The 53,629-nt window shown below is 48.9% G+C and overlaps 4 protein-coding genes, 1 long non-coding RNA gene, 1 other non-coding gene and 1 pseudogene across 8 annotated transcripts; 3 read left to right on the top strand and 4 right to left on the bottom strand.

Moving 5' to 3' along the window:
- The first annotated feature begins 20,521 nt into the window (after positions 1-20,521).
- Positions 20,522-22,129, top strand: LOC133885338 (putative disease resistance protein RGA4; annotated as a pseudogene).
- A 3,662-nt stretch (positions 22,130-25,791) lies between these two features.
- On the bottom strand, positions 25,792-28,950 carry LOC133884719 (RGG repeats nuclear RNA binding protein A-like). Of its 2 annotated transcripts, none has more exons than XM_062324232.1 (6): positions 28,513-28,950; positions 27,879-28,263; positions 27,655-27,796; positions 26,590-26,748; positions 26,440-26,502; positions 25,792-26,216 (listed from the first exon to the last, which is right to left on the bottom strand). In XM_062324232.1, exons 1-6 carry the CDS (start codon positions 28,700-28,702, stop codon positions 26,031-26,033), a joined length of 1,125 nt encoding a protein of 374 aa, XP_062180216.1. In that variant the 5' UTR covers positions 28,703-28,950; the 3' UTR covers positions 25,792-26,030. The 2 variants fall into 2 exon arrangements, with proteins under 2 accessions (XP_062180216.1, XP_062180217.1); XM_062324233.1 differs by having other exon boundaries at positions 26,590-26,750; positions 27,669-27,796.
- Positions 28,951-31,798: 2,848 nt separating this feature from the next.
- On the top strand, positions 31,799-31,871 carry TRNAV-UAC (transfer RNA valine (anticodon UAC)). Its single transcript has one exon. It is a non-coding gene; the product is annotated as a tRNA-Val (tRNA).
- A 97-nt stretch (positions 31,872-31,968) lies between these two features.
- Positions 31,969-32,664, top strand: LOC133885211 (uncharacterized). Its single transcript, XM_062324885.1, has 2 exons — positions 31,969-32,090; positions 32,187-32,664. The coding sequence occupies exon 2, from the start codon at positions 32,201-32,203 to the stop codon at positions 32,441-32,443; it is 243 nt and encodes an 80-aa protein (XP_062180869.1). The 5' UTR covers positions 31,969-32,090; positions 32,187-32,200; the 3' UTR covers positions 32,444-32,664.
- A 1,855-nt stretch (positions 32,665-34,519) lies between these two features.
- LOC133884718 (uncharacterized) lies at positions 34,520-37,001 on the bottom strand. 2 transcript variants are annotated; one of them, XR_009903161.1, is made up of 4 exons: positions 36,659-37,001; positions 36,336-36,564; positions 34,991-35,403; positions 34,520-34,883 (listed from the first exon to the last, which is right to left on the bottom strand). It is a non-coding gene; the product is annotated as an uncharacterized LOC133884718 (long non-coding RNA). The 2 variants fall into 2 exon arrangements; XR_009903162.1 differs by having other exon boundaries at positions 34,991-35,249.
- A 1,383-nt stretch (positions 37,002-38,384) lies between these two features.
- On the bottom strand, positions 38,385-43,168 carry LOC133884717 (probable hexosyltransferase MUCI70). Its single transcript, XM_062324231.1, has 9 exons — positions 42,465-43,168; positions 41,480-41,719; positions 41,169-41,382; positions 40,949-41,058; positions 40,644-40,843; positions 39,796-39,899; positions 39,202-39,389; positions 38,919-39,118; positions 38,385-38,756 (listed from the first exon to the last, which is right to left on the bottom strand). Exons 1-9 carry the CDS (start codon positions 42,715-42,717, stop codon positions 38,550-38,552), a joined length of 1,716 nt encoding a protein of 571 aa, XP_062180215.1. The 5' UTR covers positions 42,718-43,168; the 3' UTR covers positions 38,385-38,549.
- A 3,192-nt stretch (positions 43,169-46,360) lies between these two features.
- On the bottom strand, positions 46,361-47,435 carry LOC133885647 (non-classical arabinogalactan protein 31-like). Its single transcript, XM_062325381.1, has 2 exons — positions 47,137-47,435; positions 46,361-47,018 (listed from the first exon to the last, which is right to left on the bottom strand). Exons 1-2 carry the CDS (start codon positions 47,336-47,338, stop codon positions 46,717-46,719), a joined length of 504 nt encoding a protein of 167 aa, XP_062181365.1. The 5' UTR covers positions 47,339-47,435; the 3' UTR covers positions 46,361-46,716.
- Between the last annotated feature and the right edge of the window lie 6,194 nt (positions 47,436-53,629).

The following is a 53,629-nucleotide window of genomic DNA, read 5'->3' as shown; positions in this document are numbered from 1 at the left end:
AATCATGTCATAAGATATAGTTCTGGAGTAGAATTAGCTCCACATTTTCCCACCTAATCGCACTATCATTATTTTGCATGGAAGAAAATTAAATATCGCTTTTGCTGTAATTCCTATCTTATAATACTCACCGTCAAATGTTCAAAGGAGCTGATGAATGTCTGTACAACTTCTTTGTTTGGTTGAATTTCCTCAAATTGCTGTTTGTCTATTGAGCAAGTTTTTTTAAACCTTCTTATACTATTAGTGCTATGCGAAGCTGTTATGCGCTGAAAGTACTGTTCACGAATGTGAAAATTGGTGGATACTGTAGCATCAGGTTGGAGATAAGATTAGTTGCTTGGGATTAGATTAGATAAGATCTATTAGTAAGTTTTAGAGATAAGATTTTTTAGTTTAGTTTGTTAGGACCAGCTCCTATATAAAGTAGTGTGCAACCGTTATTGTAATCAAGCCAGAAGAATTAATCTAATTTTTCAATCTGTTTCTTCTAAGTCTCCTCAATATTATGTCTCTCTAATCTATAATCTAATTCCTCTCCTAATAGCTGACGTCGTCCGACTATTCTCTCAGTGGATGTTTACCTAACAATTAGTAACTTTTTTTGTTGTTGTGCCAGTAGGGATCCGGTGGTAGTTCATTCTTATTAATTTTCACAGGTTTTCCCATCCATTCATCTGCTAGCTCTATTGAAAGTATGACAAAAAAAACCTGCTAGCTAATGAAAAACCTCCATAATGCTCTTGTGCTTTGGTATCTGAATAGTCGAAGTTCAGGAAAGGCCTACTGTGCTTTGTCTTGTAAGAGTAGTTCATCAAAGATTAAGTTACCATATTTTCAACATGTATATAAGTATATAACTACTAATCAATGGTCTGCTAACAATAAATGCATTACTCGGCACAGGTAGTTGCATTTTCTTCCTATCTGATTTTGTATCGGTACCCTGAGGGCTGCAGAATGTGCTAGACTGCATTACTGGGAACTATAAAGGCCATTCTTCAAATGGCACAGAGATCATTTAGGTCATCTCCAACTATTTATGTCAGCTAACTGTAAGGATATTCACATCTTATTTTTGTCTATTTAGAGCAGAGTTGATGCGAGGAGAGAGAAAAGCTAGCTACTAACGTGCAGTCAGTATATAGCGTCTTCCAATATATATACAGACTTTTAATACCTATTATATGTGGATCCACATTAAATTAGAAGAAAATGATATAGCTAATGTCATTGGAAAGATTGTCTATTGTGTTATCTATAGATGAACAATTTTTATTAGTAGTTGACTATATTGTTAAAGACCCTCTTAGGACATGATCACAGTCTTCTAATAGTAATTGTCTGAACTAAAATGTCATCCCTTAGTTGTTACGATGGTCAGTTAGAACCGTTTTAATGGTTTTGATTTGGCTCTCAAGGAAAGTACGCTCTCAGCCAATCAATATTCGATACACAGCAAGGTCTTTCTCCTATTGTAACAATTACTTATTAGTTTTTATAATTCTATGGAAATCTTCTTAAAATATTTCACTATTAAATCTTAACCTGCTTTCAGTTCAACGACGTGGTACCTTTTTTTTAGTAGTGTATGTCCTTTTCTTCTGTTATGGTAACTTTTTTTTAGTAGTGTATGTCCTTTTCTTCTGTTATGGTAATAAAGGAGCTTGGTTGGCCCATTGGTAACTACTGCCTGTCTGCCTGTAGTTCTGAGCGGTGTGTACTCACCACAATAGTCATGAGTAGTTGGCGTTGGGTGTCGCTAGTTGCTTTCAGAGAAGGATTGGATCTTTGTATGTCCCAATGAACCACACTTGCTTAAATAAGCATAAAACTTGCTGGGTTCTAGAACATCCAATTGTATATATTCTACCAGTTGTGCCAAGTTGGCGCTTCAGATCCATTATGCACTATAATTACAGCGGAAAAGTACTAATTTTGCTTTGATTTACAATGACACTTTTGGCATTACTGATTCGCTGTATTTCAATTCAAAGTTGACGCTGACCAAACTTTATGTTTTCTCCCCTCTGGGACCATGTATCAACGATCAACCGTAGCTTCGTTTCTTTCTTTTCAACACCAGCAGAATCTGGCTGTGTTCACATGTTCTTTCAACTGATATTTCATTTTGTTAGAGCTAAAGCATTTTTCAGTTGTGCTACTGATATATGCAGGCATGCAGCGGAGCAGCACGCTTTGATAGAATATGAAGGTTGGTTTAATATGATGATGTATTGCATTGAGTCTTGAGCGCGGAATATACCGAATATAAAACTTGGAGAGTAAGAAGTTTCTTCTAAAGATAAAGATGTATCATGAGATTACAATCAATCATAAACTATCATATTTGAAGATATCTCAAATATATCGTAACATCCCTACCGTCGTAGTGGTAGCGTTGTAGATAATGAGACTAGAGAGGAAGATAAATGGTATCATCTTGCAGTCAAAACATCACGATGTAGATGTTGTGATTGGAGAAACCGACGAGTTGCTCATGTAAATGGTACCTATCGGTGTATCAAGAACTGGGGGTCCCTGAGTCCCAAGGCCAAGCCAGCCATCCGCCACATGGCGTCATCCCGCGAGGTCCCTCCCGCGGGGTGAGGAGAGTTCGAGTCCCGGGAGAAGGTGCTCGGGGCCACAGTCATTGGTCCCCAAGCACCCCAGTTCCCCGATGATCCGCGGAGTCTAAATACCGGGAAGAAAAGTGCTCGGGCCGGTGCTTGATCACCCCCGAGCACCCTAGTCCCCCGATGACCAGAAGAGCTAAAGTTCCGAGAGAGAGTGCTCGAGGCTGCGAGCAGCAGCCCTCGAGCGCTCGGTTCCCTGAGGTTCCATGCAAAGAGTGCTCGGGAGAGAGTGCTCGAGGCTGCACGTGGCGGCCCCCGAGCATTCGGTTCCCCGAAGGATCACACAAAGAGTGCTCGGGAGAGAGTGCTCGGGGTTGCACGTGGCGACCCCCGAGTATTCGGTTCCCCGAAGGATCGTGCAAGAGTGCTCGGGAGAGAGTGCTCGGGGCTGCACGTGGCGGCCCCCGAGCATTCAGTTCCCCGAAGGATCGTGCAAAAGTGCTCGGGAGAGAGTGCTCGGGGAGGTGAACAGTACCCCCGAGCACTCGGTTCCCCGACGACCCAGAAAGGCCCCCGAGGGGCCCACCGATGAGGTGTCCGCCAGTCAGAGGTCCGAAGCCGCATTTAATGAGCGTGCGTGGCCTGACATATCCAACTGCTCCCGCCGCAGCGTCAGTTCCAGCCATGCTTTAGAAGAGGGGCGTAGGGCTATTAATTGCACGTGTCCCGTCCCGTATCACCCGTATCATCGCAAGGATTGCGTTCCGTCTGCCGCCCTGCTGTGGCAGAGGAACAAGACAGGGCGGGCACACCGGGTTGCTCTGCGGCTGTCCGGTGGGCCCTCTCCATGGCGCCCGTTGCCAGGGCGTTCATAGTGATAGGTGACCGGGCGTGTGGCGTTTTTCCACCCTCCGGTCACTTCGCCCAGAAGAAATGATGACGTCTTTCCCAGTGATGGCATCTTGGGACTTGTGCCCCCCTCCTTCCCGTTCGGGGCATGTCGCAGCCGGCGAGTGCTTAAAAGAGCCGGTGGCACAGAGAGACAAAAAAAAACGAAGAGAGACAACGAAGACAGAACCAGAGACCAAACGAGACAAGAACCCGAACAAGAGCATACAAGCATCCAAGCATCCAAGCATCAAGAACCAAACCATAGACGAACACAAAGCATAAGACCAAAGCGTAGTTCTAGCAGAGGAAGAGGGAGCCTCAAGCTCTTAGTTAGATCATATTTCTTGTAACCAGCTACATCCTTGAGGGATCTCCCTCAGGACAGTTATTGCATCCATACATGAGTAGGGTATTACGCCCCCGTGCGGCCCGAACCTGTCTAAACTCCGGTGCATTTACTTCTTTTTTCACTAGGTCATCATCCCCCACCACCGGCCGTTGTATTTACTCTCATTCATTTCTCCGACGAACTTATTCAGGATCATCCCCCGGCCGAATCTCTAAAAAGGGGTCTCTCGGGATCCCTGCGACAGGAGTTAATCCTCCGACAGCTGGCGCGCCAGGTAGGGGGGAACATCCCTGAATCTGTTTGTTTGTTTTCTTCCAAAGAAAAAATGGCCGGTGGACACCGTCTCCAGCGTTCCGGCTCCAGTTCCAGCGAGGAAATGCTGCCCGTCGTCCAGGAGGCCCCAGTCGCTGTTGCGTCCCAGCAGCAACCGCTATCTGCACGCGCGGCGTTCCCCTCCCAAGGGGACCAGGGCGCTGGGCCCAGCAGGGCTGCCGTCGCCGCCGCCGGTGCACCATCCGACCCCCAGCTGGTGGTCGAAACCCCGGCCGCCAGGTCCGCCTCTGGACAGCGCCGGGTGCCTCTCCGGCGTAGGCTCGCCTTCGGCGAGGCCGGCCCCGGGAGTGCGCTGCTTGCGGCGCACGCTCTCCTCAGGCATCCGCCCGTCCAGGCAACGCCGAACACTCCAGAAGGCCGCTGGATCCAAGAAGTCGCTGCCCTGGTCGGCACTGCTCGCCGCCAGGTGCTGGCCGGGAGTTCTCGCGCCACCACCCAGCGTGGCACCGCCAGAACCGGCCCATCAACAGGCAACGCTCGCACGGGACAGGGGGCCTCCAGGCGGAGCGCCACCCCCTGGCCGCGTCCGAAGCCCAGGACCTCTCTTGCGTCTCAACGAGCGGAGGGGCCACGAAGATGCGCGTGTCACTCTCGAGCGCCAGCGGCAAACCCGGCAGGAGGCCGAGGCTGAGGACCAGGCTTCCTCTTTTCCGGCCCACGATCGCCAGGAATCCCCGGCTCACCGGCATTCACCGCCAAGGAATGCCACCCGCGCCATGGGGTACGGCACCGGCTGACGTGCCTTCTCTAGTGAACTCTGACGGGTCAAATGGCCCTCCAAGTTCCGCCCTGAGCTGCCAGAGAAGTACGACGGGTCCATTGACCCCGTCGAGTTCCTCCAAATATACACTACGTCCGTCCAGGCGGCCGGAGGCAGTGAAAAGGTGATGGCGAATTATTTCCATGTTGCCTTGAGGGGCTCCGCCCGTTCTTGGCTCATGAACTTACCTTCAGGATCTATTAGCTCCTGAGATGACCTCTGCCACCAGTTTGTGGCTAACTTTCAGGGCACGTTCACGCGCCCCGGCTTGGAGTGCGACCTCCACGCCGTCAAGCAACAAGAAGGGGAGACGCTGCGACGCTTCATCCAGCGTTTCAGCCAGGTCCGCAACACCATCCCGCGGATAGCCCCCATGCTGTCATCGTCGCCTTCCGGCAGGGCGTTCGCGACGAGCGGATGCTCGAAAAGCTAGGTATGCACGAAATCAAAACCACTGCGGAACTCTTCGCACTGGCCGACAAGTGCGCCAAGGCGACGGAGGCCCGGGCTTGGCATGCTCCGCGCCCTGGGTACCCCGCCGCTGACCAACCAAGTTCTTCCCGCTCCGACAGGCGGGAAAAGAAAAAAAGAAGAAAGCGCGAAGCCCAAGAGCCCGACCGCCGGCAAGAACGTCGGGCAGCCGCCAACCGGCGGCCTACGCCCGCAAGGGCCCCGGCACCCGCGAGGGCCCCGGCTCCCGCAAGAGCACCAGCTCCCGCAAGAGCACCAGCTCCCGCAAGAGCCCCGGCACCCACCCGGGCTCCTGCTCCAGCGAGGGCCCCCGCTCCTGCGGGGCCCGAGCCAGGCAAATGGTGCCCCATACACCAGACCAGATGGCACGATCTCACGGAGTGTCGTACGGTCAAAGGCCTCATCGAGCAGCGCCAGAGGGAGCGCGACGAGTCCCGCGGGGGAGGCGATGCTGAGGCCGCCCCCGGCAACGCCGAGCTCGGCTTCCAGGAGCCCGAGCATACCGTCGCCTTCATCGACGGAGGCGCCTACACGCCTTTCTCGCGGTGTGGCATCAAGACCATGCGGCGCGAGGTGTGCTCGGCAACCCCGAGCGAAGAGGCCGCCAGGCCCCTGAGGTGGTCGGACGCCCCGATCACGTTCAGCATGGCCGATCACCCCGCGAGTACTGCAGCCGTGGGGCGACTACCCCTGGTGGTGTCCCCCACCGTCTGCAATGTCAAGGTCGGCAGAGTGCTGATCGATGGGGGTGCATGCCTCAACCTCCTATCCAAGGAGGCCTTCGAGAAGTTGCAGGTGCCCTCCAGGCACCTAAAGCCGTCGCTTCCATTCTGCGGAGTGATGCCCGGGCACTCCCTGCCTCTCGGGCAGGTCGAGCTACCCGTGACCTTTGGGAGTCGGGACAACTTCCGCACGGAGAACGTCCTCTTCGACGTCGCGGAGCTCCCCCTCCCCTACAACGCCATTCTCGGGCGCCCGGCGCTCGCCAAATTCATGATGGCCGCGCATTATGCATATCTCACGGTTAAGATGCCGGGCCCAGCAGGCCCCATCTCCGTGATTGCTGACTCCGGCGGCGCCATTTCCTGCGCCGAGCAGTCGTACATGGCTTTGGTCTCAGCTCAGGCCGAGGTCGAAGGCTGCCCAGGGGGCCCGGGACCCTCTTCATCCAAACCCCGACTCGCTGCCGACGCCTCTGTTCCCACGAAGGAGGTCGTGGTGGGCGAAGACGCTACCCAGGTCGTTCGAATCGGCGGTGACCTGGGTAGCAAATAGGAAAGCGCGCTCGTCACCTTCCTCCGGGCTAACGCAGACGTGTTTGCATAGCAACCGTCCGACATGCCCGGGATCCCTAGGGAGGTGATCGAGCATCACTTGGCGGTGCGTCCGGACGCCCACCCGGTGAAGCAGAAGGTCCGGCGGCAGGCGCCTGAGCGCCAGGAGTTCATCCGGGAGCAGGTCAGCAAGCTCCTTGACGCCGGATTCATCCGAGAAGTCCTCCACCCCGACTGGCTGGCGAATCCAGTTATCGTCCCGAATGCCAACGGCAAGCTCCGCATGTGTGTAGATTACACTGATCTAAATAAGGCTTGCCCTAAAGATCCTTTTCCCTTGTCCCGCATAGATCAAATTATAGATGCAACCGCGGGATGTGATCTTTTATATTTTTTAGATGCAAACTCTGGCTATCACCAGATCCGCATGGCCGTAGAGGATGAAGAAAAACTGCCTTTACCACCTCGGTGGGGACTTATTGTTATATGTCAATGCCTTTTGGTTTACGCAATGCTGGGTCTTCTTTCCAGCGCGCCATTCGCATCACCCTTGACTCGCAGGTTGGCCACAACGTCGAGGCCTACATCGACGATCTCGTGGTCAAGTCCTGAGACCACGCCACCCTGCTCGAGGACCTTGCCGAGACTTTCAACAGTCTCCGCACCACCCGCCTCAAGCTCAACCCCGAGAAGTGTGTCTTCGGGGTGCCGGCGGGCAAGCTCCTCGGTTTCTTGGTTTCCGGCCGAGGGATCGAGGCCAATCCAGAGAAGATCCGGGCCATCGAGCAGATGCGACCCCCGGCTCGACTCAAAGAGGTCCAGCGTCTCACCGGCTGCATGGCGGCCCTCGGGCGCTTCATCTCCAAGCTCGGGGAGTGAGGGCTCCCCCTCTTCAAGCTTCTGCAGAAGACCGGTCGTTTCGACTGGACTCCGGAGGCCGAGCAGGCCTTCTGCGACCTGAAGAAGTACCTCACCTCACCACCTGTGCTGGTGGCTCCCTCCGAAGGCGAGCCCCTACTACTCTACGTATCGGCCACTCCTCAGGTCGTGAGCATGGTGCTGATGGTGGAGCGCGACGAGTGCGCGGGGCCAGGTGCTGGGTCCCAGCTCCCGGCCGCCCCCGGGCACTCACCCGTCCTCGCGGCTCTCCCCGGGCAGGGGGTCGAGCCCGAGCACTTGGCTCCCCCCGAGCAGGGGGTCGAGTCCGAGCACCCGGTCAGCCCCGACCACGCCACCGAGCCTGGGGGCTGTAACAGCCCCTCGGGTGAAGCCACCGTCCGGGCCCGCCGGGTACAGTGACCGGTGTACTTCGTCAGTGAAGTCCTCCGGGAGGCCAAAACAAGGTACCCCCAGGCTCAGATGCTGTTCTACGCCATGCTCATCGCTTCCCGGAAGCTGTACCACTATTTTCAAGCGCACAAGGTCTCGGTGGTCACCACGTATCCGCTGGGACCCATCCTCCGGAACCGAGAAGGCACCGAGCGTGTTGTCAAGTGGGCGGTGGAGCTGGCGGAATTCGACCTGCACTTTGTCAGTCGCCAGGCGATCAAAAGCCAGGCGCTCTCTGACTTCGTGGCAGAGTGGACACCCGTCCCCGAGGTCATCCCAGAAGAGATTTCTGCATATCGACGGTTCCCTCTCGTTGAAAGGCGTGGGGGCCGGAGTGGTTCTCACCTCCCCAACGGGTGAAGAACTCCGGTACGTTGTGCAGATGCAATTCCGCGCATCCAACAACATGGCGGAATATGAAGGTCTCATCGCCGGCCTCCGAGCTGCGGTGGGGCTCGGGATTCGTCGCCTCCTGGCCAAGGGAGACTCCTAGCTAGTGGTCAACCAGGTATCCAAAGAGTACCAGTGCACGGATCCTCAAATGGCGGCGTACGTGGCAGCAGTCAGGAAGCTGGAGAGGCGCTTCGATGGCCTTGAGTTGCGGTACATCCCTCGCCGCGACAACGCTCTGGCCGACGAGCTCTCCCGCCTGGCCTCCTCCCGTGCGCGCGTCCCTGCCGGAGTCTTTGAAGAAAGACTCACACGGCCTTCCGTCCTGCCTGCCGAACAGGATGATGGGGAAACCTCGAACCCAATTCAGGGGACCCCGGCGACGCCCTCAGTGGGAAGCCCCGTCAGGGTGCCACCGTCCGGCGAGTGCGCTGCACTTGCTGAATGTTCTCAAGATGCCTCGTGGATGGACGACATCCGAGGGTACTTGAAGGAAAAGTCCCTTCCCGGGGATGAGGCGTCTGCCGAAAGAGTTGCTCGGCAGTACAAACGCTATGCCATAGTAGATGGGGATCTCTACCGGCGTAGCGCAGGAGGCGTCCTCCTGAAATGCATCTCCCGGGCAGAAGGCGGCGAGCTTCTCGCTGAGATCCACGAGGGCGAGTGCGGTGGCCATTCATCGTTCTGCACGCTGGTCGAGAAGGCCTTCCGGCAAGGTTTCTACTGGCCTACAGCTCTCCAGGATTCTTCCGAGCTGGTTCGGCGCTGCAGGGCATGCCAGTTCCATGCAAAGCAGATTCACCAGCCAGCTCAGGCTCTTCACACCATCCCCCTGTCATGGCCTTTTGCGGTCTGGGGGCTGGACATTCTGGGTCCATTCCCCCGAGCAATCAGGGGCTATGAGTACCTCTACGTCGCCATCGACAAGTTCACCAAGTGGCCGGAGGCGGTCCCAGTCATCAAGGTGACCAAGAACACGGCATTCCAGTTTATCTACGGCATCACCAGTCGCTTTGGCGTCCCGAACCGGATCATCACCGACAATGGCACCCAATTCACGAGTGCCCTGTTCGGGGACTACTGCGAAGACCTCGGCATCAAGCTCTGCTTTGCCTCCATCGCTCATCCTCGGAGTAACGGGCAAGTTGAGCGCGCCAACGCGGAGATACTGAAGGGCCTCAAAACCCGGACCTATGACGTGCTCGCAAAGCACGGGAAGGGATGGGTGGACGAGCTGCCCGCCGTGCTATGGGCTAATCGGACCACGCCAAGCCGCGCCACCAGGGAGACTCCATTCTTCCTCGTCTACGGCGCTGAGGCGGTCCTCCCCTCCGAGCTCACCCTAGGCTCCCCTCGGGTGCATGCCTATTCTGAAGGCGAACAGGAGCAGCAGAGGCGCGGCGACGTCGACTACTTGGAGGAGCGCCGGCGGCGTGCCGCCGTCCGGGCGGCTCAGTACCAGCAAAGCCTGCGACGCTACCATCAGCGCCATGTCCAGGCCCGGTCTCTCGAGGTGAGGGACCTAGTTCTCCGACGCGTCCAGTCACGCGAAGGAGGAATAAGCTGTCCCCTATGTGGGAAGGTCCCTTCACCGTGATCGGGGTCCCACGAGAAGGTTCTTTCAGGTTGGCAGCAGAAGATGGGTAGCCGCTTCTTAACTCGTGGAACATCAAGCACCTGCGCAAGTTCTACCCGTAGATGGCCACGCTCGCGTCTCAGGTCAACCAGGTCGGGGGCTTCCCCCACCAAATTGACCGGGGGCTACCACTAATTGGGTAAGTCGCCCAACCTTGTAAAAAAATGTCAATCCAGTATGAATGTTAATGTACAATCGTGTGTCAATTTTATTTTTCTGGATTCCATATGTTTAATCTGTCTGGTGAGATGCTCGATTGTGCGAGAAAAAGTTCGCTCTCTCATTTTCCCCGTTGATAAAAGAATCCCGATCAGTATGCGTGCGGGCAGTTTCCGCTAACTTACGTCCGGCGTGGTAGGCTGTGGTGTTCGGTGTCGTGGCAGGCTCCCGGGCACTACCGAGTCCCTGGGCGCTCTGGGTAATCCTATCGCTCGAGCTGCTCGAGTAGTCCGGGCTGTCGGTGCTCGGTCTGGTCTGTCATACCCGGGCGCCACCAAACCATAGGACCTCTGGGTTATACCTCTGCCCGCTCTTGTCCGCCGGTCTGGGTATTCGAGAGGTCTCGGGTCGAAAACGAGAGCAGTCTATAACAAGTACCGCACTAACAGAGCGCACAAAGCAAAGAAATTCTCTATTTTCTCTTAAGTCACAGATCGACAATCAAAGCAAAAGCGGCTCGACCGCGAGGGCCTCAATGCCTAGGTCGCTGCTCGGCCCCAAGGGTCCTCGGGTGGTCCTACCGCTTAAGCATAAGTGGTCGAGATCACCCGACCCCGGGCTCCTCGCGTGGCCCTTGATGCTCGGGCGCCCCGGCTGAAGGAACCAAGTCCCCGGGCACCCCGAGCTCGGAGCGCACGCCCCTCCTGGATCGGTTGGCCGAAAGGCCAACAGCTATCCGGTGAGTGGTTAAATTCAGACGAATTTACATTCAGTAATATTCTATTCCCGAGTTGTCCTCGGGGGCCCTCGTATTCTAATCTGCCCGGTGAGATGGTCTCCTCGCGCACAAAACCCTACCATGTGTCTACTTTTTCCTAGAACGACAGAACGGTCCATAGAAAGGTGTACCGTACGTGCGGTAATGTCCGACCGAAGTCCTTCATGGTGGTCGTGGTGTTCGGTCTGCTTTTAAGGGCACCGAGCACTACCGAGTCCCTGGGTGCCCTGGGTAATCCTATCGCTCGAGCTGCTCGAGTAGTCCGGAGCTTAGGCCTCAGGGGCGGGCTGTCGGTGCTCGGTCCGGTCCGTTTTAAGCCCGGGCACCACCGAGCCATAGGGACTCTTGGTCGCATTTCTGCCCGCGCGTGTCTCCGGTCTGCTGACTGAGTGGTCGCAAGATGGAAAAGTATTCACCGGTCATGGCGTGTTCCGTGCTGGATCGATCTATCTCCCGAGCAAGGAAGTTCGTGTCTTTGTCTTTTGACTTAGTCGATGCGGACTCGCGAGGGCTCGGGGGCTGAACGCGCTGAGAAAGACGGTCGAGACGACTTCGTTCTCGGGGACGGAAAGGTCGGGAACGGTCCGACTGAGAACTCCCCGGGGCTTCAAGGCAAAACATCAGAAGAAGCGCTAAGTACTTAAGAATGCCAGAGTTGCGAGCCCAAAGAAAAGCTTCCATTATATTTACAAAGGGAATACAAGCATTTCTAAGGGATCACTCCCATATTTACATCAAGTCAAAGAAAAATAAAAGAAGAAGAAACTACAAAAAGCCTAATCGGAGGCAGAGTCGGCGTCGGAGCCGGAGTCGTCATGGTCACCCCCGGGGGCTGGCGGCGACGGCACTTCCCGCCTGAAGCCGGCCGCCACCTCGGTGGCGGTGCTTCGAACGGCCTCCCGGGCGGCCTCCCCCTCGGCTTCGACTACTCCTTCCCAAGCTGGTTCCAGCGGGAAGTTCGAGTCTCTGCTCCGGTAGCAGGCCAGGACGTGCTCGGCCACAGCTTGGGCCAAGCCGCGCCCTTCCCGGGCGGCAAGCTCCTGGACGGCCCAGGGCAGCGCCTCGAGGCACTCGCAAACTTGCTGGAGTCCCAGGACGTGTTGTCCGGGGGCGTCGCCTTTCTTGTCCACGACGAGTCGCCCAAGGCCGGCCTTCGCCACGGATCGTCGCATCCGCCGGAGTATGTCCTCCAACATCTGCTGCAAGTTGACCCGCGAGACAAAGGCAGCCTTGAGCTTCTCCTTCGCGGTCCGCAGCTACTCCTCGAGTCCCTGGCCCCCGGCCGCGCCAGAAGAGCCGGTGTCGGGTGCAGGGCCGGCGTTTTGCTTCGCCTGTGCCACCAGTTCGGACAGAGCTCGCTCGCAGGCGGTCAGCTCCGCCTCGTGCTTGGTGATCTGTTCCTCCCTGGCAGCGGTGGCCGCCGCCGCCCCGGCAACCTCATCCTCCCGGTGGGCCAACAAGTCCTCCCGGCGGGCCAGCAAGTCCTCCCGGGCGCCCAGGTCCGCCGCCATCATTTCGGTGTCGAATTCCCGGAGGGTGATGTCCTCCGCCCAGCGTCGGAGATCCCCTTCGGTGTTCTGGAGCTCCGCTGCCCAACACTGGAAATTGGCGCGATCCCGGTTGGCCTCGCCCTCCCGATAGGTCAGGTCAGCCTCGAGGGCCTCCGCCGCCCACTCGCGGCTCGCGACCGCATCCTCCCGCTCATGTACCTGCCTCTCCCTGGCGAGGGCCTCGGCAGCTTTCTGCCGCGATGCCTCGGCCAGGCGGGCGGCGTCTTCTCGCTCTCGCGCAACTTCTGCGCGGGCGCTCTCCAAAACTTCCCACTCCCGCGCGATCTCCGCGCGGGTATCCTCCAAAAGCTTCTGCTGCCGCGAGGCCGCCGCGCGGGCCTCCTCCACGGCGCTTTGCTCTTCCTCGTTGGCGGCGCGCTGTGCGGTGAGGCGGGATTCGAAGGCGCGCCAGGCGGAAGCAAGCTGCGCCCTCTCCGAGTCTAGCCTAGCGCGCTCCGTCTCAAGCTGCTCCTCCTTCACGTCTACCGTCGCGCCCAGCTGCTCGACCGCCACCTGGACGCACTCGATCGCGACCAAGAAGGGGTCGACAGGCCGGCCGGGCGCCGGTGGAGCGCTGGTTTCCCCGCGGCCCTCCTCCGGGGGGTTCGGGGTCCCCGAAGGTTGCAACGCCATCATCCGCCCCGGGCTCGGCACGCCCGGGGTAGGTTCGACCGGCGCCTGGGGCTCGGGCTACGGCTGTGTCTCCGCCTCGGCCGCCACGTCTGCTGGCGCCCTCTCGGCCGCAACGTCCACCGGTCCCGGCTAGTTCGGCACGCCCGCCGTTCCCGCCTCGGCCGCCGCGTCTGCCGGCGCCCTCTCGGCCGCAACGTCCGTCGGTCCCGGCGAGTTTGGCGCGCCCGCCGTTCCTGCCTCGGTCGCCGCGTCCGCCGTCTCCGTCACGGCCGCCGCGTCCGCCGGCTCCGTCACGGTCGCCGCGTCCGCCGGCTCCGTCACGGCCGCCACGTCCGCCGGCTCCATCACGGCCGCCACTTCCGCTGTCCCCGCCTCCATCGCCGTGTCTGCCTGCCCCGGCTCCGCCGGTCGGCTTGGCCAGGGCGCTGGCGCCGGCACCGACACTTCTTGAACCTCGGCGGCACCCGTAGGCGGTCTGCAGGAGAAAAACGAAGATCAAAATCAAAGTCTAGTTCGGGGTCTCGATCCCTCGGTACTACCACCTGGCCGTCGGGATCCTGAACTCCGGGCCCGACAGCGCCGGCTCGGAGTCCTCCCTTCTCCTCTTCCGCCGGGGGCTCGGCGGGGCCGCCACGTGGTTTCTGGGTGCCGAATCGGGCCCCATCCAAACGAAGAGCGGCTCCAGCATCGGGAACGCCGCCGATGCCAATGGCGACGGCGAGGACTCCCGCGCGGGAATGTAAAGCCAGGGGCACTTCCCCCGGTCCTCCGGCGCCACCGCCGCTCCGCTGTCGGCGGTGCCTCCTCCTCCGGTGCGACGACTGCTGCCCGCAGCGGCCCCACCGCTGGCCTGCGGCTCACCGCTCCGGGCGTCCGGTCCACCGGTCCGCACCGGACTACTCGCGGCCCTCTCGCTGGCCGCCTCATCCAACCCAGGGAGCTCGGGGGCCTCGGGGCTCCGGCTCCTCGGCCGGTCGACGAGCCCCTGGGCGTCAAACTCCGGCAGCTTCGCCAGGATCGTCGCGCGCTCGGGGTTGGCGCAGAGCGCCATTTCTGACCACGGGAGCTCCGTCCGGCTCATGTCCTCTACGCCGGTCACCACCCGGATCATGCCCCTCAGCTCCGCAGGGCCTAGGTCCCAGCTTGCGCCGATTTGGGTCCGGGTGATGTCTTCGGGCCCGGTGTAGAACCAGCAAGGCCGGGCCCGCTCCCGCAGGGGCGCCAGGCGGCGGCGCAGGAAGTCCGCCATCACCATCACCGAGGTCAGCCCGGCGTCGCGCAGGAATCTGATGCGCTCGAACACCGGCTCCAACCTTGCGTCCTCCGGCGGCGGCACCTCCCACATCGACTTCTGGGACTCCGTCGCCACTTCCGGTAGGGCGAGACGGTCATGGGGATCGACATTGACGAAGAACCAGTCCCGCCGCTAATCCTCCCATTTGCTTCGCAGCACCTGGGGGATGTACCGCTCCCCCATACCGTCTCACAGCCGAAGATTGCAGCACCCGGCGACGTCCGCCGTGGAGTACCCCCTCTTCTTCTCGGCCGGTCGCAGGACGAAGAAATGTCGAAGAAGCATCACCGAAGGCGCCACTCCCACGAACATCTCGCATGGATGCGCGAACACCGCCAGCACGACGACGGAGTTGAGGGTCAGATGCACCAACTGCACGCCGTAGGTGACGAGGACTTGGAGGAAGAATGTCGAGAACGGCGGTACCAGTCCTGCCGCCATGAAGGATGTGAACAAGATGATGCGCCCGGGGATGGTCGTCGCCGGCGGGAAGTTCACCGGCGTCACCACCGAGGCCCCCTGCTGGCCCTCGGGGACCAGCAGCTTCCGGACCTTCTCCGCTGCCTCCTCATTCTTCAAGCGAGACTCCGGCAGCACGCTGTCCGGAGTCCTGTCGCGGCGGCTTCCCCCGGCTCTCGGCATCTCGTCGGAGGGGGAGGTTGTCCGGGTGGTGGAGAGGAAAAGGGAGAAGAGCTCCGATCGCCTAAGGGGTTTTCTAAGGGCTCAGGGGCGCAAAGGAAACGAGAGCAAGGTCGCAAGATGGCGTAAAGAGGGGGGCGAACCGCTCCCCTCCCTCCTTTATACCTCAGAGAATTCAAACGTCCCCCGAAACGGCTAACTCGGCGGGACGGTTTCCTCGATCAGCGAAACTGCCAGGCGAATCTCCCACTGGTCGTGCGGTGTCAGCAGCTGCCAGGCGCATTTTCCTCGATCTGCGCGGCAGCCGCGCGTGCCGCCCGTCCCGTTGTCATGCCCGTCGGGAGTTGTGTGGACGCGCGTCCATTCGTCTCCCTGTTGGGCCGTACTAAAGGCCCGAGTCGAAGGGGCCACCCTCTGAAAGCTTGCCTCGTGGCATTCGCGCCGGCATCGGCCTCGTTCGCGACGAAGGGCACATCCGCAGTCTCCGTGCCATCGCTTGCGAATAGGCCCGGGGGCTACTATCGGTGTATCAAGAACCGGGGGTCCCTGAGTCCCGAGGCCAGGCCAGCCATCCGCCACATGGCGTCATCCCGCGAGGTCCCTCCCACGGGGTGAGGAGAGTTCGAGTCCCGGGAGAAGGTGCTCGGGGCCACAGTCATTGGTCCCCGAGCACCCCAGTTCCCCGATGATCCGCGGAGTCTAAATACCGGGAAGAAAAGTGCTCGGGCTGGTGCCTGGTCACCCCCGAGCATCCTAGTCCCCCGATGACCAGAAGAGCTAAAGTTCCGGGAGAGAGTGCTCGGGGCTGCGAGCAGCAGCCCCCGAGCGCTCGGTTCCCTGAGGTTCCATGCAAAGAGTGCTCGGGAGAGAGTGCTCGGGGCTGCACGTGGCGGCACGTGGCGGCCCCCGAGCATTCGGTTCCCCGAAGGATCACACAAAGAGTGCTCGGGAGAGAGTGCTCGGGGCTGCACGTGGCGGCCCCCGAGCATTCGGTTCCCTGAAGGATCGTGCAAGAGTGCTCGGGAGAGAGTGCTCGGGGCTGCACATGGTGGCCCCCGAGCATTCGGTTCCCCGAAGGATCGTGCAAGAGTGCTCGGGAGAGAGTGCTCGGGGAGGTGAACAGTGAATGTGTTTGATATTGTATTCCACAAACACTAAATCTAATGGCTCATGTTTGATTGATGGTCCACCATCTAATTCACCCTCCCACATAGTGGCGGACCATGCTGAAGATTTTAGGTGGGACAAACTTCACCTCGGCCTTGGCTCGCGCCGGCGTCGGTCATTGAACAGTGCTAGCCCACCATTGAATTACCAGCCAGTAGGTAGGGCGGCAACACCATCTTGCCTTACTGAAAGGTTCACCGCTGCTCCCACACTCGATTTCTCCTTCCAAATTAACACAACATTAATTTAGAAACCATGATCAATTAGTCATCAATTAGGCTCAAAAACCCCCAATCAATTAATCATCACCCCTCATCTGATTTCTCCTTCCAAATTAACACGCCATTAATTTAGCTTTGGATCTTTCAACTTCGCTTGCATGGGTGTTGCCCTGCTAAGAGCTAATTTCAACACTCAAAGTTAGAGATGGCAATTGGACCGCTGGGTTCGGATACTCGCGGGTTCAATGCTCGATGGGTGCGGGTTTGGATTTTATTTTTTACACACTGGCTCATCGGGTCAGGTACCCGAATTGGATTGGGTCTGGCTCGAATTTCAATTTTCACCCGTGGGTACCCATCAGGTCGACCAAAACAGTAGATGGTGGCTAAGGCCCAGATAGCCCACACGAGTACATGATGCCCACGGTCCACCTGAGATCCGAGTCATCTAAAGATCTGACCACGCGCAGACTCCACTCCCCATTCCTCCAAAACTTTCACCGTCCACGTGCATGTACCCCATTCCTCTTCTTCCAGACCTCCACGCACCAACACCGATCCATTGCGCGTAACGCCTCCATCGCCATGTGTCCTCTGCGCTTCGTCCTCACGCGGTCGCTGCACCTCACACCGTCGTCATGCCGTCACTGCGTGATCGCAGCACGCCGTCATCGCGCCACACGGTCGGGGAAGACAGGTTGTCGGCTGCTAGTGCGCGAGGTCACGGAAGACCGACTGCAGCTGAGAGCCCTACGCGAGGTCAGGATCTCGGGGAAGACAGGTCGCCGCTTGGAGCTACACGAGGTCTGGGGTGTATCGCGATAGATCTAGGCTGCCAGGACACCGGGAGCTCGACGGACATGTTACCACAACATCAGATCTGGATGGCTGGGTCAATTTTGGCGAAGCAGCACGGTGCACGGTGGGAGGAACATGATGCATCGACGCTGTGAGAGAGAGAGAAGAGAGAGAGGGTGGGGGGAAGAAGGTCAGACTCGATGGACGCTCGAAACCGGACGGACATCCGAAGAGTTCGGGTTTGGGTTTCAGTTTTAACCTATTTAGTAATTCAGGTTTGGATCGGGTTGAGACCTACGGGTTTCGGTTAGGTATGATTTTGCTCCACTAAGATTTAACCCGACCCATTACTAGTCCTAATTAAAGTTAGCCCAGGATTGTCACAAGGTCAAGGCAATACATGCAAAAGAATATCTCCTTGATAGGTGAATACCCAGATGATGTCAAGGCCAGGGATCATCATCGATTTGCTTGGAGGCTCTCAAGGGGAAGTTCCAGAGAGATCATTTTTAGCTCTTCTAGCCGGATGTGCTCAACCACAAGGGAAGTACGAAATCTAGTTTTGGAAATCTCGAATTCCACCATTCTTCAACTACATAAGTACATGTGAGATCCGTCATCCGTGATAAGTAAGCACTCAAATCTAAAATTAGATAATATACGTGATCGTATTTATCGAAATAGATAATATATCATCGTATTTACAATTTTAATATACATATTTGGCACCTTATTTACCGAAAACTGACTTTCGGTATATCGCACGCCGAAAAAACGTGAATCAAACCATATTCGGCACACGAAATGTCGAATATAGTATATTCATCACCTCATATACAAAAAATTAGATATATTCAGCACCTCATATGAGCCACAGTACCGTATTCGACATCTCGTACCCAATATGGCCTATACCGGATGCGGGCACTTTGATGCTATCATTTTATACCGAGAACCTCATGTGCCAGTATAGGCCATATTCAGCACCGCATGTGTCAAATACACCTTATTTTTTATATATGAAGTGCTGAATATGGGCTATAGTGTTATATTCGGTAACTCGTGTGTCGAATGTACATAATTTTTGGTATATAAGGTGCCGAATATAGCTGGACTCGTGTTTTTTCAGCGTACGATGTACAAAAATCAGTTTTCGGTAAGTAAGATGTCGAATACAGATGTTAAAATTATAAATACGATAATATATTATCTATTTCGATAAATACGATCATATATATATATATATATATATTATCTAATTTTGGATTTTAGGCTAACATGGCTCGATAGTGTAAGGGTATGCCGTATGCCCTTGTACTCTTGGTCTTGGCTCTGTGCAAATTGCTCTCAGGGTGGTTTTGTTCCTGGTTGGCGTCACCAGATACATGTTCGATCCTTCTCTCAAAATAAAAGAAAACGACAAATGAAAGTCCATTGCCTGTTGATGAATGGTGGCTTGGTTTTTGTCCGATAACATGCCATGTAATTGTGTTAAAAAATTTATTCAAATGCCAACCGGTGGGTAATCCAATTGTGACTTATATCTGGTTTCTGTCATGGTTTAAGTACAAGTAATATATTGTATTATTATTTTAGTGTTAAAATAAGTCTATATCAAATATGATTAATAAATATTTAAATTTGAAATTAAAAATATGAAAAATTAACAGTTTAACCTCCGTACGGTTTGGAAAACAAAATATCTAAATAAATAGTTCAAATAAAATAAAATTAATAATAATAATTGAAAATGGGGTTATAATAGAAAAGAAGGATCCATATCAAATAGTCTTAGAAAAAATCAAATTATTATAAAAATAAATACCTAAATAAAGAGTTTATATAAAATAATTAATTGAAATTTATTATAATAAAATATTACAGCGAGATTAGCTACGCTATTAATATGTGTCGCTTGCTAGTTATTACATGTTAAGGGCTTAACTTTTGAATGTCAGAATATTAGAAAACCCCGTTATACGAAAACTCAACTTTCTAAAAGGCTATAATCATGTGATAAAAAAAAAAGATAGAATCCTGTCATAAAAAGGTGGTTGTTGAGTCTACTGGAGTGGGTAAGAAAGTATTGAAGTGAATACACGAATTATTTTAACTGTACATAGTCACTTCGGCCTCTAGTACCAGCAGCTACACTTTTCCCAATGGCCCCGCTACCTGGTCCATACTGTTATAAAAATGTTTCGTCGCGGATCCCCTGATCTGTTTTCTCTCCTCCCGATCGAAGATGTGGCGTGGAGAATATGGTAGAAAGATCGTTCGTTTCCTTCCGTTTCCGAGCACACAAGGAAGATGCATGGTCGCTGGCGCACGCGCGCTCGGGGTGCATGGTCGCCATGCATCCACTCATGCCGGCCGCGCCCTGGCGCGTGGAGGCGTGGAGCACCGCCGGCGAGCACATGGCCGGTACGCGCGCGCGCGCGCGGCCCCCGGCCCTCTCCTCCACGTCCGTCGGGCCGACGCGCCGACCAGAAAAGGTGAACCCTCCGAGCGCGCGCGGTACGCCCGTGCAGATGGTCCTGGCGTCCGGGCTAACCACTGCGGGTACGCGTGAAAATTACAGGGGTACACGGCGACGGCGGGCATAGGAGATGCTCCTGATCGGGGCATGTTTACGCACCGGCAGTAGCGCCGTCGATCCGGATGTGGCCTTTGCTTTGCGGCACGTCGTCGTTAGTCGTCGTCGCGGTCTTTATCTTCAAATTTGCACGCCACCTCTAGTACTGCGCGGACTGTGTTGGTGCATTTGGCGTATGGATATAACAAGCAAGAGAGAGAGAGAGAGAGAGAGATCTGTGGATGGGCGAATACCCACATGATCACAAGGTGAATAATCACCCGCGATATGCTTGGCTGAACCCTACGACATATAATGTTTAGAGATGCTACAACTGGGTGGCAAATTCAACGTCTTGCTCGGCAAATCTAAAATGCAGCCCCTCTGTAGCTACATGTGCCTCGGTGGCTGTACGATTTAGATGCCAAGACAGACATGGTTGGCAGGAATAAGTCCTCTTGGCATTGTGGTGCGTACATTTTCGATCGAGATGATTTGATTCTTTGTTCCGACATATTCTTACTTTGCACCGAAGGTCTCCAGCTTCATTTTCAAGAGGGTACGTAGGTTAGGTAGGCTGTGACAGGATCGGAATAGCATCGAATGTTGTCTACCAAGTTGGTTTGCTTCAGCGTTCAAACCACGCGGAGTCACGCTCTCGGCTGGTCTCCCACTCACCGTTTTAAGACTGGCCGGTCGAGTTAGCTGCCCCGACTACACACGCAAGGCGGCTTGGTAAACAGTAACACAGCTCCTGAGCTCCTCCATTTCTCTTTTGGAGTTCTTGCAGAATCTCCAGAGGGAGCGGGCTTCGCAATGGAGATCCTCTCCAACGCAGTGCTGGGAGAGCTCGTGAACAGGTCCATTTCATTCCTGTTCGCGAAGTGCGAGAGGCAGACGGCGACCGTGCAGGAGGGCCTGCAGCGGCTGCGGCACCTGCTGCTGCGGAGCAGCACGATTGTCGAGGAGGCCGACCGGCGGTACGTCGCGAACCGGGCCATGCTCAAGCAGATCAATGCCCTGAGGGACGAGACGTTCAGGGGCTACTACGTCCTCGACACCGTCAGATGCCGAGCCGCCTCCGGAGGTGGAGAAGGGCGCAAGGATGATGGTGAGGAGGAGGTGAGCCGCCGCGCGTTCGCCCTGTCCAGGTTCAACCCGGCGAAGCGTGTCCGCTTCCCCTCCGGCGATCAAGAAACCAGGGCGAGGGCGGCATTTGGCAGTGCAAGCTTGAGAGAGTTGCAGCAGATGGTTCGCAGCCTGGAAGCCATGATCAGCGACATGGAGGAGTTTGTTGTGTTCTTGACTAGCTATCCTCCCTTGTACCGCCAGCCTCACGGTGCCCATCTGTTTCTGGAGAAGTGCATGTTTGGCCGCCACATGGAGAGCGCGAGAGTCATTGACTTCTTGCTGCATATCGAGCCTCCTGGTGCAGCAAAACTGGGTGTTCTTCCCATCGTCGGCCCGGCACATATCGGAAAGAGCACTCTTGTGGTGCATGTTTGCGATGATGAAAGGGTGCGCAACCACTTCTCCTTGATCTTGGTTTACAGTGGGAATGATCTTAAAGATGAGACAGTGGCACGTTTTAGAGACAACTGTATGATCAAGCATCAGAATCATAATGCCTCAGGGGAGAGGTTGTTGATCGTCATTGAGCTCTTAGAGGATGTGGATGAAGACACATGGAAGAGGCTGTACTCTTCTGAAACAAGCATGGCAGAGGGGAGTAAAATGATCATTACCAGCCGATCGGAGAAGATTGTGAGGTTTGAGACAACACAAGCTCTTAGGCTGAGATGTTTGCCTGCAGCAGCCTACTGATATTTCTTCAAGATGATAGTCTTTGGAAGTGATGATAAAGGGCAGTACCCAAAGATGGTATCCTTAGCTTTGGAGATGGCGCATGTGATGCAAGGATCTTTCCTGTTCGCGTGCATTGGTGCTGTCCTGTTAAGAGTTAATTTCAACACTCAAAATTGGTACAGGATTCTCACAAGGTTAAGAGAGTACCGGCAAAAGAATGTCTCCCTGATTGGTGAGTATCCAGATGATGTCAAGGCTGCTGCAGAAGCCTGATCACCCTCGATGTACTTGGAGCCTAATCAAACAGAAGCCTGACAAATATTTTGTAGGATTACATGCAAAATATGCAATAAGAGGGGATGAATGATTGCGAAAGTTAAATTTAATTTTTAATTCATCCTAAACAAAATTTAATTTAATCTTAAAACCAGTCCAGGACAGACTGTTATTGTGTCACTAAAAATGATGTAAAAAAGATATGTCAATCTGATTGTCCTCAAATTTTAACTGCATAAACTAGGCAAAGATACAAAACTATTGCAAAAAGAAGATCTCAGGATTTTTGCAAGTAGATAATGACAAAAAAATTAGATTAAACCCTAAATTCATAATTATGCAAGAATTACGATAAACTAATAGGATGATTTTAGATTAATCAAATCAAAACAAACTATGATGATCAAAAGAACCACCAAAATTAACATCGAACAACGAAAACGAAAAAGCACAGAAGAAGAGCGAAAATTACCAACTCATCAACTTACAAAATTTAACCTTCATTGCACGAATGAGTTCATAAGATGCATCTCCAAATCATCTCTACAAGATTTTTCACAAAATCCTAAAATCCAAGATGAGTTTCTATTTATTTATTTTTTTAAAAAACTCTCTAATCTCTATTGTTCTGGTCACTGTTCATCACCTTTTATTGACACAGTGCCGATCGATAAATCTTTTTTATATTATAATATTTTATTTAAAAATTACAAAATAAATATTATTTAAAATAGGAAAGTCGTATAAGTAGATGATAGATGACACTCCAATTGTCCACTTGCCACCTATTGATAATCAAAGTGCCAACTAGTCACTTATTGATAAGTGGATAGCAGACATGTAATTCCTTATGACTTGTCAACCTTCTAATTGTCAATAGGCCCTGTGCCCGAAAGACGATATTCAAATAAAATTTCATAGCTTTTTTATATGACCTCAGATGAATATGTCATTTATGAAAATTGTACCTATCGACGATATCTAAAACTTTGTAGTTTAATATTTTCAATTTAAATCTGTTTAGATGTCCAAAAAGTAGTTATAAATTTTTGATCTGAAAACTAGATCTGAAATTTCTAGCCACTTTTTGGGCATATAAACTGATTCAAATGAAAAAAATGTTCAACTGTAAAATTGTAGATATCGACGATAGGTATAATTTTCATATAAAAACCATCTCCATCTGAGATCATATAGAAAAAATATTTTTTTTTAATATTGTCGATGGCGTGGGACACAGGACATGTCGACAATTGAAGTGTCGACAGGCCTCCACTATGTGCCAAATAGGATGTCATCACTCTGATTACCGATAGGTGGCTAGTCGGCAATTAGAGTTCCAATTAACAACTATTTATGCAAACTTCTCATTTTCAATAATATTTGTTTTGCAATTTTTTAATAAAAATAATATTATTTAAAAAAATCGCCAACCAACATGGCATCGTCGGTCAACTGGTGCTAACTGGGACACGTCACGCGCTCGGTTCGCACCCTTGCCTCCTCGAGTTTTTTATATTTTCTAATATAAATAATTAAATAAATATATCTAAGATAAAAAGATTTACGAAAATAAATGTCTACCGCTCTCTTATAGGACGGTAAGCAGTCCAACCATGCCAGCATGGAAGTGTTGGCCATTACAGCCTCTCAAAGGGCAGTTACCCCCATGTATAAACAGTACTAGTTAGCCCGGTGTGAATAGTGCTCGGCAGATCTAATTTCACTTCATCTTCTCTATTCAAAATATTGATTTTTTTATTTTTGAAAATCCTAAAAAAAATTGTACATATTTAATAATCCATGTGAAACTCATTTTAATTGGATTCACCCAAAATTCCTATGTAAAATTTAAACTAAAATTCTCCAAAAAAAAGGTTATTTTTCTAAATTCTAATAATTTTTATGGCCTCAAATAAATTTCTAAAAAACTGGAAATTTCACTAATATTCTTATTATGTGATGAAATAATTTCTAAAATTATTTCCAGCCCTAGTTTATATGATGAAAAAGTGAGTTCCTTTGTAATGCTCTATTATATGTATTTTTTATTTATGGTGAAAAAAAGTATAGCATTACAAATAAACTCACTTTTTAGCATATAATCTAGGACTACAAATATTTTTATAAATTATTCCATCATATAATAGAATATTAGTGAACTTTTTCAAATTTTTAAAAATTTAGTTGAGGCTCTAACAATTGTTAGAAGTTATTAAACTAGCCTTTTAAAAAAATTTAGTTTAAATTTTACACATGTTTTTTAGTTGAATCTAATTAAAATAGGTTGTACTTAGATTATAAAATAAGTAAAAAAATCTATAATTTTTAAAGCAACAAATGACCGCTGATTTGAATAGAGATGAGAGAAATTGAAGTCGGCCAGTATATGCGGGATTGCTTAGCGTCCTTTTAGTATGAGAGGGTGCTCTATAAGAGAGCGTGTGTTTAAGGTTTGGGAACTGATTCACGCTGTATGACTGACCGGCAATTACTAGCGTTAGACGTCAATTTTTGTAAATTTATCTATCCAAGATGCATTTATTTAATTATTTATATTAGAAAATATAAAAATAAAATAAAATCTCTGCCTCCTCGACTTCCTGCCGACGCACGCCAGGCCCCGCCCGGGGCATACCGAATGGGCCGTCCTGCCTCCGCAGAAGCATCGCTCTGGGCCGCACCGGCTCCCCCCTACCGAGCCGCTACGGGCAATGCTCCCTGGGCTGCCACCTCCGATGCGCCCCGCTTGCCATACCGGGCTGGCTTGCCTTGCGCACTCGCGCCTGCTGCATGGCTGGGTTGCAACCTCGGGCGCGCGCGCCTCCTGCCACCTGGGCCGTAGCCGCATGCTGGGCTATCCGAGCTGCTCCGAGCTAGGCAACAACCTCCCATGGGCTACCTACAGCAGGCCACACACCTCTTGGACCAAGCACATAGTGCCCTTCTTTTTCTTCTTTATTCCAATGCACACACCTCTTGCATGCACCTGACCTCTGGCCGCATTGTAGAGCTTATGTTTTTCTGTGGTCTGACCGGATAGATGGAAGTTCCTTGCTTGTTTATGAATGGTGATCTTGTAATTCTGCAGTTCAACCGATGACATCTCAAACAAACATCTAGCTGCTGTTAACACGTGCTTCGAATGTCAACTGATGGCCAGCGCATGTGCCTTGTTAAGTCAGAGACACAGTTATTGAGAGAGACTTACACCCTGTTTGTTTAGGTTTCTACAAATTATGGCTTTTTAAAAGTTTATTTTTATTATAAGCACCTTCAAATTTGTTTTTAGTTTTTTAAATTCTTATAGTAATAAAGACTACTTTTATTTCTCAAAAACCATAGTTAGAAGCTAATAAAAACAAACTATTTATTTCAACTTCTAGCTTTAAAAAACAGAATCCAACAAAAACACAAACAAATAGACCTTAAGGTTCGAGTCCGACGAACTACAAGCTAATGTGTTTGTTATGGATTTTTCGTGATTCAGTGATCCCTTGGCTGCTGGGTCTTACGGATGTGTTGCAATAAAGAACAAAAGTGATGTGCCAATCGTACAGTCAATACTCACCTGGAAACTACAGGTGTCTACTACCCTCAATGTGCCCTACATCTTCTACAGCTCTAGCGAATGCGGCCTCAGGAGTCAGCAGTGGACTTCCGGGGTGTGGTGCAACACAGCCTGCAACGAACGGCTGGAAGCGCGTTTTTCCGCATCCACGGGCACCTCGGGCATTTCTGAGAAAAGCTCCTGGTTCCAGCGTTTCTAGGTTCACTGGCAAGATCAGAAATTTCAGCAGCAGCATTTGACAGCAGGCACCCTATGAATTACCAGCATCTGGAATTAGACAGCAGACAGCACGTAACAAAATAGAAAGCTGGCAGCTTGTGAGAAATGCCCAGATGGCGAGATTAAGGGTTTTGATAATAGCCTACAAAATTCTGACAAGCAACTCTGATATACAAAGTCGACTGACACAGTGGAGAATAAACAACAAACAACACCAGTATGTCTGACACAGTATTTTACGGATGAACAAAACTCGATGTTGACAGCAAAGATGATATGGTGTTTTTTTTGCGTGGAGCAAGATGATATGGTGTTTTGACGCAGTAGATGTGGTTTCACTTCCCACCGAGCGACGGAAATTCGGCTTGGTCTTGAATTGCAGGAGCAGCCGGTGGAGCACGGTTACCCCCACCATATCCCCCTCTGAACCCCCCTCGGTCTCCACGTCCCCTGCCGCGACCACGGCCACCATAGTACCTTTCTCCTTCAGCAGGTTTCAAGAACTCATTGATGCTCAGAGACTGAAAAAAGAAGGGTTGGATTCCCCCATTAACGGCTGATATATAGTCAAAAGGTGTAAATGCTGTCATTTGATTGAATGAACCAAGCAGGAGAAATAGCTATAGCAGTTTTAACTACAAGACAAAGAGACGGCAAATGAATCCAGGATGATAGTATTTCAGCAGCTTGATAAGTGGAAATCGGAAACGTAATAATTCTTAATAGACGAGAAGGATGTAAGACCTTCTTAGCACGCTCATCGCGTTCAGCGTTTTCTTTCTTCTTCAGAGCATCCTTATCAGAACCCTACAAAGAAATTATACAATCAGGCTCGGACATCTCCATTAAGTTATGTGAGCATGAAAAGATTACAAGGCATAATGACAAAATTACCGATTTAATGAAAACATCATCGTTTCCTTTCTTGGTGGAAAGTGGCTGCATAGACTGCAGATCCTTATCAACTTCAACCTTCCTCTCTTCAGTCTTTAAGGCAAGAAGTGCCTTCCTCTTTTCCTCCCTGATTTTCTCAAACTCCTCAAGAGTCATCTCCTATATCATCACAAATTTCATTCAGATAATCATCAGCATGGCAAAGATATCAGTACAGTAACTGAATAAGGAACCAAAATTTATTCTTTATGTATGCAAGCAGATTATAGAGCTAGGGGACCTGAGTTGACTCAAAAATATATATGTGTAATAATCACCTAGCTTAAAACTGCTTCTGGAACAGCAATTATGGGGAATAAAATATGAAAAAAAAAGTCACAGCAACTCTCAAGTTGAAGTACTGCACTGGATACCATAGACAAATTGTCATGCAACTGTAGCTACTATTAATCACCTGTCAAATAATAAGATAAATACGATAGTTTTATCAATATCACAAGCTTGATTTAAAAATGAGTGTTTCCTAAGATGCGTATATTGTCAGAAAAGGGAAACAGACCTAAAAAACTTTTAGCCTGTTACGCACTTTCCCATCAGTTCTATAAACTACCAATATGCAAGTCATGATGCCACAACAACTCTGGCTTATGTGAATCTAAACAAAATATTTTAGATATGCCTGCATTTGTTGAATAAGTTTTTAGAGCACTCATAAAGAAACATTTCCAAATCCCTCTAGCTGACAGAACACTGTTGATGCCAGGATGGTTTTGAATATGCCAAATAACTAAGTCAAGCTCCACATGTTAACTTCTGCGAACTAATTAAATATATGAACAAACAGCACCCACACGGCAAGCAAGTTAACAACTAAATAATAACCTTTAAGCCATAAGATAAAAGCAGCAACTATAACAGGTTAACAAATCACGCTTACTGTGAGTTCGAGAAGAGCAGTGGAGCACTATAGATAGAGCAATTCTGCCTATAAAAATACCTCAAACCATACAACTTTATCAAAAAAATTCTACATTCGGAGTGCATGTGCAGCAAGCAGATGTATACCTTATCCTCTTCCTTCTCTTCTTCCTCATTCATAGTGGCATCCTTGTTATCCTTGTTCTCTGCCTCTGGAGCATCCTCCAGTGCACCCTGCTTCTCAGGAACAGGGGCCTTCTCATCCAGCTTCAGGCCTTCCTCAGTTTCCCTGGTCATCCAAACAGCACAAGTTAACTCTATCTTCACCAGTGTGCACATCAACAGCTTACAACAAAACGCAGCAATCTTACTGTGCAAGAATTTCATCACTGGTAGTTCCCCAGTTCCCACGGCCTGCACCCTCGCGCTTCATTTCATACCCACGGCCAGTACCGCTATGGCGCTCATAGGTCCTCCGAGGCGACCTTTCAGAGTCATCACCAAACTCATGGTACCCACCCCGCCGGCCTCCGCCTCCATGGTAGGGTGGCCGAGGGCCCCTCTCCCTGTCCTGGGCGCCTTCTTCACCTCCAGCTCTGGCACCACCTCCAGCACCGTATCCTCCCTGAAACCCATTCGCACCTTCGCTGCCGAACTCACGGTTCTGACCGTACCCTCGCCCACCTCTGCCACGGCCACGTTCACCGCGCCCGAATCCACCACGGGAGGGTGCACCACCACTGCGAGAGTCCCTCACTGAAACATATACAACATAAGCACTCTGTCCACCAAAAATCATCTTTTATGGCAGAAGTGGCTAAAATCGGTCTAACTAATCCGAACGTCACAAATATTACTTCTTAACATGACATCAAAATTAATACTAATCACTAAAATTACTCAGAAAAAAATCTTTTAATAATCCACTCAAAATGGGGGCAAAACCCAATACCATACACTCTAAACCCCAGATCCATCACACACGCAACCCAATCCCAAACTCACCGGCCTGCGCAGGTGGAGCAGGCTTGGTTGGCAACTTGGCGGGGGCTGGCTGCGCGCCCTTTCCGGCGGTCACCGCCGCCGACTTCTTGGCCTCGGCCTTTTGCTTCGCAACCGCGGCAGCGGCCAGCAGCTGCGCGGGGTCGTCGTTGTCGACGGCGCCCAGGATGTCAAAGGGGTTGACGGTCGCCATGGAGACGGTGGCGGCAAAGGTCACACTGCGCTGGCGTACTAGTGGGTGGGGACTGGGGACTGGGGAACTGACCCTTCTGGCTACAAGACTCGCCTGCCAGATTTCATGGCCATCGCTCAGCCGAGGTCCAGGCGCGGGAGGCTACGATTTCGGCGGCGGCGGCGGCGGCGGTGTGAGGGTGGAGACGAAGCGGGGAGAAGAAGTGTGTGAGGACGTACAAACCCTAGCCGCACTCGTAGTACTACAAGTCCTACCGCCGAGCCCATATCCTTTCGCCATCTATATGATGCACGAAATTACCGCCGTGTCCTCGCACTGATGAGGTTTTCATTTCCGTTGAGGCGCCGTTAGCCGTGTAACTGATGGGTAGTTACGGGATTCGCGGGTTGTGTGGGTCCGCGGGATTGATGCTGCGCTCGCGGTCTGGATCTGTGGATCTGGATCGGGGGGCGTGAGATTGTAATCGATCGGCTGAGATTGTTTTCCGTGTGCAGGTACGAGGCTTCGCCTGTCGGTGTCGAAGGATTCTCCGCGGCTGTGCTCTGTGATGAGGTCATTATGGTGCGTTGTGAATCGCATATCATCTGGTGCTTAAAAACTTCATTATATTATTTTCTATATTAGTTATTGATAAATATAAATCATACAATAGATAATATTATAATCATATAATAAAAAGAGTGGTAAAATAAATTTACTAAACTAATAATACATAAAAGACTCCGTAAAAACTCGCGAGCAACAAGTTTCACATCACTAGAGGGCACAATATGATCAACACATGACATGTCACTTCACAGGCAACTCGGATATAGACACAAGCAAGACTTGTCGGCGGAAGTAAAATCCGGATATTCCTCTGAAATTATAAGCAATTATGAGTACAGACATACTCAGCAAGTACCAACTTTTATTCTGCATCAAGGGATATAAATACATGCATATGTTATTGATAAAGGCACAACTATAAGTTTAACTTTGCAGAAATGTCAAGTTTTCACATGCAAGATTTTATTTTCTTAAGACGAGTTTTGTGAAAAATATCATTATTAACCAGAGGGATTCGATAGAGGTGAAAGGTCATGAGGGCCCAATTTTTAATATTACTGCACACTTCGTCTACAACAATCCACGGCATACTGCCAACGAGCACATCTTGCCTACTCACACTCCAAGAAAACTCCTTCTCCTCCTTCTCGCGCGAGGAAGGAGACAAGGTAGGGGTGGGGGTGCTGTGCGCGCGTGAGGAAGACAAATGCGCGTTGGGCTAGGCTGGGAGAGAGGGAAAGGGAGAAGCTGACCGGAGGGAGCTGGTGCGAGAGAGAGAAAATGATGGCGGGAGAAAAGGGATGGGCCGCAAGAGAGATCGGCCCAAGAGAGAGAGGGGGGAATGAGTTGGCCCGGAGAGAAATAAGATTTTTCTTTTTATGAATTCTTGATTTTTAGGGATTTGGGGATGTTACCGTATGGTTTTTTAGTGGCTATGCTATTTAGTAATCACACATGGAATTAATAATATTACGAAGGAGGTTAAAAAATTTTACAGGAAAGGTGGAGACGAAAACTGACGACGTCTAGGGGATTGTGGTTGGAAAATGAATGTGCGATCTCTGTTTTTTTAAGGAAATGTGCGCATAGGATTATAACGAGCAACTTAATGATTTTGATATGTGCAAATTGAGAAAATCTTTGGTGCAAACTAGCAAATAGGTGCAAGCATACAAATAATGAATGACGCTCATCTGATTCTCATCCGAAGGTTGTGGTTGATTCTATCATCTCACCAGTGAATGGGTTATTTCGTGATGTTTCATAACCGCACGAGGGTTTTCTGCAAATCAACCCCTTTCACTAGAGTAATGGTGAGATCAATCGTAACCCTCTGATATGGATCGGACAGACCATATTCATTATTTGTATGTTTGCACATATTTACTTGTTTTGCATCAAAAAATTTCACATGCAATTTATGTGGCGAGCAAATTGAGGGATAATTAATTGGACATAGATGGAATGAAATAATAATGTATCAATACTTTTTAATACCGAGAACGCCTATTAATTGCAGTTTTCAAATTGATTGGAGGTTTTCAAACAATTAAGAGGTAAAAATATAGGGGATCGTTCGGATCTGTCAGAACTTGTCTATTAGATGTACAGAAGATGCAATTCTATTGTAGAATTACACGTGATCTTCAACATATCGGAACGAACATCTTGATTTTGTATAATGGTGAATGAGGGGAAATCTTTGGTGCAAACAAGTAAATGGGTGCAAACGTACAAACAACGAATGACATCCGCTCAATTCTTATTCGAATGATGCAGTTGATCTCACCATCCTACTAGTGGAAGTGTTGATTTGAAAAATCCCCTATGCGATCACAAAATATCACGAAATAGCCTTTCCACTTATGGGATGATGGGATCAACCGTAGTCTTCGGATAGTGATTGGACAGACGACATTTACTGTTTGCACTCATTTACTTATTTGAACTAAATATTTCCCCGTTGAACGATGGTTACATCTCACTAAAAATGTTATAGTAAGGTTAAATGAATGTTGTAGCCAGATTTGCTTCCATTCGAGAACTATTGGAGTTGGCGGCACTCCTAGGCTTCCAAGTTCCTGTGCCTTGTTAATTTTATCTCTCTAGACTCTATTTACCTTAGGTACTGCAGTATCCTATTTGGAATCAAGTTCTTCACTCACAAATAAGACGACATGTTTTGTTGTGCTGGTTTTAATGCCATGACAAAGTGCGGGGATTGGTAGATAAGAATTTGGGTATGGAATTAGCACTAACAAAGAGAACGATTATGCAAGACAGGTAGGTAAAGTATATTTTACCACATGAGGTCATATCGCTTAATCAATTGAAGTGTCTACTGGGTCAATACATGAGCATGTTATCATTCGCTCCAAAGCAAAGAAAAACAGAACATCTAATCCACACAAAGGTATTGCATGTATCTCAGTTTCTACATATCAAGAACTATATGCTTACTAATCGGATATAAAATGACGGAAATAACAAAGCACTTGGCATCTCTATATGGGTCAATTATAATATGTTGTAGATCTGAACACCCGAGTTGCTGTGGTGTAGTGGTTATCACGTCAGTCTTACACACTGAAGGTCTCCAGTTCGATCCTGGGCAGCAACAGTTTTTCTTTCCATTTTTTTTGTCCCGCTTTTTGTTTGATTCCCACTGGCGCGTCACGGGCTCACGGCGCAGGCGACATCATCCCACACCCATTTCAGTGCTGCATCCGTATCGACCACCGGAGAAGCAGCTCGGTCTCTCTGCAAAACGGACCTGGCTTTTGGTGCGACCGTGCGCCAGCAAGCGAAAACAGATGGCGAACTGCCATCGCGTCGGTAGGTAGGAACCCCACCCCCACAGACTCGCACGCTCCAGACTCCGCAGAGCGCAGAGTGAGGGATCCACCGTTCCACGCGAGTCCTTTCTTCTTCGTAGGCGGCGTCGCGGCGATGAGCGGAGGCGGGGGGCGGGCGCGGCAGAACGCAATGCGGTCAGGGCTGGTGGTGTTGGGCGCCGTGGCTTTCGGCTACCTCTCCTTCCGCATCGGGTTCAAGCCCTACCTCGACCGCGCCCAGGAGGCCATGGACTCCTCCGCCACCGTCACCGCGACGGACGACTCCGGCGACGACCGCCTCGAGGGCGGTGCCAACCTCGCGCCGTCCAAGGACCCGGCCGTCGTGCTCAGCGACTGAGACGCGGATAGCGGGAATCGGCTGTTTCGTGGCGCGTGTGGTTGTGCCATTTTGACGAACACCTTGTACGCAGATGTTGCTTCAACTGTTTCGGCACCCCCAAAAGTTTCACATTGTCATCTGTGCTTGATGCCCGTATAAAGCTTTTCCTACTGAACTTTTCCTACTGTTTTCAAACTGATCTGTGCTTGATGCCCGTATAAAGCTTGCTGCTTGTTGGATGTGCATGGGGAAGAACTCGCCTTGAACTGTGTTAGTGTTGGATGATATGACAGAGAAAAGAATGCATGATTGTGCTGTCAATTGTAGGATGCGATCATGTGAAGGTGCAAAGGAAATTTTACATTAGATGGTTTTAGAAGGTAGTATCAAAGCAAATGTGTGGTGTAAGTGTGTGCACGTCTACGAGTTATACTACTGTTTTCTTTTAAAAAGGATAAAGCTATAAAAGCAACTCTAATAGTACATTAATATTTAATCCTCTAAATTATCTTATGTATTATCATCTATAAAGATTCCTTCTTTATATTATTTCACCACTCTAATAACACATTCATGTTTCACTCTTTATATTCTCTCATTTTATAATAGTATTCTATAACTAGATCCCACCACTTATCTCTCTCTCCTCAAACTATCCCCTTTCGCTGCTCTAGTCCATCTGTCGCTCCCTATGTTTGATTCCATCAAAATTGAGCTAAATCGTCCAAGTTCCATTTAGATTCGAACAAATCAACGCATCACCTTCCTCGCCCCCCCCCCCCCCCTAAATCAGGCTTGAAATCGACATCCATGAGCCAAATTCCACGCTTCTCCAATATGGCAATGAGCTCGTCGAGCAGGCCGAGCTTGGAAATGGCGAGCTCCTCCTCGTCCCCCTGGAACCCCTCCCTCGCTACCACCTCAACCCCCTCATTGTCGTTGCTCCCTCCTCGTTCTCATCGTCGCTCTCGACCTGGAGCTACTTGAAGGCGTGCTCGCTGAGCATGGAGCTAGGTGAGCCACTTGAAGGTGTGCTCGTTGAGCACAAAGCTGGGCGAGGCCACCATGGCCGACGCCGCCACCCACCCGCACCGTTGAAACGTTTAGTGGCGAAAAGCAGCGGCACAGAAAAGCGTGGCCAAGGTGGAGCTGGAGGCAGAGGGCGGGGAGCATGAGGAGGGATGTCGACGAGCTTCATCGTTGTCGATCTGCGCTGGTGGTTCATCGTCGCCGTTGCTCTGGATGATGTCACAAGCGCACGAGGGAGAAGACAGGTGGAAAATGACGTGAGGAGAGAGGCACGCCACATTTGGCATGCGGGAGGCCGAGGATGGAGCGCACGTTAAAATGGTGGGTCTAATGGAGGGGCTATTAGAGATGTATTTTTTAGCATTTTGGTGTGTGGAACGGATGACGGGTGGAATGGTGTAGCTGTTGGAGATGCTTAAAACATGCTTATCACGCTTGCTTGGGATTTTATATTTGCTTGTTATCTATGCCCTTTGCGATGGAGGAAGCTTTCAGACTGCAAAGAGTAACCTTATAATTGTGTGAATGAAGGGCATGGCTCCGTGACTCTGTCCTCTAGCCAAGTTTGTGGCTCTGATAATCTGTTCGCACTGTGGTGCTATTGTCTGAATCAAGAAGAAATTTCAATTGTGTATTGCTGAAAATGGGGCGCTAAACTCTTTTCCCTAGAGCACTGGGCGTGTGTTCTAATAGTTCAAAACTAGAAATGAATTGTTGCAATAGTCCGATTGTAATTTGGAATGTTTGACTCCATAGGTTCATAAATCTATGACAATTTAGAATTTGAGTGGTCAATTTCTTGATTTTTTTTATGAGGTTTAACGTTCACTGTTGGTACATGCAAAACTACTTGTATTTGTATCTTTACCATCATAGTACATGAAACTCGATGAAAGTTACATATTGGAGATTATGTATTGTCAAGAAAAATGTTATTATTCTTTTAACTGATGTGGCGAAGATTGAATGTATTACATGCAATCTGCAGGACTTTAACACAGAGAAAAATGGAGAATGGTCATACAAAACACAAAGGCATGAGATCCTTCCTCACCCTAATGTTGCTAAAACAATCGTATGAATTGAGCTATTCCATAGAATTTTAGGAGTTCAAACCCTTGTTCCAAAGAAGGGCACATCATGTATTATTATTTGCGTTAAACACTTAAATATGATTTAGCATGCACCCCGTTATGATTCCCAATTCGTCAAACCCCTATCAGGCAAGCCCAAAAGGGGGGGGGGGATCGGGTTGGTTGGATTCTGTTAATCTCTCACTTCATTTCACTGGCCCTTCAACCAGATGGCGTGCGACCGACATGGCTTCTTCTTGTCATGGCCGGCTTGCCAGCCTTGCCTTTCCTCTTCTTCTTGCATTGTCTTCCCCCTGCATATCTTTCTCACACAATGAATTGACAAGGGGAAAGTTCTGCAGCACAAGGAATCAAACCAGATGAGATCAATTTGGATCAAAGGAACCACGATGAAATATGTCTCGAAACCGAAAGATCAGAAAATATCCTTGGCGCACTGCACCTTCCTAGCCTCTCCTGGTACGCTCATGCTTCTTCTCCCTAGTCTCGGCCCCTATTCCCCTCCTCCTTCCAGATGAAATCATCCTGCTCCCATCTCCATCTAGATGCCACGAGGGCATGATGATGCACTGCACATCGGTGAGGCGGCCCGACGTGGCAACACCATCAGCAAGAACTCGCGCGCGGCAACTCCTCAGTCGGGCCTGGGCGGCAAGGAGGATCATGCCAGTTTTCAGGAGGCGGCTGGGCGTCGACTCATGCTACAACATTCAGAATCGAATTTCAAGAGATAATGTACATGTAAACTTTGAAATTTCAGGAGGTACCTTACAAGTACACATGCCAATTTTCCTTTTTTTTAATAAAAAGGGAACATCTTTTCTGACATACAAGCCATTTTCATAACAGAAGCCCCTGAAAATCAGCATGGATATTAAATGTATATAATTAATCTTTAATATCATCTTCTGTTATCACATATATAATAGCATCTGTCATGTACTAAATATTGCCAGATAGTAGTAAGAGTCTCCTAGCAAGTATTCCCTTCTGTAGTTCTAGAAGAGATAAAAGTTTATATAAGATCCCACAAGAATCTCCCAACAAACATGGGAGGATTCACTTGGAGCAATATTTTTAGGTATTTTTTTAGGCAATGCAGGTAGAGAAAATCAAAGGAAACTTGAAGAGTTCAGGAATAGAAGTTGTCTTCCACATTTCCTACTGCCTAGAAAAATCAGCATGGAAGGCTTCATATGTGACATGCCCTCAAACAACAGTCACCGATAAACAAGATTGCATTTTTTATATATACAAAAGGAGCACAAGAGCGCGCACTGAATTTGTCGTGCACCTTTTGTATCACCATACTTGCTTATGCTATCTATACAACATTCCATGCAAAGAGAGGATTAAGATATAATCACATAATTATAAACAAGTTGATCAACCCTATGCTGTAGGGGTTTACAAACAAGTTCTAAAAGTTTGGTTTGCACCACTAAGATTTTAAAGGTTCCTAACAGAATAGCAGAGCAGTTGTATCAGGTGAATAATTTTCTGTGACATGATCAACTATTTATACTGACAAAATACATGCTATACATACTGTTGAATTCCTTTACAAACTGTTGCAGCCTTCTCCCAGTATTCTAACGAGGAATAAACTTTGAAAACCTGAATTGTCCTAATCTAAAAAAATGGATATGTTCACAATGGATAATCCGAAAGCCAGGCAAAGGTTCAGTGGTATGTGCTATCAGTAGTTTGCATCGTGTATGTAAGTGTTAATAACAAAGAGTGCTGAATGTGCTGCCACATGTAGTGCACAAAGGTTGTGTGATTACCTGCCCAAGATGAATCACACGCCAAGTGCAAGATTTTAGTCGGATTTAAGTGCATGGAGTACTTCTGGAGAGGGGCAAGCGCCCGGGCCACGCACTGTCACATACGCCTTTGGGCCATAGAGCCATAGTGGAGCAGTGGCGGCATCCTAGCAGTGGCACGGTTGACGATCGATGCAGGTGAGATGTCTCCGTGCTGCTGTTGTTCTTGAGCACCGGGGACTGGGATGGCCTGAAGAAGAAAGCAAATGTGTAAGCAATCAACTGAGGCATAGTTCTTTCACTGGGTATTTCCGTCGAGCACCTATCCTGCATCTCTTATATACCTGCCCCCTCCTATATCAGGGTTGATCTGCAGGCACAACAATGGTGTGGATTCGAGTTCAAGGGGAATTGATGATAGCTAAAATTGGAAACTCAGCAAGGAGGAGAATCAAATCGGCTTATAGTATGTTCGACGACGAACGCGATGGTGTAGAGCAGGGACTTGAGGTGCTCGGCCAACACCAGCTGCGCAGGAATTACCATGATGCTGGTCTTGCCGATCTGACAATCGCTAAGCAGGCTGACCTTGAGGCTGACGGCATCTGAGGTGGCGTCGGCATCGCCGTCTTCGCCCCTAGCAACCGGGGATAGCACTGCCCCTCCGGCGACGCCGCCGTGTGCAAACTGACCGAGCCGGCGGTACCGCCCGCCGCCGCTGCACCCGTTGCAGTCCCTCACGGGGCGGAGCAGACGCGCCCAGCGTAGGTCGAGCCTCAGGACGATGACGGGGAGGGAGGAAGAGAGCGAAGGCGACGAGGTTCCCACCGCTGAAGTAGGCGGCGAGCTCAACCCCAAGGAGGAGCACGAAGACGACGAGGAAGGCCTCAATAAAGGAGCACACCACGGGGCTATCGCCGGTCACAACAAGTTGACGCGTGTGGAGGCGGCCGTGCGCTCGGAGGACGGCGATGACCTGGCGACAGTTTCCAATAGAGGACATGGTGGGGAAGGGGGTTTCAGATCGATCCAACTGGAGAATGGATATGGGGGAAGGAGGACGGGGCGGGTGGTTGGGGAAGGCGGACGAGGGCGGCCGAGGTGGGTGAGGAGGGAGGATGAAGGGATAAGGCCGATTTTGGGCGGCAGACAGTTGTTGCCGCCGTGCTGCCAACACGCAATCTCTCCGGCGGAGGGGTTGGCATTGGACTCGACGATCGAGGGCTACGCGAGGTTGGCGACGGAGGGGCTGGCGTTCACGTCGGCGATCGAGGTTGGTGTGGGTGCGCGAGGCCAGCGCAGAACGGCGATCGAGGTCGTCCCGATGGCGGAGGAGCGGAGAAATCGGGAGGCAGACCGGGGGGGGGGGGGGGGCGGAGAACGCGGGATGGAAACGACAGCTCCGGGAGCGGAGAAATCGGGAGGCAGACCGCGGGGTGCAGATCACGGACGGAGGCACGAGGGAAGGATTTTTACAAACATTTTAAGTAGTGCTAAATGTTGATGAGAATTTTAATTAGTGCTAAATGTTGATGAGAATTTTAAGTAGTGCAGAATTTTGAACTTCCTTACCTTTCGTACTTTTTTATCAGCCTAAACGCAAATTCTTTCTTGGTCACCAGTGGCCCGGCTGCCTGCTCCAGGGCCCCAACTGATCCGATCCTATTGATCCGCGTGTGCAGCCGGCACCCGCCCCTGACCTACCTGCTCCCCGCGTGTGTCAAGCAATCTGACGCCCAATGCACCAGCGGCATGCCCGTCCGCTCCCCGTATAGCCGTGGGGATAGGACTTGGGAGTACAGCCCAACCCGCGCCCACTGCCCCGCCACTGACCCCACGGCACATAGCCTGTGGCCCTGTGGGCGCCATCCGGCCGCGGTTGCGCTGCGACTGCGCCCGCGCTGCCGTGCCGAATCCAGACGGCGCCATACCACCGGCACGCCGGCACCACTCCCCTAGTCGAGTAGTCGCTCCTCTTACCAGTCATCACGAAGTTTAGGGGGGCAAAATGTAGTCAATCTCTGAGAATCCACTCAACTCCCTCAACGTGAAATGGGTCGGCCCCAAACCTCAATGAACAGAATTGAATATTGATTTGCGCTGTTATTTACAACAACAATGAAGAATAACTATGAACAAATTTCGGCGGGGAAAAACTACAAGCCCCTGCCCCTTATGGAATCAGCTGACAGTCCAGTAACACGCTGTGTAAGTGAGACAGTCCAGGAGCCTACGTCACATAACACCCATTCCCCCAGCGACGGGTTTCGGAAGACGCCTTCGCGAGCTCGATTTCTTCTCCTTTTTCCGCCTCACGGAAGGCTTCTTTGATGGGGGAGTTTTCCTGCTACCTGGCCTAAGTTTTCGAGATGGTTGGTCGGTCGCTGGAGGGGGCTTCCTACCAGACGCAATCATTTGCTCCAGTAGCTCCCTGTGGTATGCCTGGTGCAATGCCAACAGCAGAAAAAGATACTTGTAAGCTTAACATGTGCGGCCAGTAGTAGTGCACCCAAAATAAAGGCGACTTGATCATTAGTTGAGTTGTGCACCAAAAAAGTGCTTGAGGACCAAAAACCATAACAGATTATAGATCAGCTGCAATACCTGAACGACGAAGTTGCGCCTTTCACAGTCCAGGAACATTTCAGGCATCCAGCCAACTTTAGACCTTATTTTGTCCCGGACAGTGCTGAAACTTATTTGATCCCTGGAGGTGAAACGGTCAACTTCATTGAACCATAGACATGTGAAGAGATTTGTAATGGGGATGTGTTCTCTGATGATCACACATCCTTCAGGGACATCTGCATGCAATGCAAAAGGGACAAGATTAAGATTCCAGAGCGAAACTGAAGTTCTATTACCATAATCTGGTGAGATCACTGACCACTTGTGATAGGAAGCTTAGCAGGAGAATATTGTGTTAGGCCCTCATTTCTGTAAAACTCTATTTGGTAATCAATTGACGCATTGTCATATTTTCCAGCAGCTTTATTAGCTTCTGCTTCTTCAAACACATCAAAGCGTTTGTAATGCCGAGAGATCGCAAAAGTAGTATTTTTCCTCCAGAGAAATCTAATTGGTAGAATTAGCAGCAGATTAAACAATATCATCGACAGGAGCCCACCGGCTGAATTTTCATACAATAGTAAAATAATTGTGGTACTAAAATGATGAAATACAAACACAACTGCTAAACTAAGAAAGGGGATATCATTAAAAAATCCAAGAAAACTTTTGACGATTTTGTGCAGTCTAAATCCACCAAAGATACAAATCTGTTGTAACCAGTTCACTACAGTAACGGCATGTTGTGGTTGTAAGAAAAAAATTACGATGTCAGAGTGCAGGGCAGCCCACAAACTTATTTGGTTTTCTCCAATTTGACAAAATCGAAGATCTTTACCAGAGTTTCTCCTTAAGGATACAACCATCAAGAAATAGCACATAACAAACAAAGCTTTCTTTACACCAAACATACCTCTCAAGCAGGAGATAGGGATCCACAACAAGCTGAAGTTTTGCATCTATCCAAACTGAAAATCTCACATTTGGAAATAGCCTATGGAGCAGAAGTTTTGGAATCTGCACAAAAGAAGGCATTTGTTCATTCCATGATAAGAACAGTATACAGATGAGGAGGTAACCATGCCATTGTCCATATCAAATACATTTACTTCTATTTAACTACTACTAAGTCACTGAAGCTAAAATTTCTTTAGAAGAATTTTCAGATAGACATCTGAAGGTAATCATGATGATAAATGGCCTCAAGTACTGTTCCCTATTTGAAATAAATTAAGGTTTTAGGAGCTAAGGGAAGGCAAAAGAGCATCCAATGAAATTATGTTAAATACGCCAGCATACATTTAGTTTTTATGAGACACAAAAGATGGATAGCTCAAGAGCATATTTTGCGAAGTTTGCAAAGCATACTGACCGTATCCCTTTATCCATTTTCTTTGTTCACGGAGTGAACATTTAAGCATTTAACTCCCAAATTTCTCATGATGTATTAATCTATGGTTATATTAAATACCTAGTGCCACTAATATATAATTTATATAGCCAATGTATAATGTCAGCAACTTTCTACTTGCCAATGAGCCTGTGGAGTCCAGTAAATGACAGCATTGTAGTTCCTTCACTTCTAAAATAAGTTTCATATGCTTAGATTAGATGCTCCGTCAGATATGAGGTTGATGTTCATTAGGGAAAAATGACGGAATCTACCGTTTTTTGTTGCTTCCTAATAACGGTGCTGACAATTAGAAGCACATATCACAATGATGAAACATTGACAGTTATAGCAATTCATAAGAAAGGCACCTTTCCCGTACGCCTTGGGTCTTCATAAGGGAGGTTTCGGACAATCACTAGCCTCCATAGTCCAACTTTATTATCATTGTGCAGAGAACTAGAATTCTTGACATAAGCCTCTGTTTCTTCATCCACAAACATATAAAAACATGCATTGGCCTTTGAAAATTCACTTATGTTTCTCGGGTGTTGAATCATATCATAATTCCCTGGGCAATGGGATAAAATGGTGAGCCGATAATTTATTTTGCAGCCACAGCTAAGACATTTTTTAGACGGACATAGCTAAGACTATTAGTCAACAGTGCTATTACCGAAAATAGCAGAAGCTACAACTAGCTCACGACATTGCTCCATTTCCAGCAGATCATCATCCTTGATATCAAACCCAGTACCTTGGCCAGGCTTATTTCCTCTAACAAAGCTGATAAAAAAATAACATAAACCATTTACTTTAGTATTCACATTCCAAACAACTTTATTTTTTTGGAGAAGTGTGGATCTAGTCTGGACAAGGAGATGCATGTAACCTACCCACAGTGGACAGCCATTGATTCATTGATGTCAAAAGATTTACTTCTCTGCTCCAGAGATGGATGTCCTCCAAATCCAGAGCTCTGATTTGATAAATTTGCAGTGATACTGTCTTCAGATACATAATTTAGGTTCTTTAGGACAGGCGATGGTGAAGCCTGTAGAGGCATCAGAGCAAATGCTTGATCTACAGAGACATAGCAAACAGGACATGCTACAGGTGGAAATGAGAACAGATCATATGATCAGTGACATGTTAGACATAAAATAATTTGCAATGCTACAAGAAAGATGCAAAGAACAAATCTTACGTCGGGGTCCAGTGCGTTTCTTATCAACCAGGGGAGGAGGAACTGAGAAACCTTCACAAGGATGTGTGAAGTTTGCATATGAAAGATGAAGCCAATTTGGACGCTCAACTTTGTTGACAACACTGGTGGAGTATTGGTCTCCAGACATCATTAGAGGTCGTGTTGTGCTAGGATACACTGACTTTTGTATGGCATTTGGGACTTCATAATTATTCACAATGCTAATTGAGTTACTGTCATCTGAAACAAGTTATAAAGAAACCGTCAGTGACCATACTTTCTAACAACAAAGCACATTCTAATATAAAACATTTATTCGACACTTCATGGGGATAATAGACGTTTTAGTAGTCCCTAACATTAACCAAAGCATACAACAAGAGCAACAAAATGGTCATTGATGATTTGGATCAGCATACAAGTTTCATGTTGGGTTATCCCAATTAATGATAAAAAATGATTAGTAGAGGTCATGCAAGATATGCACCACAGAGCTCAGCTCAGCCCTGTAATCTGAAAAATATTTTTGTTTAAGAAAAATCATCTGAAATATTGGAGAGCGCAATTCCATCAAACCATTCGAACCACTTCCATATGCATCGGCACCATGATATACACATTGCCTGACCCAAAATATATGTAACACTACTGAGAGACCAGGTCGCCGTCTACAGCCCAACTATCCACATCGACACAGGAGTACAACGTGAGAAGGGGGCAGAGGGAGCACGTAACTGGTCCAAGCATTTGGCAGCATATTCTACGAGGAGTATGCACACACTCCTCATTTTCAGTGTTTACACCATCTCAATTCTCTATTTGAAATTTTGTAAACGCCAACTGCATGACCGAACACACTACAAAGCTATCCAAAAGGCGCCCATTTCGCTACGAGCAGGGAACGAGAGAGTGAAGCGCACGCAGCGACAGGGCTAGCAACGGGTGGGAGGCAAGCAAGCGGGAGCAGAGGGATCGACAAGTGGACCTTTGACGATGGCGAAGAGGGAGCAGAACACGGCGGCAGATGCGACGGCGAGCAGCAGCAGCACGCCGGCCCTGCGCCGGCCGACCAGCCGCAGCGCGCGGTGGAGCAGCTGCAGCCGCTCCTTCTCCCCGCGGCACGCCCACCCCCTGGCTCCCGCCTTCCTCGCCCCGCAGACGCCGCCGCTGCCCGCGGTGGAAGCGAGGGAGCCGTAGCTCCCGGACCGCAGACCCAGCGACGACGCCGAGCCGGTCATCACCGGCGCCCCCCTCTCATCCCGATCCCCAGATCGAGGCCCACGCCTACCCGAGGCGCGGGATCCGCGCCGCGAGCGCGAGATTTGCTGACGGCAGCCGCAGGGGGGGGGGGGGTCAGATCAGACGGGAGAGGGAGCCGATGCGGATACTTAACGCGCGGGCGGGCGGGACGCGTGGGATCAGAGCCAGAGGTGGGTAGGGGTTAGAAGCCCGGCGCGGCGGGGGCGGGCGGCGACGTGATTTGCCAGTTCGGAATTGGAGCCGAGGCGAGGAGGGTAGGTGCGCCGGCCTGCGCGAGCATGCGAGGGAGGTGACGCGATTTGGTTTAGCGCGTGGTGAGGTGAGACGAAACGAGCCGGGACGACGACGCCTGCGCCTGCACGGACTTGGGGACGGTTCCTACCGCGCGCTCGGCTCGCGCTGGCTTCCTTGTCTGCTCCGCCCGCCTCGCCCGCCTCGCCCTCGCGCGTGAAGCGCGCCCACTAGACTAGTGACTGGATAGGCGGGCGGTTAAAGGAGCTTGGGGTAAACACGGCCGCCGATCGATGTGGACTTCGGCGAGATAACGACGCCCCGCCGGATCTGAGGCTTAATTTTCTCGTGAGACGACGGATCAACCGTCGACGGGACGAGAGGGAAGGGTCGGCGCCATGCACGTTACCCTTTTACACGTACGTGCAGTACGACAGCCTACCTCCTCTTTAGTTAAAGCATGATGATTCTTAGTCAGAGACGGAGCTAGTCCTGGCTCAAAACTCGGACCGTGTCCAGACTCCAGAGCCGAACGCGGGCTATAACCGGTGGTTCATAGAAGCTACAGAAAAATAAAGGTAGAAAAGGGAACACGAACTAGGTCATAGCTCTAGGTGCCTCAGTGGAAGCTTCGCTTATGTTTTTAGCACGTATTTTTTTGATAACGAGAAATATAATTTCTGTGCATGCACCCACACGGCCGAGCTTGTATAATGTTCTTTAAAACATCAACTAGCATGATAAAACTATTCACATAACAAAATACTATAGTTTAGCCTGCAAATGCCAAACACATCGAGGTTTATGGAAATACGGCAAAATACTATGGTATGCGTAGACAGTGGTATCTCATGCCCCGTGCTTGAAAAACTCTTATTTTCAAAAACTAAGATTTATTAATATTATAGCATCCAAACATGCCCTTGATTTATGAAAAATACATCTACTGATACTACACGCTCTGGGCTACTCATGCTCTTAATCAGCACGACTTTTTTTCTCCTTGCTGACGACACGTCACCTTGTTTTTTCAAGCAATGGTAGGAGTTCTATCTAAATTAATTAAAAAAGCAAAAATATCTAATTACAACTAAAGCTAGCAGATAACCTCATATCGCTTTGAGGCCTATAGTACAAAGGTTATAAACATAACAGTAAAATGAAAATCTCACCTCTTTAAAAACATGGTACACGATTTCAAGTTGACATCATCTATAATGAGTCCAGCCACAAGACGCGCCACCTACTACTGATGCAAATTAAATGACAGGTTTACGCGAGGGCCGGTAGTGTTTGTTACAAGTGAAAGCGATCTTTCGAAAAAACCAAGTGAAAGCACGTCCAGATGTTTGATGCAAAAGCGAAAGCGTTGAAACTGGGAGGGGGGCGCAACCGCACATACACCGCTTTTTTGCTCCGTTTCCGTGGATCGCGCGCGGTGCCTTTCTGAAATGACGTTCTAGCGACCATCTTTTTTGTTTGGTAGATTGCATCGTCCTGGGGGCGGAGCTACATGTATTCATTCGATCGGGTAAGCTGTAGATCCCGATGGCTTCTGCTAATTCCACTGCAATTCCTATTAAAGAATAGCAAATCCCTCTTTTGAATAGACAATGTAGCATTATGTTTAGAAGGGTGACCCCCTGTTGCCATAATATTGTGGATCCGCCTTTGATCAAATCCATCCGGAGCCACTAAACTTGTACGAACGTGTTGGACACGGGCCAAATCTTGACGCTCAAAACCGCAGACTTTTGCTAACACAGTTTTTATTTAGGCCATCTATCTCTCCTAATAGATATATATTCATTCGTTGATTCTCTTATATGCTTTACAATTTTTAAAAAATTATTTACAGATCTAACACGAATCCTAATGTAAATGAACAGTCTGATAAGTTATATGTCTACATATCTTAATGGAATTTTCGTATTTGTTTGATCGGGTTGTTTTTGAGCTAGGACTTCTTGTAAGCATCATGAAGCTTGCTTAAAACGGGTTTGAACACCGATATCTTAAAAAAAACATTGTCAATCAGTTACTACTATTACAAAAAAATTCGCTTAAAAAATGTAGGATGATGTCTGGAGTGACGTTTTAGCAGAACTTGCGTCATCATACCGTCTAGATACTGGAACTTGTATAAGGACAACATTTAGGTCTACTGTTCGGTTCATTTTTTCATCACCGAGGGGCGATTTGATATGAACTAGCATGAAGGTGTCAGGACCCGTTTGGAACATGTTAAAGTCTTCTGTGAAATTTCTACATTATAGGCAGCCCATTACGATGAAAGGTCTGATCTTGGTAGCTGGTAGGTTGGTTTGGAAACTTTGCAAGATGGGGTTCAACCTTCAACCCAATGATCCGAGGAAGCAATCACTACTACTATTACCGTTATCATGACTGTCACTGGGACTCGCTCTGCCGCTCACTCCAAGTCGGAGTGTCAAACTTTGTAAGCTTCAGGGCCACACACTGGGCTTTCTCTTATTTGTGGCCTTGTGGGCTATGTCTATCGGTGTTGGGCCTAACGAGTTCCCGCTCCGAACCAATTGAACAGGTCGAGATAACATTCAAGCACGTCGTCAGATTGTAAGTCGCAGGTCACAGCCCGTCAACTTAAGTGTGTTTGGTTCCGGACGATGTTTTATAGTCTATTCTGAGCAGAAACATACTGAATAAAGTTATATTTATTGAACAGAAATGTATTTATTTGATTGTATCTGTTTGGGTAAATTGAACTGAGCTTCTATTTATTCGATCGAATATAAGGTTATATGAGCGGATATAATAGTTGAGATTATGATTGATTGTTCGATTTTGTAACACTAATAGTGGGTCCACCTGTACGAGAAGATGTAAGAGCTTGCATCCGACGAGTTAGACTGCAGAGTGAAGCCTAAATCAAGCTTCACTCCTGGCACATACTGAAGGTGTATATTTTAATCCGTTGGATCAGATTGGAATAGTAGATACAGGTAACCAAACATATTTATTTCTAATATTTCATTGGGCCAGACTGGGGTAAATTCAGACAATCAAACACATCCTTAGGTAGCGATTGGTTATCCGCATTAAGATGATTTTATGATATTTGACAAGTGTACCTTCCTGTATGAGTACATGCAGGAGCATGTATCCGTTAGGTCAGGTTACGAAACTCTCAGGTTAGGAAAGTCGTATATTTACACCCACTGAATCAATCTAGAACATTAGATATGAGCAACTAAACATATTTCTTTCTAATATTATATACATCCGTCAGGACACCCCGTTTGAGCGACCAATCGGCCTTCATAAACCGTTGTTGCCTGCACTAGTTCGTGGGCGTTTGTCATGTTAAGCATATGAAGACGACCACACGGAGTGCAAGAACTACTGCCTGAATTATATAACCGAGAAACCGATCGAGAAGGCTTAAGAACAGCTACATGATAAAACGTACAGGCTTAACAGCATGCTCGATTCATCTTATTATTACAGAACCACGGTAACAGGAGTTAACAAACACCAGCTACTACCTGGTACGATGACCAGGAGTTAACAAACACCAGCTACTACCACGGTAACAGGAGTTAACAAACACCAGCTACTACCACGGTAACAGGAGTTAACAAACACCAGCTACTACCTTTATTCAAAGATGTCCTTGGCATGTTGACGCACGAAACCAAAAAAAAAACTTACGACCTTCTGCTACACCTACACGTCCTGCAGGAGAAACCATGCACTGCTTGGATCTATCAGTGGCACTTGTTGGGGTGCATAGGGCGGAAGAGGCGGTTGCCGACGGAGTAGAGCCCCATCAGCCCGTCGTCCCGCTTCACGAACTCCTCGAACTTGAGCGGCATCCCCCTGCGCCTGCTGGGGTAGTCGGGGACGCCGCACGCGCGCACCGGCGACCGCGGCACGTACACCAAGCACTGCTGACTCGTGAAGGACGCCACCTGCGACGTCTGGATCAGGAAGTAGCCGCTCGGCCCCGTCACGCCCCGGAACGTCGCCGCGCGACGACCGTGCTTGCACCGCAGGTACACCACCACGCCTGCACGGTACACACATGCACAGCGAAAATGGCGGACATGTTTATCTTGGTGTCTCAGAATTAACGAGCATGGGCAATGGATAACGAATCTTTAACTAGCCAAGCTGTGAGGTTCGACCTGGGAGTGGGGACGCGTCCATGGGCGGGAAGTAGCCTTTGTACCTGCACGACCTGCACCACACCACGCCCTGCACGCCGATGCTGAACTTCACCGTCGGCGGAGGCGGGGGCAGGCCCATGGCGGAGGCGCCGCCGCCCCCGACAGAGAGGAACAGCACGGCGGAGAGGGCGAAAAACACGCACCTGACGAGCAAAGCCATCGTGGTCTAGCCCTTGCTACCTAGCTACAAGGCCAGCAAGTCAATGTCCAGTACACACAGCAGCTGGTACTGCACTGTACAGGAGCTTAACTGTCAGTCTAGGAGACACACATTGCGAAGACAAGACGCGAGAGGTTGCAATTTATAGTAGTACATCACTGTAGCAGCAGTAGCTGTTTGCCTGGTGTGCGTGACAAGTCCGGTGGTTCGTGATTGCTGTTTCGGCTTTGGATCAGCAGAGATAGATGGTTCAAGTTGTGCGGGAAATACGAGGGCTCGTCGGGGAATCGAGGGCCAAACGTGATGAAGTCGCATGGGCTTGGAGTGCATTGCAAGCGAATACTGCTTCGTTAACAGCAGCACCTGTTAATTGCTTGGGATGATTTAAAAAAGCACAGGCACTTGCATTCAGAGTTCCAGGTGCTCTAGATTATGTACCTGTGCGGTGCCTCACTCCCGTACGTGTTAACTGGACAACTCGTATACGATGAACTGAACCAGTTATAGGTCGATCTGTTGTGCCCAGGCTAACATCATCCTTAGTTGAGGTTGATCATTTGGGTTCTCGGCAACCATATCGAGGTCGTAGTATGGGATGAATAAGGCAAGTTGATCGTACTTGTGCACCAGAATATTTCAGCATACGTAGCGTTCAAGGCATCGGATCCATTTCAATTGGGAATGTAAGCATCTCCGAGAGATGTCCAATACAACTCCCTATAGCTATTTTTAAGGATTTTGAGTCTAAAATGTCTCTTCAACAATTTCCATATCTGGTTTCTAATTTTTAGAGATGCCTAAAACTCCTCTCTATCCTAGCTACTTCTGGGGAGCGGCTCTAGTTTCCAATCCGCCCTAATCCCACCACTCGCAAGCCTCTCTCTATCAGGACTGCTCCACACCTACGATGACGGCACTAGGGACGTCGATCGTGACTTCCTCACGCTCTCCCCGACCGTCATCGACTCTGACACGTTCTCACCGAAGATCGCCTCGAGGGACACTCCGACCGCTGACCTCGGCACCTATATGCTTGTTGGCAGCCACGACAAGCCTATAGGTGCCAATGGGCCCCACCTTTGGCCAACTCCTGTGCCGCAGTGGCCGCTTCGGCGTGGGCCACCTCGCCCAACCACGACATCACCTTTGACTCCTTGTGGACGCTCCTCGACGACCTGGAGAAACTCATCAAGCGCCTCCGCGCCAAGCAACTGCAGAAGGGCTCCATCGAAGGCAACATGGACAAAAACAACTTTGACTCCTTCTCTGAGGCTGGCTGGTCCAGGGAGATCTTCGGCGCTATGGATTCGGCTTCTTCGAGCACCGCACCATGGGACGAGACGAGCCGCGACTACCTTACCTTCGTCAAGGAGCTCACCGTACCGATGGTGGTGAATGTCGCTCGTGAGAAAGAGGAAAGGAAGAGAGAGAAAGAGAAAAGGGTAATAACACCTGGGAGATTAGGAGAAAGGATTGTTGAAATATGGAGAGTGAGATATAGGAAGATTATTGAAAAGTGAAGCAATATAAGGATGAAATTTTATTGAAATAACTCCTTAAATAAGGGCATAGGGAGTAAGTTTTTGAAGTCTATTGAGAGGTAAGCTGCTCCCTGCCTAGCTGGTGACGAGTTCAAGGTGCTCAAGTAGCTGAAGGTAAATCGTGTCAAGATCGAGAAAGTAAAATAGCAACGGCGGCATACCATTCCGATGAGCCAGTAGATCCCAATGGAAGCTTTTTGGTAGTAGAAAATTTACAAGGGAACAAAGTTTGAGAAGTCAACTCGTCAACGAGACTGCAGCGATGCAACTGTGCTCACCGTTTTTCGATGGGTACAGCAAATCTGAACGGCACTACCAGCTGCTTACGGTGTGTGTGTGTGTGTGTGTGTGTGTGTGTGTATAGAACAAGTAGTGAACATTCCATATCTCCTTGTGTTAGTATAGTAAGTTGATATATGCCATGCACCCTCGTATAGTCTAGCTTTTCTTTAGTGGACGTTGTATAGTTACATGCATGATACACATAACTGATGCATACCTCACTCACACTGCACGCACGTCTCTTACGCACGTTAAGAATAAATTCGAGAGCTCTAGCAATATTACTGAACACGCATGCACGTGTACTTACAAATTATCCAGATTTAATCCTAGGAGTGAACGCACATGAGAAAAAATTTCTTGCGGCATGTGAGCACCTACGTCCAGCCAGGCTCAAACACAGATGTGCTCGGTGCTAGGGACCTTATCAATCGGTCTCACTTCCAGGTAGTCATGTACTTGCATGTACCACCTAGTAAGCACCGACCCTTCAGATGATGGGCTTTTCAAGACGGGAGGCGGTCATGAGATGTACCTATTATGGTTTTGCCAATGAAGACCTTAAGGTTGTATTTAGTTGGGTTGAAGTTTTTGGGTTTTGGATTGAAAAGTTAGCTTTTGGCTAATAGTTTTTTGCTATTATCTTTTGCAACAAATTTTTAGCTTCTCGGCACGTCAAAAACAAAAAAAAAACTTCTTTCAACTAGCTTCTCAGGCTTTAGTTCATTTCCTCAGAAAACAATTTTTTAGCTTTTCAAAAATTAGCTTCTCAGCAGTTTGTTTGGTTAGACTTCTGGCTTCTGAGAAGCAGAAGCCAAAAAAAACCCAACCAAACAGGACCTATGTTGCCCATGAGACAAAACTATTGTCAGTTGAGAATGGGTTGATTGTCTTGTGATAGTATGGCCGATGTTCCATACGCACTAATGTTTGAGCTCAGGCTCGAGCTCACGTCTCATTGGGGCAAGCCCTAAAAAATATGAATAATTGTCTCTCACGTGTGATGTCGCATGATGTCACAATGAGAATATGATGTGCCCGTCACTTATGGAGCATTGATGGTGTCATGCCCTAAAAATCCTAATCTAGTTATTTAGCGTGCATGGGCATTATAACATCTTAAAATCATGTTTTAAGTGTTCAAAAATGTTTTTAAAATGTATGTATTTAGTTTATGTGTATTTCCACCATAATTACTTTGGGTGAAAATGTTTTGACAATGGTTAGGAAGACCCAAATCCCTTTAGAAAGAAACCGGGAAAAAGACCCCCCCGGTGGTCCAACAGCGCACCTACCGGCCTGACCGCTAGAGGCGTGTACAACCCCTAGAGCCTCTGTTCCGGGCGATCTGACTAGAGTGTGTGTGTGTGAGAGAGAGAGAGAGAGGAGAAGAGAGAAGATCCCCCACGTCAAGCTCAACAAAGGCCAAAGATCAAAGGAGATGGTCACCCACAAGTCTCTCACATTGTCCCCGAGCTCATCCCCAAGTTTTCCCCTTACCGGAGCAAGACCCAAGCCGGAGGAGCGAGAAAAGAGCTCCACCTCGACTACCACGGCGGTCGGAGATCAACGAAGACGGCTTCCCTAAGCTCCTCGAGGACTTCCCCAAGCTCATCCTCTTCCTCATCTTTGCCAGAGACATGACTACGCGAATTCATCCACCCTGAGCCTGTACATCACCCCGGAGTCTGATCTCCAAATCGTAGCTGCCTCGGAGTTGTCTCCTCCAATAGAAAGCTTCCCTATACTAAGGTGAGACATCTCCTACTATTTTTCCATCATTCCTAAGCCCTAACCGGTCCCTAGTCCGTTTAGACTAGAGCTCCACCCTACCCTAGATCCCATCCATAGAGCTTTCCAAGTTTAGCTCAGTGAATGTTGTCAAACCCACATTAGAAGCATTCCATTAGTCTCCTATAGCGTCTTGGTACCCTTCATGTTCGAAGGCGTCGTCAGAGCCTTCATCGGTGGCCTCACTGAGGAGCTGCCGGCCAAGCCTAGTGGTCTGATCATTGTTATGGCCGGTCTGACCGCTAGGATGCAAACTTAGTCAATTAGTTCCATTTCAAGCTCCATAGTTAGGAGTCAGACCGTCGTTTGGCCGGCCTAACCACCAGCTGCGGTCTAACTGCTAATCCTCCTGGTCTGACCACAAGATCCACTCAGTGTTGTTTTCCTCTCTGTCCACCCGTGGTTTGATCGCCACCTTGCCCCTAGTATGATCGCTAGCTACCTAGATAACAGTACCCGCTGTCTTGTCCGATGTTTAAATCTCTTGTAGCCCAATCGTCTAAGCGTTTATTTACAAATATTTTCGTAATCACGCATCATATAAATTATTTTGTAGCATTTCATCATGCTTATTGCGATGCATTCTCCTCTTTTAGTGATCGTCGATCCGGAGAGTAGTGGGTTTTCGCGATAAGGTTTTGTGGGTTGATTTTGTTTTGAAGCAGAGCACCAAGACAAGCATATAAGCATATTTTACGTTATAATTTGGATAAGTCTAAATTCATAAGTTACTGTTTATATAAGATATGCATGTTAGAGTTCTAATGTCGGGTTATATGGGTAGAACATATGTTGATACATTACCTCTAACTTGAATTGTTGATGATCCGTATCCTTATAACCTGAGTTAACAATGTTGTTGTTTAATTTAAAAGTTTTCTCCGATATGCTTAGCAATAAATAGGTCCTCGGTAGAAGTTGAGCGATGGTTCAACTATTGTTCACGGGCTTATGACTAATTATTGTTCACAAGGATACTGATGATATTGGAAAGTATGAGTTGTGAGAATGAGACGTGATGTGAGCGGTGTTAGGGGTAGGTCTGGAGAAAAATCCAGATGCTATAGATCGCTTGCATCGTTTAAGCATCGACCGTTATTGCAGTTGGCTCTAGTACTTTTTGTACTAACCATATATCTTATTATGGGAAGGATGAGCCGAATATCTTGCGTAGTTGTGATTATTTGGCTTGGATGTCTTGGGTGTTATGGATATAATAGGTTTATAGGGGCATATAGTTTGTTTAGGGAGTAGTTCTAGATGTCTCCCACACCTAGAGACATATGTCACAATCAGTCAGAACTCACTTGTAAAAGATTGTCATAAGTACCCTCTTGTATGGACCTGTATGATCACGCAAGCCGAATGTTCCTCATAATGTGTGGGTAAAGATGTTCCCCTTTAGGATGTAAGAATAATTTGAATTACCGTGCTCTTGGTCATGAGCATACTTATGTCTATTTGTATCAGTCGTAGAGTATTGGTGTGGGATGATGGTATGGTATACTAGGAAATTGTTAGTGATAGCTATTGATGAGATAAGATGGTTTTCTTACACATATGTTTGTGTTATGGATTCAGGATAGAAGAGTATATGTGGTTAAGTGTACATGCTTGTACTTTTGTGTCAAAAAGTACTTTTGCATATAAATCTACTCAACCTTGTGGCCGATTCCTTGCTAACCCATTCAAATGCATAATCTTTAGAGTTAGGTTATTATATGTATCCATTATGGATTAAGTCTTGCGAGTACCTTCGTACTCACGCAGCTTATTTTCTTTTCAGATGAAGTTAGGTGATAGCTACTTGTCTCCTACTGAAAGCGGTGTGGTGGCGAGCAGCAGCTATGCTACTAATCCCGGTTGTTGGCCTTGTGGGCAGATAACGCCACCAGTTTTATTTATTTAGTTATTTTTCGCTGTGATGTATATATGTTTACGCTAGATGAAACATTATCTTTTGTTAAATGTACCAACTTGTAATATTTTGAATCCTGGTAAATCTTAATGTTGTGATATTCATGTTGTTAAAGGTATGTGTGAGTAATAGCTTTACTATGAGTTACCAACGCATATATATCGAGACTGTCGGAATTGGATTCAGACTAATCATTGATGATTGCAATCTTTTTGATGTGATTTGGGTTAGCACGTGACGTGTCGAAAGACATGTGTGAGTTAAATCTTATCTTATCACATAATTGCACTACTAATTAATTTGAATACAATTTAGACAGGTCCTCATAGATGATTCCATTGATCCGCTAGAGAGGTGGTTGTATAAATTACATGTAGTGTGTAGGTCTGATATGTGCACATGGGTGTGAGTATGAATATATGTGTGCGTGTGTGGAGGATTAGTGTCTGTGCACATATTCAAATATTGGTACAGTTGAGAGGCTTAAAAAATGGTTGTGTCACTTGGCCACCCTAATGGCTAGTTTAGGAGATATCGATTGCAGGACATTTGCCAGTCGGCCCACAATTATTGCAGCCGTCGGGGCTAGCCCTTGTTTATCGTGACCCTGGCGAAATTTATAAATATTTGGCAAAACACTCTTCATAGGCAAGGTTCGCCTTCGCATGCAATGGAGCCGACCTTGATGATATCGTCAGCTAGATTCGTCCGAGGTGACAGACAATCTTTTCTACAGGTGTTTGTCACATACCCACTTAT

The sequence above is a fragment of the Phragmites australis genome, chromosome 11, assembly GCF_958298935.1.
Source record: "Phragmites australis chromosome 11, lpPhrAust1.1, whole genome shotgun sequence".
Taxonomy (NCBI): domain Eukaryota; kingdom Viridiplantae; phylum Streptophyta; class Magnoliopsida; order Poales; family Poaceae; genus Phragmites; species Phragmites australis.
The sequence above is the reverse complement of the archived record's forward strand: the minus strand, read 5'-3'. Positions and strand labels throughout refer to the sequence as shown.

Coding starts and splice junctions, on each gene's coding strand:
- LOC133885211 (XM_062324885.1), top strand. CDS start 32,201: ATGAGCGGAGGCGGGGGGCGGGCGCGGCAGAACGCAATGCGGTCAGGG.
- LOC133884719 (XM_062324232.1), bottom strand. CDS start 28,702: ATGGCGACCGTCAACCCCTTTGACATCCTGGGCGCCGTCGACAACGAC. Junction 28,264..28,512: donor TGCTCCACCTGCGCAGGCCG/GTGAGTTTGGGA, acceptor TATATGTTTCAG/TGAGGGACTCTCGCAGTGGT. Junction 26,503..26,589: donor ATGATGTTTTCATTAAATCG/GTAATTTTGTCA, acceptor ATTTCTTTGTAG/GGTTCTGATAAGGATGCTCT.
- LOC133885647 (XM_062325381.1), bottom strand. CDS start 47,338: ATGGCTTTGCTCGTCAGGTGCGTGTTTTTCGCCCTCTCCGCCGTGCTG. Junction 47,019..47,136: donor GGACGCGTCCCCACTCCCAG/GTCGAACCTCAC, acceptor TGTACCGTGCAG/GCGTGGTGGTGTACCTGCGG.
- LOC133884717 (XM_062324231.1), bottom strand. CDS start 42,717: ATGACCGGCTCGGCGTCGTCGCTGGGTCTGCGGTCCGGGAGCTACGGC. Junction 40,844..40,948: donor TGTAGCTTCTGCTATTTTCG/GTAATAGCACTG, acceptor CCCATTGCCCAG/GGAATTATGATATGATTCAA. Junction 38,757..38,918: donor GGCGCAACTTCGTCGTTCAG/GTATTGCAGCTG, acceptor GCATTGCACCAG/GCATACCACAGGGAGCTACT.